Genomic DNA, 72,089 nt, shown 5'->3' with positions numbered 1-72,089 from the left:
GATATTTTTTTGGAATTTTTTGCATGGATAGAAAAATAAAATGCTTAGGGTTTGTAGAATGTATCACATTTTTGTACATGTTATCATTTTCATCATGAAATGCTCATACTCTTAAAGAAATGATTGAAAATTTTTGTGCTCATTCTGGACATGTTGATGGTGATTTCCATGTAAAGTTTGTGATTTTTGGATACTTGATGATTGAGATATGATTTTTTGAATCTAGGTGTGACAATTTGTGTCACACCTAGCTAGGTCAACTTCATGAATTTATTTGCATGACCTATGATTGTTGGATTGGATTGAAATTTTGCATGTATGATCATTGATATATTAAGATGTCATGTGAATTGTTCTGGATTTGTTGGTGGCATTTTCAATTTGATTGATAATTTTCTTCTCTGTTGATTCATTTTGCAACCTTGTGTGATACATGTTGGCATATCTTTTGTGAAATTCTCATATGGTTTTGGATGAATGTGAAATTTGGTGTGCTGATTGTAGACACATTGTAGGACATCATGATTTTGATCCCATTCATTTCTTAATTGTTGTCACTGTTTTATGAATTATTGAAGTGAATGCATGTGTTGATGCCTTGAATTGGCTTGAATAATTGTGTCTGGACTTTTTGATTTTCATTGACCTACTTTCTTTTGTCCAATTGAGCTGAAAATTGACATGCTACTTGTTGATTGTGTCCTGTTTACGTGTGAATTATTTGAGGATTTTTGGAATTGTTTTGGTATGCCTTTAATTGAAGTCATTCTGTTTGGACTTTTGGTGTTGTATTTGACCTAGTTTGTGGTATATTGTGCATGAATTGATATTGGTGAATGATATGAGCATGAGACCAATTGCATTTGCTTTCTATTTGTTTGAATGTGATTTTGGATTGGTTTTGCTTGCTGTTTAGATTTTTTTTATCCCTTTGGACCCTAGGCTTGGCCTAGTGGTCTAGTTTCTCACATTTGGTGTGGATTTTCAGGATGAAATGCACAATGCTTAAGGAGATTGCTTCAAGGCAATTTGAATTGAGTTTGGTTGATGTTTATAAACTAACTTGACTTTGTTTTGTAGGGATTGATGCTTGAGCTTGAGCTTATAGCTTGCACTTGTGTGCATTAACTTGCGTTGTCTGTATAGATTAACATTTGCTGTTTATCGTTGGTTTGTCTGAGTACTGATGATACTTGATTGATTTCAGGTACATTTAGTCGCTTACAGTTCTTTAAGAACTTGCTTGCTGTTGCTTGGTTTTTAAACCACTTGAGGTAGGACTTCTATTCTTCATGTAGTCTGGAAGACCTGGCCTGTTACTTGGCCAGGCAACTGTCTGAAGTCCTCCTTAAGAGGCGATGTCTGTGATTGTTTACTCTTGTGCCAAGCAGGTAAAGACCTCTATGAGGCAATTGGCGGAATCCAAGGGATATGCAATCTATCCCCCGCTATTCTGTGAGTCGTCCCTCTGCTCACACGGCTGTGTGTTAACGCATTGGGACACAAACCCAAGATCTTGTGCTGTTGCACAATCGAGTCAGAGTCTTGAGCGTAGAAGGGTCCCTCCATTCTGGACCCACGCTCCTTTGTCTGAAGCTCTCCCTGGTCAGGGATAAGAGCTGTGAAGTCTAATCTTCACTCACCTCTCATCTGCTTCACCTTAGCCCCGCAATGGCAAGGTTAAGAGCGAATACTACCCATGTACAGATGACTTGCTTCGGCGGTCAAACCCATTGTTTGAGCCCACTTGACTGGTTATAGTGTGTGCTTTGTGAATATTTGTTTGCTCTGTTTGCTTGTATGCTTGTATGCTTGCTTTCTTCCTGGATAGGATTAGCTTGCAGTTGTGCAAGTAGGTAGAAACCGCAACGTAGGGTAATGATGCATGACAACACTAGGCTCGAGTCCAGCTCCCTGGTAGTGTGTCTTCCCTTGGTTTCTGGCTAGATTTTCTTTCCCTCCGTAGGGGAACTACATCGCCCTGATCCTCATTCCAGACGAGGTATGTAGGCAGGAGACCGTGCGAGGTCTCTCCGGGCACTTTTTTCTTTTTGTGTGTGTTTGCATGTTATCTTCTTGTGTATGTTTGGTTCGGATGCTGACGTAAGTCCAGTGATTGGCGGTCGGGCTCCACGTTTGCCGTTTTGTGCGTGTTTTGGTTCGGATGCTGATGTAAGTCCAGTGATTGGCATTCAGGCTCCATGTTTGCCGGTGTGTTTGTGTTTGTTTGTTTGGCGTGCGTGAGCCGAACTACGGCAGCTCTGATTCTTGTTCCAGACGAGATACGTAGGCATAGGATGCGACGTCCTATCGAGCTCTCTTCTTCTTGACCCCACCTGTGTTGTCTTAGCGTGTGTGTATGATGTTTGTTTGTTTATTTTAGCAACCTATTCTTTCTTTTAGAACGTGGATCCCGTCGAGTACGACGGACGTGAGGGGTGCTAATACCTTCCCCTTGCGTAACCGACTCCCTTACCCTTTTTCTTTGGTCGCGAGACCACGTCTTTTCCAGGTTTCTCTGAGCGTTTCCTTTCCCTATTTTGGGATAAATAACGCGCAGTGGCGGCTCTGTGTTGTTTTTGTTTTAGCCCGCCGGTTGTTTTTTTCGCGGATGCGACAGGATTATTATTTTTCTTTTTTTTTTGCTTTTCTTGAACCTCGGAACTTTACGATTTCCTTTTTTCTTTTCTTGAACCCCGGACAAATTTTCTTTCGCGCGAATGATCCCGGATCACCGCATTTGAACCCCGGCATCTTGTTTGCCAATAATGAACCCCATTCTCCATTTGAACCCCAGTCGCCTGACGATGACTTGTGATCGCCATTGTGAACCCCGCTCTCCAGAAAACACCCTGTGTCTCCCTTTCTCCATTTGGACCCCGCTCTCCAGTTTCTTGTGATAATTCCGCTGGCAGCGCCGGAAGTAACACCAATCACCACTCCGATGGCGACATATCAGAGGGTATTCGACCAGACATTTACCAATGACTGGGAAGAAACTCGACGTTTACTGGACATCAAACAATGATGTTTACTGACACCAAAGAAAACTCGACCAGACATTAACCAATGACTGGGAGGGAACTCGACGTTTACTGGACATCGAACAATGATGTTTACTGACACCAAAGAAAACTCGACCAGACATTGACCAATGACTGGGAGGGAACTCGACGTTTACTGGACATCGAATAATGATGTTTACTGACACCAAAGAAAACTCGACCAGACATTGACCAATGACTGGGAGGGAACTCGACGTTTACTGAACATCGAACAATGATGTTTACTTGACACCAAAGAAAACTCGACCAGACATTGACCAATGACTGGGAGGGAACTCGACGTTTACTGGACATCGAACAATGATGTTTACTTGACACCAAAGAAAACTGACATTACGAGGATTGACACGACACTTACTGGTATCACAAGGATGACATCCACATATGTCAAAACCAGGCAGACGCTTGCCGGGGACTAACTGGGAAATACTGTTGCTCCAAAATCACGATGCTGAACTCCTCAGAGTGACTCCTTCACCATCCGGCAAAACCAAATCTCAAACGGTAACCACGGCTCGAGTCGCGTTGATTGTGTAACATTCTCCGATCTTCATTTCCATCTCTGTCCGACGGAAAAGTTTCCTCCAGTATCGTACTACTGGGGAACACTGCTGATCTGACGTCATGATGCTAAACTCCTCAGAGTAACATCTTCACCATCCGGCAAAACCCATTCTTGGATGGTAACCACGGCTTGGGGTTAACTTATGCTTGCAATGCTGATGTTGATCTTCCAACCAGCGAAACCACCTCTCAAACGGTAACCACGGCTTGAGTAGCACCTTCACCCACTGGCGAAACCAAATCTCAAATGGTAACCTCGGCTTGAGACTAGCTGATGCTTGCAATGATGATGCATGATGATTTTTAGCACAATGCTCCATAATTATGGAAATGCTACGCAATTTATTATGCAATATGCTATGATCTCCTAAATGATGCATGCATAAAAGGTATCCCCCTTAAGGGACTCTTCTGGGGAGCTCGAGGCACTCTGCTGAGGAACTCGACAACACTCTGATCTCCCCCCTGCTGGGGAATAGTAATGCTGCTGGGAAAAGGAAACCCTTGCTGGGGATAAATTCCACTGAACCCGATCCGCTTGGGGACCTTGCTGGGGAAAGAACCACCAACGCACTCTGTGGGGAAACAACGGTCTCTGACTTGTCGAGGATATCAATCCCGACTCTGCTTGGGGAAACCACCACCCATAGATACCTCTACTGGGCAATAATAACCTTCAGGCCTGGCTGCTGAGGAAATACCGATCTCCAACCTGCTGGGGGATATAACCATCCCAACCATGCTAGGGAAGACACAGACCTTGAATCTGCTGGGGAATTAGTCATCCCGACTCTGCTTGGGGAGATGAGGAAAGTTTGGTATAGAACACCCGTCGACTCGTCGAACCACGACATTCAACATCCAAATCCTAATGTCAACTTTCCGATTTTGAGAACTCCCAGACTCGTCTGGCCTCTTCTGATTCATCACCTTGTATTCCTGACGTCTCCGTACTCCACGGCGATCGAACTCCTGGGATCCATAGAGACTTTCCAATCTTCGGACTTTGAAGAGTCTTCTTGATTAATATCCAGGATCGCCGTCCTTCTTTCGTCGTCCTTTCACCGTTCTTCAATTCATTCGTCCTTGACTGGACTCCGTGGGGATCTTTTATCAAAAGCTTCCACACCACAACCTGCAAGTGAGTGAAAGTATCTAACAACACCTGCAAAAGAGATCGTTAGATAAAACCGTGCCCCCAGGCATGTCAAGATTTCAACACTTGGGTCACTCAACCTTCCGAATAAGATTTCAAGCTTTCAATCTTATACACATGCATTGGAAGGGACCTGTATGTCTTAAAATGCAACGATTCTTTATCAAAAATATTTGGATGTTTTTGCAATCAAAGCGGTAATGAAAAACAAAAACAGAATTTATTTGACTGAACATGCATTTTATTGATTAAAAAAGTGTGGCTCAAATGAGCAATACAAAAGAAGCAATTCCTGAAAAGAGGTAATTACGCACAAAAGTAAAAATCTATCCTGATGGCAATGTGAAACCAAGATCTCATCAAGTTCCAACTCGGTTACACCCCATATGTCCTCAGACTCTCCGTGCTTTCTGCCTTCTGAACAAGACGCTTCTGATTGATCCCTTCCGGGTATTATCCATGTCATATCCAAAGTACAAACGATCATGCCAGACGCAGTTGTTCGTTTCAATCCCTCTTTTGCCTGGACCGCCCTTTCGGGTTTTCAGTCCACCGGGATACCCTTTTTTGCCCAAGTCGCCTTTTCAGGTTTTCGACTTGCCGGGTGTATGGTTTTCTTTTTATCCCTAATTTTTGCCCGAACCTTTTCTTTTTGTTTTTTGGTTCGCCGGGATGCCCTTTTTGCCTGGACTATTTTATTCTTTTCGTCCAGCGGGTCTCTTTATACGAAGTATTTTTTAACTGCGTCCGCATTCACAGGGGATGGAAAATCCTCGCCATCCATGGTCGTTAACAACAAGGCTCCGCCAGAGAAAACCTTCTTAACCACGAATGAACCTTCATAATTGGGTGTCCACTTGCCCCTTCGATCGTTTTGAGGAGGAAGGATCCTTTTCAGCACCAGATCTCCCACGTGATATACCCGAGGTCGCACCTTTCGGTCAAAAGCACGCTTCAACCGCTGCTGGTACAACTGCCCATGACAAATGGCCGCCAGCCTCTTTTCCTCCATCAGGCTCAACTCCTCGTACCGGGTCCTTACTCATTCCGCCTCTTGCAATTTCATGTCCATCAGGACTCTCAAAGAGGGAATTTGAACCTCAACCGGTAACACGTCTTCCATTCCATATACCAACGAGAAAGGCTTTGCCCCAGTAGATGCACTGAGGTACAATACCCAGGATACAAGCTTCGTACCTGCCACATCGTCGGCGCATTCAAATGCTAGTCAGGCAGCACAAGGAATGTGGGGATCTCTTTGGCATAACCAAAGCAGCACCAACTCCGTTTCCATTCATGTTAATGGCCCCATCAGACATCAGAATCCGTTCGGATTCGGGGTCAGGCCCCTCCTCCGGGATCGTTTACTCTCAATCTTTCTATTTGAGCACCTTGAGATGTCCTCATCAGGGAACTCAAACTTCCTTGGTTGATAATCCTCAATGGGTTGCTGAGCGAGGTAATCAGACAATACACTCCCCTTGATTGCCTTCTGATAGCATCACAAATCAGTCAATATTCTTTTGCACTCTCACAACCCGTCCGGTCAATGCTGGCTTCTCAAACACATACTCGATCGGATCCATCTTGGAAATCCACAAAGTGGTATGAACCAGCATATACTGTCTCAGTCGGCGAGCAGCCTATGCCAAAGTACATCAAGTTTTCTCGAACAGTGAATGTATTGTTTCACAGTCGGTAAACTTTTTGCTAAAGTAAATTGCATGCTCTTTTCGACAAGACTCGTCATGCTGCCCCAGTACACACCTCATAGACCCCTCGAGGGCTGTCAAGTACCAGATTAACAGTTGTTCCTTCCATGAGAGGCATCAGAATCAGAGGTTCCTGCAACTTATTCTTTTATTTTTCAATGCCCTTTGGCAATTATTATTTCACCTGACCGTTTGATCTTTTTTTTTTCAACAGCTTGAGTATAGGTTCACACGTGGCTGTTAGAGGAGATGTGAACCATGACATGTAGTTCAATCTACCTAATAGATCACGAACCTCTTTTTCTGTTTTCGGTTCAGGCATTTCTTGTATTACTTTTTCTTTTTTTTTTCTTTTTTTTTTCTTTTTTTTTTCTTTTTTTTTTCTAAGCAAGATCAACCTCGATTCCTCTTTCCCTTACAATAAGCCTCAGCAGCTTACCGGACCGCACTCTGATAGTGCACTTATTCGGATTCAACCTCAGTTTGAATTGTCTCAACTGGTCTACTCAACTTGGCCAGATCTACCAGATGCCCCTCTTCTGTTTGGGACTTTGCTATCATGTCATCAACATAGCATTCAATTTCATGATGAATCATATCATGAAACAAAGTCACCATGATACATGGCACTGGTGTTCTGCTTCACCAGAGGACAGTCTTCTCCTAATGGTAGCTTGCATACAACGACATTGGTATCCGATCCTGGCATATACTGACACGACCAGGCGAGGGTATCCACATGCTCTTTCCACAGGGCTACCATTCTGCTCTCGACTCGCCTCTGATGTGGCCCCAATTTTCACTTCCTTTCTAACCTCGGCGGTGCCTGGAATAACAATCCCAATCGCTCCTCATGCGGTTGAATCACCTTCTCCTCTTGTTTCAACAATCTGGCTAATTCCCCTGGCAGTTCACAATCTTCTTCGCCTTCTTCTTTGGCATGATAGATCGAATTGTCGAAGTCATAGGAGGTGTAACCGAATTGTTATCAATGAGATCCGGAGAATTATTTTTCGAAGTCGGAACGAGACAAATCAAAAAGGGGAAAAATGAAAACAAACATTGCCATTTTTATTTGTTTTTAAACTGCAAAAATAAATGAAAAACAGGGAACACCGCTTTTAATGTGAAAAACATCCATTTATTAATGATGCAAAATGTTGCAAAATGAAACACATGAGGTGGCCCTTACAATGGACCATTACGTTTCGGGCAAAACGTATGGCTTTCATGCAAACAGAATTGAAAACAGAAAATATTACTCTTCCGGACGAGTGACAGTGATGATCTTTTCAGGCCTTCCAGTTCTGGATCTCCATCCCTGGTACGCACGGTTTTATCCAACCATCAAACTCGCAGTCACTGTTAGTCTCTTCACCTACCGCACAGGCGTGATCCGAATCTTCAGCAATTGCACCCACCATCGCCTGACCATGCGCCGGCATAGGATTAGCATTAACATTCGGTGATGGTGCAAAATTGATGGCCTTGGAGTCTACCAGATCCTGGACAACATGCTTAAAAGCTCTACAGCCCTCAATGTTATGCCCTGGTGTACCAGAATGGAATTCACACTGGGCGTTCTCATCATAGTTAGGAGGCCTCTGATCTGATCTTAACGGAACCATCGTCCTTGGCTGAACCAACCCAAGATCCATCAACTTCTTAAACAGAACAGCATATGTCACGGGCGACTTATCGAACTGACGATCAATCCCTTCTCCTTACTTGGTACCCGGCTCTCTATGCTCTCTGTTGAGGTGGCTGATGTTGCTGTCGTACTGACTGATTACCAGCAGGGGTGGTTACCGCAGCAGTGTGCTGGTAGTAACGATCCCTACCGTGTCCTCTCTGGGCATACACAACACTTGATTCACCCTCATTTTTGCGCTGACCGTTCCCAAATGGCTTCTTTACTCCAGACGACGGAGCACTTCCCTGTTTTTTCCCCATTCTTAGCCAACTTTCAATTCTCTCACCAGCCACTACTATGTCTGCAAAGCCAGTGACGGGACAACCCACCATCCTTTCAGCAAAAACCCCCTGCAGGGTACCCATGAACAGATCAGACATCTCCCGATCCACCAGCGGAGGTTGAACTTTGGCAGCTAACTCCCTCCATCTCTGTGCGTATTCTTTAAACCCTTCACTCGGCTTTTGAGACATACCCTGTAGCTGGGTACGGCTAGGAGCCATGTCAGCGTTAAACTGGTACTGTTTAAAGAATGCATCTCCGAGATCCTGCCAGCTCTTGATATCCGAAGACTTCAACTTGGTATACCATTCAAGAGATCCACCAGACAGACTATCTTGGAAGAAGTACATCCAGAGCTTCTGATCTGTTGTATAGGCAGAAATTTTCCGGACAAAGGCCTGGAGATGAGTTTCCGGGCAAGAACTCCCATTATATTTATCAAATGCGGGCGCTTTGAACTTTTGTGGGACCACAATCCCCTCGACCAGCCCCATATTTGACATGTTGACAACCCCCGTAGTAGCATGGTTTTCCAGAGCCATGATCTTTTCTGCCAGCACCTGAATTTCCTTGTTTGGCGGTTGGGCACCGTACTGGACGAATGGTTCATTATGCATGGAGAATTGATCTGCTTCTCTGTCTTCCTCCCTATCATCCTCAACCCCAAAGAACGGAGGAAACAGACTGTCCTTCATATTATTACCCATCTGACCGGGTCCACCACCTGTGGCAGCACCAAAACCACCAGCATTGTTGGTCACCACACCCACAGTTGTCCTCTTTCCACCGTCCCTAGGACCACCAAGACCCTGGTTAGAGACACCATCCAGATTAACACCACTGTTGGCAGCTGAAGCCCGCTCGAGCTTCTCAACTTTATCAGCCAGTGCTTTCTGGCCCACAGCAAACCCTTGCATGATGTTAATCAACTCATTCATCTTCTCCTTCAACTCGAGAACATCTGTATTTGGTAGATCCATCAGCCTAGGTGTGTTGCGCCTGGTGAAGTATCGGTGCGGACGTGTTGTGTGCAAGGGTATAACTCTGCGCGCTCGAGCAATGATTCCTGAAACAATCAAGCACGTTAAAACCCGACACCTGCAAAACAGCAAACAGGTTAATATGCATGAATGCAACGTCTATCCATACGAGGAAGCTTCTGCCTTTTGATCCTGGTTTCATCGAGACAGATAATATTTCGACAATAACATTCTGACATCAGGATGTCTCTCAACCAGAATCTTAATCGAGAATGTATCCTGAGGATGGATAGACATGAGTTAGATGCCGATGAATGCAAAATGTGGATGATGCTGATGCGTGAATGCAATGCATTGTGCCATCTTCCAAGTCATCTGAACATCTGTTGCACTGAAGCCTGATCTCTGAATCGATCACAACCATCTGATGTACTGAGCGATCATAAGTCCACCTCAAGGGTTCCGAAATAAACGGAACTGAAAGGTACATCACCATCATCACCAGAGATTCACTGATCTGATAACCACAAAATCATCTGAACCAGCCCAGGGAATCCTGAAATAAACGGATCCCCACTAATAAATACCACGGACGGAACTCAGGCGTCTCGGAAATAAATGTCCATAAATCCGACTTATAAATAGGACTCTGATCAACGGACCCATTAATCACCATCAAAGTCACCATCTGAACATGCATCTGTACGGATCACCCTCCCCTCACAGGTAAATTCTAATCAGGTCATCCTAAGGCGGATAATAGTCTCGACAATCGGGCAAAGATACTCAATGGGTTTGCCCTTTCGGGTGTGCCGTTGTAGCTCCCTTAAGATCGTCTAAACCAAAGATCCGGGAAAGAACGGTCACCGAAGTCAATAGTTCAGATGAAGTAACTCAACCAAAGTGGATACTCCACAAAGGAAAAGCTCCCTCAAAAGAACCTCGTCCGGCTTGTGGTATGTCAAGTCGCCAGGATCATGTTGACCTAACATGAGAGGCAACCTGAGACCACACTGATCCTAGGTGTATACTCGGGCCTGGGTTTTAGCCCCACTCAGAACACCCACCCCAAAACAGAGGAACCACCTGTACAGAGGACAACAACATGATAGTATGATGCATGCAAATATTTATGCAAATATATACACAACATAATAATAAATGCAATAAATAGAGCAGCACAAGCAACCTAAACTATCCTAGAACGCTAGGAGAGACTCGCTTAGGGAAGATGGACCAGCAATAGGTCAACTTCTGTAGTCCCCAGCAGAGTCGCCAGCTGTCGCATCCGTGAAAAACAACCGGCGGGCTAAAACAAAACAAACAGAGCCGCCACCGTGCGTTATTTATCCCAAAGAGGGAAAGGAAACGCTCGAAGTAAACCTGGAGAAGACATGGTCTCACGACCAAAGAGATGGGTACGGGAGTCGGTTATGCGAAGGGAAGGTATTAGCACCCCTACGCATCCGTCGTACTCGACGGGATCCACGCTCAGAAAGATAGTAAAAGGTTGCTAAACACTGCTTACAAACATCACACACACACACTGGAAACAACACAGGTGGGAGAAGAGGGGAAAGGGCTCGCTAGGATACCGCATCCTATGCCTACGTATCTCATCTGGAATGAGAATCAGAGCTACCGTAGTTCGGCTCACGCACGCCGAAACAAAACACACACAAACAGGCAAACATGGAAACCGAATGCCAATCGCTGAACTTACATCAGACTCCGAACCAAACAAACCCACACTGGAAACCAAATGCCAATTGCTGGACTTATATCGGACTCCAAGCACACAACAATAGGATACGGAATGCCAATCGCTAGGCTTACATCCGTCTCCTAACACACACAAGAAGATGACAAACAACAAGTTACTAAGGAGTCTGGCACTCGAGCCTAGCAACTGTCAAGCAAACACACACAAAAAAGAAAAAGGGTGCCCGGAGAGATCTCGTACGACCTCCTGCCTACGTACCTCATCTGGTATGAGGATCAGGGCAACGTAGTTCCCCTGAACAGGGGAGAAACTTTCTCCTAACCAGAGACTGGGAAATGACAAACTAGAAGGGAGACTGACTCGAGCCTAATAGTTATCATGTATTCCACAATGGTCCTAAGTTGAGTTTTCTACCTAACTTGCACAGGCAGCAAGCTATCTTAAACAGGCAAAGCAAAGCATACAAGCAACACAAAGCAAACATACACACAATTAGCACACACTATATACAAGCAAAGTGGGCTCACACAAGGGTTAGGCTGTGAAACACAAGCCAACTGTAATCGGGTGATGTTAGCTCTTAACCCTAACATTGAGAGTTAGGGTGAAGCAGATGAAATGGGAAGTGAGGGGTGTGCCTCACAGCTCTTATCCCTGGCCAGGGAGAGCTTCAGACGAATGAAAGTGTGGGTTCAGAAAGTGGGAACCCTTCTACACTTATGACTGACTCAACAAGGATCTTGGGTTAATATCCACAATGCATCAACACCAGTTGTGTGAGCAAAGGGATGACTCAACTGACTAGCAGGAGATGGATTGCACATCTCTTGTATCTGCCAATTGCCTTATCAAAGGTCTTTTCCTGCTTGGCACAAAGATAAACAAACACAAGCATTGCCTCTTAAGGAGGACTTCAGACAGGTGCCTGACCAAGTAACAGGCCAGGTCTTCCAGACTACATGGAGAAGAGATGTTATACCTCAATGCTCAAGCTATCAAGCAAAGCCAAAGCAAGTTCACAATGAACTATAACAACTAATGTACCTGAATTGAAGTGCAGAAGCGGATTCGTGGATTTCAGGCTTTGTAAGGTCCAAACAGGTGTTCTCCAATGCTTATGTGAATGGATGGAAGAAGGATCAATGCTCAATCGTGCTTAATGCAGCTCAAATCCTCACTTGCCATTGATGAAGCTTGCTTTGACAGTTCCAAAATATGCACGAAAATGATGAATTCTAGCTTCAATTCAACTCCAAAATGCTTGTGGATGGTGAATCAATGAAGAACAATGCAAGATTCGTGCAAAGTTTTGCAGAAAAATTGAGAGAAAAAGTTTGTGAAAAATGCAAAAGTGGATCTAGATCTGAACCAAATGAAGTGTTTTTAACCCTCTCCCACCTCCAAATCCATCAGTTGACTTGTGGTTGACTTTTGTTGACTGATAGATGAATTGGCTATGCATAGATGAACTTGAGCTTCAATCTCCTGATGAAATAGCTCCAAAATGAAACCCTAACTTCCACAAGCTCATTAAAATCATGGGATGATCCTTCTCTCATGCAAGACCCTCATCTCCTTGACAAAACCCTGATTGGCACAATGCAACTTATTAGGGTTGACCAGAGGTCAAAACCCTAATCCCAAGGAACATGATCAAGCACAATGAAACCCTTGGTGATGACAAGACCATGATGATGATGATGTACCATTTCAACCAAGATGATGATCAATCTCCTTGAGGAACCAAGAAACCCTAATTTGAAGCACAAACCCTCAGATGGCTAGTGATCAATTTATGAAACCCTCAGCTTGAATCTTAACCTCTTTATCTTCTGAACAAGACTTAGGAGGATGACTTGCTCAATGTTACCACATGATATGCAAATATGAAATGACTAATGACCTAAAAATGAGATGCAATATGCTAAGCTAGTCCCAAGAGAGGAGGGCAAATTTTGAGGTGTTACAAAGAGCAGCTGGTGGTAGGAGAGCAACCACTGTGTTTCACTCTAGATCTTTATCTGGAACTATTAAGTGTTTGATAATCTTATCAAGACCAGAATCGGAGCTCTGATGCCAATTGAATATGGAAAGAAACACAAGAAATGGGGTTTTTAATTGGGTTTCTAAAAATGAAATCTTTTTGAAACCAACATAATCAAATAGTAAACACGAACAAAACAAAAATAACACAGTTATTTTTGTATTGGTTCACTATTAACTAAGCTACCTCCAGTCCATCCGCCAAGGTGATTTTTCCTTCTCAACAAAGACTTAATCCACTATAACTGAAATAGATTACAAACACACAAAGACTACCCGCCTTTGTCTTCTCGAGTCTATCTGACTAAACCCTAGTCACTCAAGGAATTCAACTCAAACAAATGAGATTACAAGAATGTGTTTACAAGATTGCTTCTATGAAAGCAGAATAACACAAGTTTAGTAAAATGAATTTCTCACACAATAACAAACAAAATCTCTATATGTGTTTCTATTTTCTATACACAATAATATATAGTTCAGCAAAAGCATTGTGTAATAACATAGTGAATAGCAGTGTGAAATAAAAGCTTGTCCTATCTTCCAAGTCTCCTTTCTAAAGGCAATGAAAATATCCATTGGAGGGTAGAATTTGAATACCAAAATGCAGTTGTAGCTTAGCATAATGACATGCATAATGGGATGCAAAATGGTACAATAGTATAGTCTTTAGCTCACAAAATCAGCATAGTGGAAAGAATATTGATCTTGTATTGTGTACTATTTTCCTTACGCAAAACCTTTTGATCTTATCTTCTTATCTTTAGAGGATTCTAAATAAATGATGTTGAAGCATGTTTAGAAGGATCAAGAGATTGGTTGAGAGAATCTTCATAACCTTGGTCTTTAGAGTCTTGACATACTTCCTCAGAACCTGGTCTTCAGACTCTTAAGATATTTCTTCAGAGTCTTTAGAACTTGAGAGCGTAAAATCTTGAAGGCTTGACACACCTTCGGAGGCTCTTCTATCAGAGTTACAGTCAGAAGATTTAACACAAACATTCATCAGAACCGTTGTCTAAGAGTGTTTCAGAACTTGACATTTTCTTTTAAAGCACTTTTGTATCTCTTCTGAGTCAGAGTGTGTTGAGTCCAGAATTTGATGACGTCACACAACAACTCTTCAGAATAAAAACTTGTTAGTAAAAGCTACACACTAGACAAAACCATTAGGGTACAAAATTCTTCTCTAAGAAACAATGCATTGTTATCATCAAAACTAAAGGCCTGATGCAGCACCAAATCTTGTTCTTACATGTGTGTGTGTGAGAGAGAGAGAGAGAGAGGTAGTGTGTGTGCGTGTGTGTCTATGTTCATGCGTGTGTGTGTGTGCGCGCGTGTGTGTGTTGGTCATATTATTGATAAATGTTGGAACTTGAAAGGCAAGAATGTTAGGAAGCCTCTTATTTAAGAATCTACAAGATACACGCCTAAAAAGTTCAATCTTTCTATAATAGTTAATGACATTGTAAAGAACATAAAAAATGATGAATATGTATCTCAATCCCTTTTTAAATATTCAATACTTTAATCCATCATTCATTCTCCTTACTTCTACTTTTAATTTGGTAAATTGATCAGTATGCTCTTGCAGGGTCTCCTTCTATTGATGAAACCTAATGAGTACGACTATTGTTGTAGGTTATCTCTTTCGAGCAGTGATTAAATTAAATAACATTATGACCCTGATAGTATATAATGGCTTAACCTATTCCTGTAAATGATTATTTTCATATAAAGTTTATATAGATTTGTTTTGTGGAAAATCTATTCCTACCATTTTCTAAATCGAATAATCAATTTTAGAGTTTAACATTTAAAAAAACATTAAGAACGAGAATAATAACACCAATATAATAAAAATAATTTTTTTAGATAATTTTCAGAACAACATTTTTATAGTAAAATCATACGAACCTATAAATAACTGAAATTTTATTCTACACAAGACAAATGTTGGACACAATGTCTTAGATAATGTGCATCAAAGAAAATAGTTAAACACAAATTATCACAGACTAAGGAATTTAAAGCAGAAAGCAATAAAGAACACAAGATAATTGTTAATCCAATTCAGTGCAACATCACCTACGTCTGAGGGGATTGCAACCCAAGAAAGAAAATTCACTCTCAATAGTATTAGTACAATTAGTCTTAGATGAACAAAACTTGTTTGATGTATATTTTATAATACTACCCTTGTCTTTCTATTTAGCCCCCCCCCCCCCCCACCCCCCCCCCCCCCCCCCCCCCCCCCCCCCCCCACACACCACACAAATATGAGACCTCTCTCACTTTCTCTTAATCACTACCCTAGTGATCTATGCTTTAAACAAATTAAATATGTTGAATTACAACTCAACTAGCATTTAACTTCTATGCCTTGAATATCCGGTTTATTTAGAGGTTTACAATAAATAACAAGAATACAAACTTAACGAACAAAACCCTAACACACTGATGAGTTGGATCAACGATAGCTTCTGGTTTAGTCATTTCTTCAGATTCTTTGGCTTTGCCTTCTGAGTTTTTTTCTCTAGAATCAGTATCCTTGGATTCTGAAAGATTAATCTTCAGATCTGCAAATTTCTCAACTAGCTTTGACTTTTCAGGGTCAAGCTTATCGTTGAATCTAATATGAATTGATTTATCAACCATTCATGTTTCTGTGTTAAAGATTATGTAGTCTTTAGAGCGTCCAGAATATCCTAACACTAAACACTTATGTGCTTTAGAATCAAACTTGCCAAGATTCTCTTTAGTGTTCAACATAAAACATTCACATCCAAAAGGGTTAAAATAAGAAATGTTGGGCTTTCTATTCTTCCAAAATTCATAAGGAATCTTACCAAGAATAGGTCAAATAGAAATTCTGTTATGAATATAACAAACTGTGTTAATTGCTTTTGCCCAGAAATGCTTAGCCATATCAGTTTCCTGGATCATGGTGCGAGCCATTTCTTGCAAAGTCCTATTCTTCCTTTTTACAACTCCATTTTACTGTGGAGTTCTAGGACATGAGAAATCATGGGAAATACCATTTGAATCAAAGAGATTTTCAAATTCTCCACCATGATCACTTATGACTTTGACTACTTTGCAATTCATTTCTGTTTGCACTAGTGAGCAGAAGGTAAAAACACAGAATGTGACTCATCCTTATGTTTCAAGAACTTTACCCATGTCCAACAACTGTAGTCATCAAATATTTCTAATCCATAATTCTTTCCATTGATAGAAGAAGTTTTCATTGGTCCAAACAAATAAATGTGCAGAAGTTCTAATGTTCTAGAGGTAAAAACAATAGTTTTTGCTTTGAAAGAAGTTTTAGAAAACTTGCCTTTCTGACATGCTTCACAAAGAGCATCTGAACCAAACTATAGGTTGGGTAGACCTCTAACTAATCCAAGCTTATTTAGATGATAAATCCTTCTCATGCTAACATGGCCCAAACATCTATGCCATACCCATTTATCCTCATTAACAGACATTAGACATTTTACATTTTGATCTTTAAGATCAGAAAGTCTAATTTTATAAATGTTGTTCTTTCTCTTTCCATTAAAAAGGATTGTACCATCTTTCTGACTGACAATCTTACACGACTTTTGATTAAAGATGATATCATAACCATTGTCACTAAGTTGACTAATAGACAATATATTATGCATCAGACCGTCAATTAAAAGAACATTAGTAATATAAGTAAGTTTACCATTACCAATGGTTTTAAAGCCAATGATCTTTCCTTTCTGGTTTCCTCCGAAACCAACAAAGCCTTAAGGCTTAAGTTCCAAATCTTGGAACATACCCTTTTGCCTGTCATGTGTCGCGAGCATCCACTGTCCAGGTACCATGACTGGTGTTTTAGCTAAGTTGTTAAGGATGTCTGCAACATAAATTATTTTATCCTTAGGTACCCACTTTCTGGGTCCTCTCTTGTTAGTTTTCCCAGAGTTTCTTACAATTGGGTCTTTTAGCATAAGGATAATCATGAGGAATTTGTGTATGATACTTAGGTTTCATAACAAAGTTCTTATTCTTTGTATGTTTCCGTGTCTGTCCAGAAGTATCAAGCTCAGTGCCAACAGGCACGAAATGCACATAAAGAGGTTTTGGTTTTACCTTCTGACTTTTGTCAGGTTTTATAGTTTATGTAAAACCTAAATATTTCTTGTCATTTCTGCTAACTCCATAGATCAATGAATCCATTTTTCTTCTATCTATGCTTTTAGCCAGAAAGTACTAGAATGCTCTGTCATATCTAATGACGAAATCAATACCAGAAGCTTCTGAGATTATTTCCTCCTCTAGTTTTGAAATTTTGCTTTTCAAAGTAGAGTTGTTACTTTCTAAAGAAAATACTTTTTCATTTAGAGAGGAAATATCTTTCTCAAGATCTCTCTGAGTTTCATAAGCAATTACTTGGACTTGTTTAAGGTCATTCTATTTACTCTGAAGACTTTGGTACTTTTCCATCATTTTAGAGACACATGATTCAATATCAAAACGAGATAGGTTAAAAAAATACCTCTTCAGAATCGGAGTCGGATTCTGATTATGATAATACCTTATCTTCTGGTTATTCAGAACTTGTGGGATCATCTGTAGTTGCCATCAATGCAACATTGACTTTTTCTTCGTCATAATCTTCTCCTTCTCGGGCCTTTTGTCCTTTTTCAGGTTAGGACAATCATTTTTGTAGTGGCCTCCTTGCACTCGAAGCAAATAACTTTTTTCCATACGAAGATTCAAAATGACCAGCAGTCCTTCTAACTCCTCTGAACTTTCTTTGACCATTTTGCCTGTGTTTCTAAAGTCCGTTGACTCTCTTTGAGATTAGAGACAGCTCTTTATCATCTTCTGAGTCTTCATCAGATCCTTCTAATTCTTCCTCAGCTTGATAGGCTCTTCTCTTCTCAGGCTTGGATTTTAGAGCAACAGATTTACCTCGTTTCCAAGGTTCATCTTCTTCAAGCTCAATCTCGTGGCTTCTTAAAGAACCAACAAGTTCTTCAAGACTGATGTTGTTGAGATCCTTTGCCAACTTCAAGGCAGTTACCATAGGTCTCCATTTTTGGGAAGACTTCTTATAATTTTATTGACATGATCGATTGTAGAGTATCCTTTGTCCAGAACTTTAAGTCCCGCAACAAGCATCTTAAACCTTGAGAACATAGTCTCAACTATTTCATCATCTTCCATTTTGAATGCCTCATATTTCTGGATTAAGGCCAAGGTCGTTGTCTCCTTTACTTGAGCATTTACCTCACGAGTCATCCTCAGAGAGTCAAAAATGGATTTGGCAGAATATTTATTTGTTATCTTCTCATACTCCGTATAAGAGATAACATTAAGTAATATGGTTCTGGCCTTATGATGATTGTTGAAGTCTTTCTTCCGTTGATCAGTCATAACACTTCTTTATATAGTATTTCCTTAAGCATTTACTGGGTAAATGTAGCCATCGACTATAAGATCCCAGAGATCAACATCGTAGCCAAGAAAGAAATTTTTTATTCTATATTTCCAATAGTCGAATTTCTCACCATCAAAGATTGGTGGTTTTACACTGTAATGATCTCTTTCATTATTAACAACGATATCAACATTAGCAGTGACCATTGTTTCTCACACACACTAGATTGGTACAGAGCATTATGAGGTGTTGATAAATCTTTTATCACAATCAGAACCGAAGCTCTGATACCAATTAAAGGTGTGAAAAATACAAGAAAGGGGGTTTGAATTGGGTTTTACAAGCAAAAGCTTTTTCCAAAACAAGAACATCACTAACAAGTTAATAACAAAGAGATAAAAACACAAGTATTTTTATCCAGGTTCGCTTGAAACTCAAAGTTAATCCAGTCCATCCACCAAGGTGATTTTGCCTTATACACGAGGACTTAGTCCACTATAACCAACAGATTATAATAATCACAAAGAATAACCTTCTTTGTCTTCTCAATGATCCAACTATACCCTAGTCTCCTTAAGGACTCACAAAGAATAACCTTCTTTGTCTTCTCAAGGATAACCTCCTTAAGGAATCAAACAAATAATTTTAATAATATTTTGTGTGTTGCAAGATGCTTCTATACAAGCAGATTTTACACAAATGAATAACAAACACTTAAAGAAAAATTATATACAAAAGAATGATAGATTTTCACAAAGAAATAGACTTGTCAAAATATTGTATGTGCGGCATTTTTCTTCAAGTCTCCAAGTCTTAATTATATAGCATAAGAAGAAGACCTTTGGAGGGAAAAATGGAGAAAGGTCATTGAGGGGTTGTTCACTGTTGGATAAGAAAGGAGTGATACTGCGTATTGTCCTTCGCCCACAAAATCAGTGACATGGGTGATGTATAGTATTGTCCTTGCCCACGAAATCAGGTAGTGGAAAAGATGTTTGATTTGTACTATGTACTATTTGATAACGTTCCCATTTTGATATTATCTTCAAGTTCATTGGCTTCTGATGAAAGTTTATGAAGCATGAAATGAAGAAACATAAAGCTGGATTCAGAAACTTCAGAATCTTTGGTCAGAACCTTGACAGCGTCGATAGTCTGGCTTAAGAATCTTAAGAATCTTAAGAATCTTAAGAATCTTAAGAATCTTAAGAATCTTAAGAATCTTCAGAGTCTTCAGAATCTTCAATCAGAACCTTGATAATTTCAATTGTCTGGCTTAAGATCTTCATAATCTTCAGTTATATAACACAACTTCAGAAGCTTGCCATTCTTCAGAAGTTTGGTGATTAGAGTAATGTCCAGAGGCATGAACTGAGAGAACATTGTAGCAACAACATAATGTCTCCTCAAAAGCTTCTCATGAGTGAATCAACACAGAAGTAGAAAGATCATTGCAGCAGTAATATTGAACATCTTTTAAAACTTGTAATAGTTGGCACAAAAGAGGAATTGGAACACATAATTCAGAAACTGATGACGTTGCACATCATATATTCAGAATCATAATTGGTTGTTAAATCTACACAATAACAAACCATTAGGGTGCCAAAATTGTTCTCACAAATATACAATATTGTTATCATAAAAACTCAAGGTATAGATGCAGAACCAAAACTTGTTCTAACACAAAGATTTAAGATCGTTAGATTCTTTTATAGCGGTAACTTTTGATTGAAACTCCCTTCATATAGACCTTAATATTTTCTTAGCATAATCTTTATTAGAAAAGGTTTTTTTCAAGTCGATTAGTTTGTTGATTAAGTGAATGAATCTAGTCTGCATGGAATCCACGAATTCTCCGGGTTCCATACGGAATAGTTCGAATTCCTCTCTAAACATGTTGATCTTAGAATCCTTGACATCATATGTTCCCTCATAAAGGGTTTGGAGAGTGTCCCATATACCTTTAACACTCATATGATATGAAATTGAGTAGAATACATTCACGATTAAAGTTGAGATAAGTATATTCCTTGCTTCCAAATCATATGAATCTTAATTGGTTTAATTATTTATCCAATCCTTTGGATGCTTTACAACATCACCTTTGACCTTAAGAATAAAAGGACCATCGATAATGGATACCCATAAATTATTGTCAACTAATAGTAAATGTACACACATGTTCTCTTTCCAATAAGCATAATTCTCGGCTTTAAAAATAGGTGCTCTATTATACACTCTCTTTAGATCGTCATCTTCCACCATAGTCTCAAACTTTTTGGTCAATTAGACTTAATCAAAAGATCATCTCTTGATGACAATTTTTGAGTGAGAATATGGAGTAGCGAAACAGTCTAGAGGGGGGGGGGGGTGAATAAGCCCTAATTAAAAATTCAACCGATTTTGCAAAAATAGAATATCATAGATTTTTCAAAATTTCGCGTAAAAGTCTTAAATATAAAATAGAGACTTATGCTTTTGTTTGGAATTCAACCACGTTGACAAATACACAATTCATAAAACTCATAAGTTGTTCAAAGACAGTTATTATTTGAGTAATTATAGATTACACGAGATATGTCATATACAATTTATTCAATTAATATCAGATTCTAACAACACTAGTTCAGAATTTAATCACTACTAAAGCTCAATTAGATACCAATTCTAACAAAAACTAACCTTACATAATAAATCTCTACCAATTAAATAAATGATAATCTACGCTAAGAATTGATAACTTAAGCATGCAATTATCGTACAAAAATTAAATGCAAGAGTGTGTGTGTGTGTTTGTGTATGTGTGTGTGTGTGTGTGTGTGTGTGTGTGTGTGTGTGTGTGTGTGTGTGGTGTGTGTGTGTGAGTGAGTGAGTGAGAGAGAGAGAGAGATAGAGAGAGAGAGAGAGAGAGAGAGAGAGAGAGAGAGAGAGAGAGAGAGTACACCGAAATGTATAATGGTTCAAAATTCTTCCTCCCTTTGCCTATTCCACTCTTCAATGCTTTCCTGTTGGAACCTGTTTTGTTCCTTTTTATTTTGACAAATATTGCAAGTGTTCATACAATTACCAATCCTTAACAATGTTGAGAAAAATAAATCTCCTATCTAGATCTTAACTTTTATGTAGCTTAATGCTAAACTCTTTTGCATAATCTTGACTCGATTCACGGTTCTTGAATCTTCCAGCTTCACCAATCTTCTCATAGTCTTCGTGTGTGGCAATCACCCCTTGAGCCCACCGACTTCTTGAGCTATAAATTGTCTGAAGATTTGAGAAGAGCTCCACCTTGCTTGTAGCCTTCCACACAATCACTACCAAGGTCACCTGGAGAGAAGAACCTTCTTCTTTTCACTAGAATTTATCAACACCAATGACAAGAACCTCAATCTAGCAAGCTTATGAAAAACCTTACCAAACCTTCAAGAATGATTAGTTTCAAGATAACGTCTCCCTTAATCAATTACAGATCTCTCGTTATCAAGATCTGAAATCAAAACTAGAGGTTGAAGATGAAAGAATTTTTGTTGCAAGATTTTTTGAGTTTTCAAAAAGAGAGGGTGTTGATTTCACAAAATCACAATGTAGATTATGAAATTGTTGTAAAGTTATGTTTTTAAATGAGATGACAAAATGAATTTATATGTGCTTGATATTAAGTACAAAAATGAATGGAAAAAATTAGTTAGATTCGAGTTAAGAACATTTCATGGTTTGAGTCAAATGAGCAAGTGAAGTGGAATAAGAAAACATAAATATTTTGACCCATTTCTCATATGATTTGAATCACTTTATAACCCTGATTTGAGTCACAAATTTTTCTGATTCAAATCAGGTGTAAAGCTTGATTCAAGTCAATTTAAACAAAGCCAAACCGAGAAATTTGAAAACCAAACTGATTCTAGTCAGGTGTAAAGTCTGATTCAAAACAAATGAAGCAGAGGTGACCCGAATCTAGCTAATTCGAATCAGGTAAAACTTGTGATTCAAGTGACAAAGCTACCTGATTTCAAATTAATTTAAAACACTAATTCAAGTTAGAGAAGTTGAAAAAGTTTATTTTTCCTCTTTTCAATTTGCTCTGAGTCAGGATATGTACATGATTCGAATGCACACAAAATCTCAAATTTTCATGATTTTTAAAAAAACTTTGAGATTTTCTTTTCAACCTAACTTGAATCAATAACACATATGGTTCTTATTCCACTAACTTAACCAATTGACTAAAAGCATCATGATGAAACTCAAATATAATAATTAAATTATGCATGCTAAAAGCGAATCGTTTCAAAACTTATTCAGAGATGTGGAATCATGAAGGAGACTCAATAATTAATAATAAACGAAACAAAAGTGATAAGACAAGCAAGAAAACCATATTGAGATTCTCCCCCTGAATTTATTAGGGACATGCAACTTCATAGTCTATTGGTTTTCAATTAAAAACCTCTATACGAGTCTTAGAGTATATTAATCTGAATAAACATCAGTTGACGAGTTAAGCTAATGCAGAAATAATTTCACCCCATAAAATATTTGGCAACCCACCATCCAAGAACATGCACCTTACCTTCTCCAAAATGATCATATTCTTTTTCAGTTAGGCCATTTTGTTAAGGTGTTCCAACAATGGTTTTTTGCTTCTTAATACCTTGTTTTCAGCAAAACTCACTAACCCTATCTGAAATAAACACTAGGCTATTCTAAGTTATTAAGATTTTTTTTGTTCCTAACTAATTTCATATAAGAGGATATCATTCTTTGAACTTTTCAAAGGTGACCCTTTTATTATTTGTTTTGAACGTAGCCTCATGCTTTTCTAGAAAAAACATCGATAATAGCAAGGAAATATAAAACATCCACATGAGTTTCCACCCTTGTTGGACCTCATAAATCTAAGTGAAAATACTCAAACGTTCTACTTGAATTATGCACACCACTCTCAAATTTCACCATGTGTTATTTTCCTAGTATGCAATGATCACAAAATCCTAGTTTTTTTCTCTTCATTTTTCCACTTCATAGAAAGTCTTGTTTAGCTAGCTCAACCAACCTCTTTCACTAACATGCCTAATCTCAAATGTTATAAATAGGTTTTGTCATAAAAGTATTGACTAGATAATGGTGCATGAAAAATAAGAATCTAACCATCTAAATATACAACCGACTAAATCTAGAAACTTTAGCGATAATCGACGCATCATGCAAAAAAATTCCGTACTCCATGTTCCTTTTTAATGCAATATCCTCAATTATCGAACATGCTTATAGAAAAAAACCACTTAAGCACGGGAACATATCTCACATTGAATAGAAGAAACTCACGACCATTGAACATTATAAGTCTAATCATACAAATACCATGAACTTATAAGTCTCAATCTTATTTCATTGAGCATGTGTGATTACAACTCCAAAGTCTAATCAAATTGTCTCCAAATTTATCCCCACTAGTGAATCAATGCTCTCATAACTACCCTCATATGAGGCAACCATAATCTAAATAGAATAACCTTTATTCCCTTCTTAAGACAGTCATTCTTTAACTGATCATTTTTATGACAATTGAAGAATTCTAACTTTGACTTATCAAAACCCATGGTCTTGGACTTTGACCTAGATTTAATCCCCTTTAGGTTTCCTCTACTCTCACTCCTACCTCTTAGAACCTCAAGCTTTCACCATTATTGTCACACTTCAACTCTTTCATTTAGGATAACTCCTTGGTTCTTATAGTCGATTAAACCTCCTCCAAGGGGATAATGCCTTCCTTATCATAAAGAAGGGCATCCTTGAAAAGATGAAAAGATATGGCTAATAAACTTAACAAGAGTAAAGCCTTGTTCCCATAGTCAAGATTTACCTCAATATTTTACAAGTCACCAACGGTCTTGTTAAATTTTTTCAATTTCTCCATAATGGTTTTTTCTCTACCATTCAAAATGAGTAGAGTTGTTGTTTCAAACACAACCTATGACTTAGGAACTTGGTCATATACAGTGATTTAAACTTGTCCTACATCTCAATCGATGTATTCTCCCTTACGATTTACCTTAGTACTTTATCTCTAAGCCACAGGATATTGACACTCTTGGCTTTACCCACCATCTCATTCTTCTCTGCTAGTCTTAGACCTACATACATAAATGTCTCACCTTTCAATGCTTCTACATAATTTTTTAATAAATATTTCTTCCATCTTCACTTTTCACAACTCAAAATTGTTGTCTCCAAAAAGTTATCAACATCCCATTTAGAATCTATGGTGATCACTTGTCAACTTAACCCCTTTTCTCCACACTAGGTGCCACTTGCTCTATTAATATTGATATAATTCAAATGTCAAACACACTAAAAATAATGATATATGTGATAAGGAACAACGTAATCCAAAATAAATGGCCTCAAGCTCAAGTTAATCTTCCAAACAGTGTAAGCAAATCCACACGAATAAGAATAAGATAAAAGAAGAGTAGCCACATAATTTATTTATCTAATTGACTCAAATTGATCTATTATAGGGGAGAGAGAATCTCTCTGATTCATTATACTTTGAAAGTTGTTACAAGAGATTATAAGATGAGTTAAAAGAAAATAACCTTCCAAGTCCATTTGAAAATCTCCTCTTTTTCATACAAGTGTTTCTCAATAGTTCCTCCTTTCTATATATCAATCACATAATTTAAGGTGTTTACAAGTGTTCCATAATCCTTTTAGATACCCCCAAAATCTTCCAAAATCTTAAAATAATTACTACTATAAACTTTTACAAATCGGTCACTACACAATTTATCAACCAATAAAGCGATGATTCTATTTTAGTTGAAAAAATATTAGTCGCTAACCTTTAATGATGAAATCAATGACCGAAACTTAACAACTAAACTTGAGTCTATTTTAGCAACTGAATCTGTGATCAATTTTAACTATGGATGTTGTGACTGAATCTATTTTAGTGGCCAATTAAAATAGATTTCCATCATCTTTTTTCCTATTAATAGCAATTGAAACTGTCACAGAAATGATTAATTTAATATTAAAGTATTTACTAAATCAATCTTTAAATTTGTTTTAATATTTTGTTTGTTTTTTTTACTTTTTAAAATTATCATTTTAACAATGAATGTTTTTTAATATCTCTTAAATATTTTGTAAAAATACCAAAGTATAAATACATTATACAATTGAGTGTATTTTATAATATAATACAATAGATTAAATATTTTTAGTGTGCGTGTGCGCGAGTTTACTCACTAAAGATTAGTCAAATATAATGAAGAAAATTTTTATCTTCAAGACCGCGTCTGGAACATGAAATAGAACTTATCGTGTTTTCGTGATTAAGTAGAGAAATATTAAGTGTCTTTGTATTGATCACTATATTATTTAACGATCTATATACAATCATGCACCTTAATTAAGTGTATTCTTTGGGCAGAATTTATGATGTTTATGATGTTTACGAGGTCTTACACTCTCTCTCCTAATCGGTCCTTTCTTGTGATTTCTCGATCCAACCGTTCATAAGATTTAATGTTGAGATTGAATTGTCTTTAGTATTTAGTCAATACCTTATTGAACCGATGTTGTTCTGAAATCGGCCTAAACAAGAACAATATTAATATGAAAAATATAAGTTGATTGTAGAAATATACTCATTAAAATAATTTTTTTTATTAATATAAAACTTCGAATAGATAAAAATCTACTATGTTTTTAAAAGTTTCATTCTGGATCAATATGAGAGTTAGATTTTAACATAAAACTTCAAATTTTTATGTGAATATATTTTTCTAGTACATTAGTATACTCATGTTTAAACCATCGTCCATCAATTTCACATTATTCTAATACACATTCTTCTAGGATCCATTGTCTCCTCGTACTTTTGACATTTTGATTTTTAAAAAACCCTTACATCTATTCAACCACTAAACAACTGTGCACTTTAAAATTAATAATTAAAAAATAAAATCATATTACAGATGTATATTTTACAAATAAAAATCTATACAATTATATATTTCTTTAACAAAACTTGCAAATCAAAGCTAATCATACATTTAAATAAAAAATATATCATAAATTTAAATCTATGATAACAAACACTATTTGTTTATAATTTCCATCTATCCATCTATTAAATATTACAAATGAAATTTTTTATCTCTATTGAATCCTTGTAGGATTTGACCCCACCATAATTATCATGTCACTTAGACATGATTTCATCATCGAACTCATCATTTCATAACCTCTTTTCTATAAAATTTAAAACTATTTCTTTACAAATATGATTATATTGAAGACAAAAAATTGTTGTTTTTATAAGATAGAATAATTTGTCCCTTAAAATATGGTAAACATACACCTGGACATGTCTGTAGCTATTTCATCCTTCATTGTTCTATATTTATTTATTTTCTACTTTGAAAATCCTATATATGAAGTATGAGCGTCTAGAAAATTGATTTTCATACAAGTATAAGTGAGTAAATTGAACAATAATTAAATAATCACATCACAGAAATTAAGATTTTCAAAGAAATCTTTAAAAGTTACAAATGATGTATTTTCCATAAACAAGTTATAAAAGACTTGTCTTCAACCAATATTTCCAGAAGAAAAATAAAAGAAGAAACTAAATGAAAGTACATGCAACAATGAAAACCCATACATAACAATAAAAAATTACAATCAACATTGAAATGTACTTCCCTAATTAATTAGGTCTTAAAAATTTTGCGATCAAATCACAATAAAAGTGTGACCAAATTGAACCGCAACAAACACCACACCGAAACCATAACTTAAAACCACACATCAAATTTTCATGTTTCCCTTTTAGTTCTTCCGATGGATCCAAAGGTGGAACCCATCATCATTCTTTTAAACTCTTCAAAATCGATCATTCCATTGCCATCGCTATCAACACAACCTATCATCTTTTGGCACTCAACGAGGGAGCATTGATCACCGAGGCTAACCATAACATTGTGCAACTCCTCAGCCGATATAGAACCATTTTTATCAATATCAAAAATGGAAAAAGCATCTTTGAGATTCTCCAAAATCTCATTAGAATCAATGTCTTTGGTGTTTAATTCGATAAACTCCTCGAGGTTGATGTAACCGTCTCCGTCAGCATCAACCTCACGGATCATATCGTCGAGTTCTTCTTCTGTGGTGGGTTGTCCTAAGCTTCCCATGATAGATCCTAATTCAGAAGAAGAGATTTTTCCATCGTTGTTAACATCAAATTTACGAAACACATGTTCCAAATCCTCGTTGAAAAGGGCACGTGATTGGAGAGACGGTGTACGGGAGATAAATGTTGTGTGTTCGGTTAAGGTTGTTGGAGAAGATGATGTTGTTTTCTTTAAAAGTTTCTTCTTTCGGTTGAAGAGGGATCGGAAACCCATGCTTTTTTAATTGATCCCACAGGAAATGAGAGAAACTTCTTCTCTTTGTTGATATTGAAAATTAGAAATTGGGGACAACAAGAGAAAAATTAATGGTGTAAAACACTCGTAATTAAATATTTATTATTGGTGAAATTTGTCAAGCTTTTTGAGCTATGTTGTGATATGCTTTTTCAGTTATGATTTTGTTCTAATTTTAGAAAATAACTTATGTATGATTCTTGCATGTGAATCGGGTTGTTATGAGTTTGTTAAACCTATCACATTTTTTTTTTCTTTCAAGTTTAACTTCATTTCTATTTAAAGTTTAAAATTCATTATTTTCCGTATATTAGATCCATTCTTGTTTTTTTTGTATGGTTTGTTTGTTTTGATATTTGAAAGCAAAATTTGTTCCTCTTTTTTCATTAGTATAAGTAGTTTTTCTTTATGATAACAAATATCTAAAGAACTTTATCAATATATAATTCAATTCAACATTTGAGTGACTCATGAGGCAGCTTTGCATATATAAATTTCAAAAAGAGAAAAAGAATATAATTACGTTTTATTAATATTACACCGCTCAATAATATTTTCATGAAATTAAAAACAAAAATTACTGTTAGATTGAAAGTGTGGAAGGATAATTCAATATTTTAGTATTTTGCATATGTGCCATTATTGTTTGTGTATATGAACTAGTGTAGTTGTCAATAGCTGCAAGTGCAGTCTGTGTACAACAGTGTGTGTGCAATCATTTTGCTATAACCGTTTTAGTAGAGTAGTGAAAGTTTGTTATTCTTTCTTCTTTCATCTTTATCTTCTTTCTCTTGTGCATCAACAGTTGGTATCTAGAGTTCATGTTCAGATCCACATGGAAACACAGGGAAACACGAGTCAACGGTGAGGCGTCGTGTGGTTGATTTCGTTTCTTGAATTCGTGTTGAATTTTTGAATTGAAATAGTAATAGAATCACATTTCTTAATTCCACGAGATTGAAAAACACAAGTGTTTAGTGAAATCGGAGTGATTTTCACAAAGTTGAAGATGAACAAAAATGGTAATCTGAGTAGTAAGCTTTCAGTGTGCGATGGCAAAAACTGGAATCGGTGGATGATTCAAATATGTGTGTTGTTTGGCGCTCAAGATGTTCTTGATCTCGTCAAAGACGATTACATTCCGGTTGCACTTCAAAAAAATGCAACTAATGCGTAAAGGAATGCTTAGTGTGATATGAGGAAGAAGGATCAGAATAATGCTCTACATCCATCAGTGTGTGGATGTGAACATGTTTGAGAAAATCGATGATTCGACGACGACGAAGGGTGCGTTGGACAAACTTGTACAGTGCTACGATGGTGATGCATCAGTAAAGAAGGTAAAACTCGAGTCTAACGTAAGAAGTATGAGAATCTCAGCATGAAGAACAATGAGAAGGTATCTGACTACATCTCTAGAGTGATTCTGATCACCAATGAGATAAATTCGTGTGGAGATACTCTCTCTGAAGAAAGTATCATTGAGAAGGTACTTTGGTCTTTTACTCCTCAGTTTGATTACATTGTGGTAGCAATTGAATATTCTAAGGATCTTAGCACCATGAGAATTGAAGAGATGTAAAGTATTCTAGAGGCACAAGAGTTGCATCTGACTGAGAGAAACAATGAAATGGAGATAGAGCAGTAGACTCTGAAAGCATCTTCTGGTAAGAAATATTAGAAGCAATCTTAGTCAGAAACCAGGAAGAGATCTAATGGTGTTCAGAAGTCAGAAACCTCAACTTCTTAAAGGTAGAAGAGTGCTCAGAAGGGGGGGGGGAGTATGACAAAAGGAAAGTTCAGTGTTACTGTTGTAAGAAGTTTGGCCACACCGTTCATGATTGTTGGCAAACAAGGAAAGGAAGTCAGAAGAAGTAAACATAGTCAGAGGAGATTCTGATGATGAATTTGTGTTATTGATGGCTTATGAATCTGATGATGTGTATTTCGTAGTCTGGTGGTATATGGACATAGGCTACTCAAATCATCTTACTGGAAATAAGAAATGATTGGTTGACTTTGACTCTGGTAAGAGGACAAAGATCAGATGTGTTAATGATAAATACCTTAATGCTGAAGGTATGGAAAATGTCAGAGTAGTTCTGAATAATGGCAAAACAACATTGATTCAGAATATGTGGTATGTTCCTTGCATGAAAAGAAATTTGATGAGTGTAGGTTAATTAATTGAGAAAGAATTTTCAGTTACCATGAAGGATAATCTTTTGAAGTTATATGATTGTAATCAAAAGTTGATTATGAAGTCAATACAAGGAATGAATAGGACATTCAAAGTGAATGTTAAAACTGCAGACTCTGAATGCCTTAGTGCAACAAGTGTTATGAAGGAAAGTGAGTTGTTGCACAAAAGATTTGATCTGAATTCAAAGAAGTTGGTACATGAAATTCCTGCAATTAAGAAGCCAAAGAAGCCATGCAATGTGTGCATGAGAGGGAAGCAACCAAGATTTCCATTTTCATCTGAAATGCCTCCAAGATCAAAGCATGCTCTAGGTGTGGTGCATTCTGATGTGTGTGGACCATTTCCAATACCTTCACTTGGAGGGGATAAATACTCAGTGTCATTTGTTGATGATTTCACATGGATAACGTGGCATCCCTTATAAAGTTCAAACACAAGGTGTTTGCTGAATTTAAGAAATTCATAATCAAGGCTGAGAATCAGAGTGGTCAGAAGCTTAAAATTCTCAGAACTGATGGTGGAGGTGAGTATAATTCTATAGAGTTTAAAAAGTTATGTAAGAATAATGGAATTGAGCATGAGGTAACTGCTTCATACACTCCTCAACATAATGGTCTTACTAAATTAAGAAACCGAACTTTGCTTGATATGACAAAGAGCATGCTGAAGGAGAATAAGCTACCTCACACCTTGTGGGGAGAAGTTGTTGCCACCTCAGCATATGTGCTCAACGTGTGTCCAGCCAAGAATCTGAAGGAAATTGTTCCTTTAGAGAAGTGGACCAGAGATAAGCAAAGTTTGAGCCATTAGAAGGTGTTTGGTTCAGTTTGTTATAAACATGTTCCAGATGCTAAGAGAAGGAAGTTGAATGACAGAAGAAAAGTTATGTTGCTTGTAGGGTACCACAATATAGGTGCTTATAAGCTTTATTATCCTGTCACTAACAAGGTTGAATTCAATAGAAATGTCATTATGAAGGAATCAAAAGCGTGGGATTTGAGTAAATCTCAATCCAACTCTGGTGTAGAGTTAACCTCTAAAGGTACTTCAAAATCTGAAGGTTTTGAAGATGAGTCAGAATCATAAAATGATTCTGAAGGTGACTTTGAAGGTGATTCTAACTCTGAAGGCGAGTCTGACTCTGATGGTGAATCTAATTCTGATCCAGATTCTAATGGTGATTTAGAATCTGGTGGAAATCCAGACTCTAGGTATATTCCAGACTCTAAAGGTGGTCATGCCTCTGAAGGTGGTACTTATGGGGTTCCAGCATATGATATTGTTCTAGTGTTCGAAGAAGATTTTTAACAAGTTCAGAGGCCACAAAGAATCAGAAACATTCCAAGAAGATTTGCAGAGTTTGACATGCTGCAAGATACTGAAGTAAACTCTAAAGGGGAAGTCATTTAGTGTGCCATGTTAGTAGACTCTGAACCAGTGTGTTCTAAATAATCGCTTAAGAAGAAAGTATGGTTGGAGGCCATGAAAGAAGAACTTGAGGCTATACAAAGAAACAAGACTTGAGAGTTGATTGTGCTTCCAAAGGATAAGAAAGCCATTAACGTCAGATGTATTTTCAAGGTGAAACTGAAGTCAGATAAATCAATTAGCAAACACAAAGCAAGGTTAGTGGCAAGAGGTTTTCTACATAAACCTGGGTTAGACTACCTTGAGGTGTTTTCTCCTGCAGCGAGACATGAGACAATGACACTGGTGATTGCGATAGATGCTAACATGAATTGGCCTCTGATGCATTTAGATGTGGCATTTGCATTTCTGAACGGTCCATTAAAAGAAGAGGTATACGTGTCACAACCTCCGGGATTTGTGAAAAAAAATCAAGAAGGGATGGTGTACAGGTTACATAAAGCGTTGTATGGACTAAAACAAGCTCCTGGAGCTTGAAATCTGAAAATTGATTTATTTTTTTTAGCTCCAAGGATTCAGAAAGTGTGAGATAGGGTGTGACGTTTATGTTCAACATACTTTTGAAGGTAATATGATTTTGGTATGCCTGTATGTTAATAACATATTGCTAACAGGAAGTTGTGAACATGAGATGGCTAAGTTCAAGAAGGTGTTGATGAATGAGTTTGAGATAACTGATATAGGAAATATGACATATTTCCTACGGATGGAGTTTATGTACTATGAGAAGGGTATCATTTTGCATCAACTGAAATATGAACTTGAGCTTCTGAAGAGATTCGAGCTGCTAAATTGTAAGACTGCTGCCACACCGTCAGAAACAAATCACAAATTGGATTCGGATTCTGAAGATGGTGACGTAGATGCCACAACTTTTAAGAAATTGGTTGGATCTCTTAGGTATTTGTATAATACCAGACCTGACATTTGTTATGCAGTTGGAATGGTTAGTAGGTTCATAAGTAAACCGAAATGGTCTCATTACCAATCCGCTGTCAGGATTCTGAGGTATATTAAGGGGACTCTGGAGTATGGAGTTTTGTTCTCTTCTGGTGAAAAGGCTAATTCAGAGTTGATGTGCTACTCAGACTCTAATTGGTATGTTGATAGAGTTGATAGAATAAGTACTTATGGATATTTTGTTTAAGTATCTGGGAGGTCCTATTTCTTGGTGTTCCAAGAAGCAACCAATTGTTGCTTTGCCAACCTATGAAGTTGAATGTATTGCAGGTGCTATGGTTGCATGTCAAGCTGTTTGACTTCTGAATTTACTGCAGGATCTAAAGATCAAGGTAGACAAGCCTCTAAAGCTGATGATTGATAACATGTTTGTAATCAATCTTGCCAAGAACCTAGTGATGCATGAGAGAAGCAAGCATGTCTAGACTAAGTATCATTTTTTAGTATTTTAGTATTTTAGAAGCCAAGAACCTAGTGATGATTGATAAAAAAATCCTGAATAAAAGGATGAAGTTGAACAGTAATTCAGTATTTTAGTATTTCACCTTCTTGACATTATTGTTTGTGTATATAAACTAATGTAGTTGTCAATAGCTTCAAGCGCAGTCTGTGTACAATAGTGTCTGTGCAACCATTTATTTGTAACCATTTTAGCATAGTAGTGAAAGTTTGTTATTCTCTCTTCTCTCTCTTCTTCTATCTTCATCTTCTTCATATTGTGCACGAACATAAAGTTCATAGTGTATAAATCATTTTCATCAAACTCATTAAGATTAATGACATTTCATAAAAATTAAAAATGTATAAGAGTTAATCTTGATAAGTCTCAATCATGTTAAGTAATTTGAAATTTTAGAAATTTTTTAAAAAGATGATATATTTGATATGATATTTATGTTGGGGGAGTTTTTCACTTGGGAGCATTGAACATTGTGAGACTTCTTCTTTTTGGAGCAACACCTTTGTGAGAGACACACCACATATTCACTAAAATCTTAAGGTAATACGTGGGTGGATTCTATCACTTATAAATGCCCAAGTCTCCACATTTCCAACCAATGTGGGACTATTACCCACACTACTCACACTTAATACATTCTCAACACTCCCCCTCAAGTGTGAGTCCATAATTCTACCCCTCAAGTGAAATCTCTTCTTACTTCCACAAACTCTTGTACCTCACGAAACGTTTCTTATTCACCACACTGGCGCCATTGACACTCTTCAATGGAACATTTCTTACTCGCTACACTAGCACCGTTGACTTTCAATACAAGCAAGTCGGTCCCTTTCTCGAACCAAAAGCTCATGATACCATTTGTTGGGAAAGTTTATCACTAGGGAGCATTGAATGTTATGGGACTTATTTTTTTAGAGCAACACCTTTGTGAGGGACACACCAGATATTCACCTAAAATCATAAGGTAATAGGTGGGTGGGTTCTCTCACTTATAAATGCTCGAGTCTCCATATTTCCAACCAATATAGGATTATTACCCATACTATTTACACTTGATACATTCTCAACACTCCCCATCAAGTGTGAGTCCATAATGCTCCCCCTAAAGTGAAAGCTCTTCTTACTTCCATAAACTCTTATACCGCACAAAATGTTTCTTATTCACCACATTGGCGCCGTTGACACTCTTCAACGGAACGTTTCTTATTCACCACACTGGTGTTGTTGACTTTCAATACAAGTAAGCCAATCCCTTTCTCGAACCAAAGGCTCATGATAAAATTTGTTGGGGGAGTTTATCACTAGGGAGCATTGAATATTACGGGACTTCTTTTTTTTAGAGCAACACCTATGTGAGAGACACACCAGATATTCACCTAAAATATGAAGGTAATAGGTGGGTGGATTCTCTCACTTGTAAATGCTCAAGTCTCGATATTTACAACCAATGTGGAACTATTAACCATACTACTCACACTTGATACATTCTCAACAATTATTTTGTATTCTTTAGAACATTATTGTGCCACTATAACTTGATTTTTTTTAAGCCAATATTTTAAAAACATGTCTTATATTTAAAGTTAGAGTCACGAGTGTCAATCTAATCTAGTTTTTTTAGAGGAGAAAAACAAAATATAATAGGTAAATAAATTAAAAATTAACCGAATAACTCTTAAGTTTAATTCAGTCGTAATAGTAGTAAAATGTGTCAATTAGGATTTTTAATATATAAAGCATGCTTTTTTTATAAGCAAGAAAGACTAGATTAAAAAGAGCACAAGGATATTCAACTCAGAAATACAGACACACACAGACAAACTAAAGTGAAAAAACTCGCCAAGCCACCCTAGACAAAGTACCTCCCCAAATGAATAAACCAAACCGCCCAAGCAACGTGTTTACTAATTTTTTTAAAAGAAAAAAATCACTCTCAAGATAAACATTTAATCATCTCAATGATATCAACATTACACAACAATCTCCCACCCCTTTGAAATAGAATACAATTTCTACAAGACCAAAGTGCCTAGCAAATAGGTAAGCCAAAAGCCAATGAACATTGACTATAAATCTCTTAGCAGTCTTCAAGTTCAAAAGCTTTAAAATAAGGACTAATGAACCCGATTTATTTTTGAACACCACTCCACGCAAATCACACACCTCTTCCAAACCATCTTACTGACAAAATAAGACTTGTGTTCCACATCCTCGTCATCAATGAAGCAAAATGGAATTAACACGATTTACATCTCTATCATTTTTGAAATTAACAAAATGGAATGAAATGCACGATTGAATTTAACTGAATTTGAATTTTTATTACACTTGAATTTTCATTACAACTTTGAGTTATTTACACAAATGAGAATTTTCATTACACATGCTTACACAAAACCTTCACACGGTTTCCCCTCAATCCCAAAAAATCAGGGCTATAAAAAAAATCACTCACATGGATACAACAAATCACACTACACTACCTCACATATTTCACTAACTAATTCATAAATTATCTTCATCAAACTCACACGAATTCCTCTCATTCACACACTTGAGAAATTCTTCACACACTTCTACTCACCTCAACCCTAATTCACTCCTTAATCAATCCAAATCAAATTCACTCAACAACCATATACTACCTAACATAGCAGCTACACATACATTGAGAAAATCAACATTCACCCTGAGAAAGCTTCAAATCCGTAGCCACACAAAAAATCAATATTGTGAGCAAAATTTCGTGTTTGGTTTTTTACCCGTAAAAGTGAACAAATGCAAGTGTTTGATTTTTTGTCTAAAGAGATAAGAAAGAGCATTTAGAAAGTGAAGAGAGAGAAATAGATTAGGGAAATGAGAGAGTGGGTGGAACTCCTCTCTTTTGTTTAGCCCAAATTGGGTCCCCTAGGGGACACATGGCCAATTCCCTCGCCTTTGGATCAGTTTACCTGCATCCTCCCCCTGAGCCACTGGATCACTCATTGACTCTCAATTGTAAGTGCATCATGTTCTCCCGGCGAAGTCAACACTCTTTCTTGTTGACCAAACGCCATTGGGCTATACAGCGTTGGGCCTTGCCCATTACTTGTGTTGCACCCCCTCCTTTGTCTTTATGCACCTTTTCTTTTGTTTTATTTTGATTTTGATTTTTTTTTGTTATGTTTTTATTTTTAATGAGCCTCAATCTCACTTAGGCTTTTACTTTATCATCACCCTTTGTATATTCCACACACCATTTTTTATTTTTATTTTTTATTTTAATTAATTTTATTTAATTAGTTTAGATCAAGTAGACTAGTCAGTTAATTAATTAAATAAAATGGGTATTAAAACCAATCTTTCTAAAAATCAAAAAAATATTTTTAAAACTAATCAAACACTTGATCAATATCAAGTCAATTTCCGCACTTAATCAAAAGCAATTTGAAAATCTTTTTCCCAATAAAATCGATTGAAAAGGGAATCGGGAATTCTCATCCTTCTACTCCTTAAATAATGGGTGGTTGGTGTATGCTTCATTTCTTGAATATTCGTCTTCCGAATAAAACACTTTAATCAAACTTGGATGAAAAGGGAATGGGGGTTTCACATCTTTCTGCTCCTCGAATAAACGAGTGTTTAGTGATGACTTCTCAGAAAGTGTACCGATAATATCGAAGTAATAAAAAGATCGAATTTATAGGGATTGCCTCCAAGCAAGACGAAGCTTGTGCAATTTGGAAAAACTAGTAAAAAAGGGGGATTTTCAAGTTTCAGTGAGAAAAATAAATAAATGCGTAAACAATGTCACGAAACAGACAAATTGTGTTATAGAATCCCTTATTCCTATCGTATTGATGTTTGATACCCTGTATGAATTATCTAATCACTATAATCTCATGACAAATTAATAAAATTGTTATATCCAACCCTCACAAAATAACTCACTAAGCACTACCAGGAGCTTTCTATTCCTAGTCCACCAACGTAAGCAGGGTAAGGCGATGTATAGAATGTTAAATCTCTATGACACTACTCGGGGTCTCCTATCCCTATTCAACCAGCATAAGTACAACAATTGCCCTAGGTCCAACACATGGACTAATGGTCAGTATTCCCTATGTGCCCCAAATCAGATTAAAAGAGTATCTCACATAAAAAAACATTACAAACAAGAAGCAATTGAATAAGATTATAGATCAATAGGTTCATATAATGGTCAAATCAACATAGAATCCAACAATTGAGAAACGAGTTCATCATAACACAACATAACCTAGAAGAATTTATTTACTCATAGTGTAATTAAAAATATCACAATTGATAAAAAAAAATGATAACATAAGAATCCCCTTGAAGAGATGGCCTCCAATGACTTCAAATGCTCCAAAAATCACCACTTGTGCTCTCTAATTCATGCTCGAATCTTCCAAAATTGCAACCCTTATGAAAGTGCTGAAAAACCTCTTTTAAAGGCGTTAAAATGGACCAGAACGCGTCATAAAAAGGCCCAAAAAAGTGACCATCATGTGCACGATACCCTATATCATGTGTACGATGCAACTTTTAATGTCATATCGCGTGCGCGATGGTGGATGTGATTATTTCCAAAGCTTCACTATTTTTTTCTCCTTTTTCACTCAAATTTTCACTAAGTCCATAATTTGCATACTTAGTTATTTTTCCTTCATTCTCTGGTTATTCTTCCTCCAATTTTCTCGACTTTCACTTGTTTTGCTCCGATTCTTCGACTAAATATATGCAGTGATAGACTGCCTCAATTAGCATACACTTTATTATTACAATATTCGCCTTATGCCAATAATTTTTAAAATTCCAAACTTGGACGAAAAGGGAATGGGGGGTGCACATTCTTCTGCTCCTCGAATAAATGAGTGGTTGACATACGCTTCATTGCTCGAGTATTCGTCGTCCACCTAAAAACAATCTCAATCAATCAAATTTTTTTCCAACCGTAAACTTTTTCACAAATGAATGATGTTGTATCCATTATATCACGATACAAACAAATACTTAAGCCTCCCACGCACAAGCATACAAGCAACGTTTAACCGCTAGAATATGATCAAACATAGTCCATTCTACCACGATACAAACAAATGCTTAAGCCTCCCACACGCAAGCATACAAACAACATTTAACCGCTAGAATTCGACATGAGTATCATTCACTAAAATGAACCAATAAACAATCATTTTCTACTAAGAAATACGTAGCTTTAAATTCCTCATTGCAGATGAGAATATGTAGGAGCGAGATTCAACGTCTCATCAAGCTCTATAATAAAAAACCTAAAAATATATTTTTCTTGCCCATAACTATCTAGTTTTAAATTCCTCATCGTACCCGAGAATATGTAGGAGAAAGACTCGCTATCTTGTCAAGTCCCCTAATAAAAAAATAATTTTTAGTTATTTTCATTTTCCTTTCAAACTCTTAACAACTAGAAGAAAACAAATAAATGTAAGCTAACACTCATATTCTCAAAGATGACTAAACAGTTCCCGTTGAGTACAACAGATGTATGAGGTGTTAATACCTTCCCCACGCATAATCGATCCATCAACCTGAATTTGGTTGTGATGTCCATATCTTTTGTTCCTTTACGGTTTTATCAATGTTTTCCCTTTCAAAAGTAAACTTCGGTGGTAACTCTGTTGTATTTTGAGCGTTCGTACGCTCAGGTATTTTTCGCATCGCAAAACCTTGCTAGGAGCCTTTGTTTTCCATAGACTAGCCAACAAACAATGTGAATAAGATATTCATTATCTATCTTTGTTTAGTTTTTGTCGTACCCCAAATTTTGACCACCTTTTAATTTTCATTTCTAGTTGACACTAACACATCCAGAGCATACCAGTCATCTGGTCAAATGACCTAAAAAGTCAAAGGGAGACCATTTTGATTTTTTAGTCCCTCTTAAGGAGTTGATTTTAGTTTAGGGGTTATTTAGATATTTTTTAGAAATCATAATTTGTAGGAGCATGCTAAAAAGGGTATAACTATTAATTTTTGAGAAAGTTAGTAGAGTTAGTAATCAGTATAATATGTCTTATTTATTAAAAAAAATCAATTAATTAGGGGTAATATTTATATAATGAAAGTATAAATTGATGAAATTATAGAGGTTTTAATATTATAGATATAATTAACTCTCACCGAAATATTAGTATTATGGTTCCATTTTATTTCAGCTAAATACATTGGCCTAATTGGTAAAAGAGAAAGTCTAAGAGGTCTTGTGTTCAAATCTCACATTTCCTCTAAGTAGTAGAATGAGTCGTCCGTTAGGCTGTATCTGGCGATAAAAAGTAGTCGTACGCTAGACTACATTTCAGAATATACCGTACGCTAGGTAGTATCTGATAAGAAGAGTCAGACTGGGTCGTACACTAGACCGTATCTGAGTTGCAGAATGAGCCGTCCATTAGGCTGTATCTGAGGATAAAAGATCAGAATGGATCATAAGCTAGATCGTATCTGAGTAGCAGAATGAGCCGTTCATTAGGTCGTATCTGATGATAAAAGGGGTAGTCATACGCTAGACTACATTTCAGAATGTACCGTATGCTAGATAGTATGTGAGGGGATGAATATCCAAATGGGTCGTACGCTAGACCGTATTGGAACAGTTGAAGGAACCATACGTTAGGCTGAATCAGAATGAGTCGTACGTTAGTCTATATCTGATAATATTTGTATATGTTGTATTTGCAATAAATGTCTGGGATGGGCTTAAAGATGCCATCATTAGGAGGATATCAGAATGCTTGTCAAAATGAATATTCATATGGATTATATCTGAAAGATGTATCTGAATCTTGAATGTAATCGATAAAGATATCCGTCTGAATGAATCTTTATTTTGACTGTATCAGGAGGATAATTAACTTGGAAAAAAAAAGAGTTAGCCTCATGCCATGTCATGATGCATGAGATGTTTTATGCGCTTGAAAATAAATGCGAACATTGCATGCATGTATATGCTGTGAAATGATGCATGAATGAATTATGCGTCTGAAATTTTTTGCCATGGGAAAATAAATCCCGATATTCTGGTTGGAGATATTTGTATTGATGACCCTTTCTTAGCTAGGGATATTTGATTTCTGTCTGATGGTAGAAATATTCAATAGAACCTGACTGGGGATAAAAGAGATGACCAGTCTGTCTAATAGTGCCAATTTCTTCTGGGAATAACTGGTTTTGCTGGGGAATAGGATTTGCAACCGATTTGTTAGAACGCATGGTTAAACCTTATCCTTGATCCTAAAGTCTTTTAGTAATTGCTATTTCTATTTTATGCATGTATTTTCGGTAAACATCAATCATATTCAAATGCATATATTGATTCGAATTAAATCAATAGACGTTTATGCAAACAAAACGGAGAAAGTAAAACAAAAGTATCTTTTTGGAAATAAAATTGTATTGATTTTGAAAGAGGGCCTATAAACAAGCAATTTTAATACAAGGAGACAGAAATCCTAGTAAGAGGAAATTGTCAAGAAAGCAAAGAAAAAAACAGCTATGAAAAAAAGTCCTATTGATTTTAATTCTACTACTGCTATTATGTCTTCAAGCATCTCATCTCTTGCTGTCGGATAGAAGTGATTGGCTTGTTCAGTCTCTTTGACTTTGGTGAAGTTGACCGAGAATGGGACATAGTCATATGCTTTAATCCCTAATTTTTGCCTGGACCACCTTTTCAGGTTTTCAGTCCACCAGGATACCCTTTTTTGCCCAAGCCGCCTTTTCAGGTTTTCGACTTGCCGGGTGTACATTTTTATATGTTTATCCCTAATTTTTGCCCGAACCCTTTTGGTTCGCCGGGATGCCCTTAATTTTGCCTAGATATGTCGACCTAGCGGGTCTCTTTTATACGTAGTATTTTTTAACTATGTCCGCGTTCACGGGATGCGGGAAATCTTCACCATCCATTGTAGCAAGCATCATGGCTCCACCAGAGAATACCTTCTTAACTACAAATGACCCTTCATATGTGGGAGCCCATTTGCCTCTAGGATCACCTTGTGGTAGAATGATACGTTTTATCACCAAGTCGCCAATTTAATACACCTGTCTCTTGACTTTTTTATTAAATGCCTGGGTCGTGCGCTTCTGATATGTCTGTCCATGACAAACAGCCGCAAGTCTCTTTTCATCAATCAAATTTATCTGATCGAGTCGAGTCTGAATCCATTCATCTTCATCTAAGCCTGCATCTTTCATAATTCTTAGAGAAGGAATCTGAACTTCCACTGGTAAAACGACTTCCATTCCGTAGACTAAAGAGAAAGGAGTTGCCCCTGTCGAAGTGCGTACTGAAGTGCGATAACCATGAAGAGCAAATGGAAACATCTCATGCCAGTCTTTGTATGTTACTGTCATCTTTTGTATAATCTTCTTAATATTCTTATTAGCAGCTTCTACGGCGCCATTCATCTTTGGCCGGTACGGAGAAGAGTTATGGTGTTTTATTTTGAACTGCGTGCAGAGTTCAATAATCATCTTGTTGTTCAAATTAGTACCATTATCAGTGATAACTCTTTCAGGGATGCCATACCGACAAATAAGACTATTCTTGATGAACCGTGCCACCACATTCTTGGTGACAGAAGCAAATGAGGCTGCCTCTACCCACTTCGTAAAGTAATCAATAACAACAAGAATGAAACGATGTCCATTAGAAGCAGTAGGTTTAATCTCTCCAATCATATCAATGCCCCACATTGCAAAGGGCCAAGGGGCTGTCAACACGTTCAATGGAGCAGGAGGTATATGTACTTTGTCCGCATAGATCTGGCACTTGTGACAAGTTCTGGAGTGATGGTGGCAATCAGCTTCCATGGTAGACCAATAATACCCTGATCTCAGAATCTTCTTGGTCATCGTATGTCCACTAGAATGAGTCCCAAAAATACCGTCATGCATGTCTTCCATAATCTTTTCTGCTTCCTTTTTATCCACACAGCGAAGCAAAGTCGAATCATGATTACGTTTGTATAATACTCCATTACTCATTATTTGGGGAGACACCGATTAGAAGGGAATTACACCGAGTTTTGCACATAGTTTCATACGAGTCTCACAAAGTCTCAAACTTTTTGTTCAAGGGTATCAAACTTTATTTTTAAAACTATTCTTTTGGTCATATGATGATTTCTGATGGCTTCCTATTTTTCTCTTAATTATTTGATCAATTATTTTAACACCAAATGAACACTATTAGTGACAATTACATGAGTCTCAATCCATATTTTCCCACAAGAATCCCAATTTCCTTTTTATGTTTTTTAATTTAATTTTTTATACCGTATGATGATAACAATCTGATGGTCTTCTATTTAAGTCTTTTCATGATTCTTATTATAATTTCTATTTGGTTTTCTCATAACTCACATCCAAACTTTTATGTTTTATACTATTTTTTAACTTTTATTTTTTTAATTAACACTATTAATCTTTACCGATTAATCTTAACCCATCCCACACCATTCTTTAAACTCTATTTTTTTTTTATCTTTGAAATAGTTTTTTTTTAAATAATATTATGAAACTTATTTTATTTTATTTTTCAAAACGATTTTAAAATAGTAAATAAATTTACAACATGATTTTTAAGAATTAAAATTCAAAACTTAGTCAAACAAGCCTTAAATCTAATTGTAAAATAATTTTGTGGAGATTAAATAAAATAATTTTTTATGGGAATTATCATTTAGAGATTAAAAATGCAGTTTTTGTATATAGACTAAAAAAAATATGTTCTTAATATTTATTTATAACGCAAATGAAAGAGTAAGAACACAATTGCTACCTATTCATCGTCCTCGACATACAACCATCAATTCTCATCATCAACAATAATTTGTGCCTAATACAAATCTGTAAACAAGTTCAAAAGTAGAAGAGAAGAAGCAACAAGTAAGAACCGAAGTTTGAATCACGTGGGAAAACAATTGATCCTCCGTGAAACACACTACAAATCCGAAGAACTCGGACTCTATAGTTAAGGTGTCTTTGTATATTTTCGGTCAATTTTCACTCCTTTTTTTCCCTTGATTCTCTCTCTGTTTGCATTTTCTTTTGAAACTTTATTAGAAAACTCGTTTTTGGGGATGCAGTTTATTGTTTTTTTTCCATTGTATATGTGGTGGCTGAATTGAAAAGTAAAAACACTACCTTTGAATTGAGAGATAGTGAAGTCACGTGATTTAGTCTAGGTTTCACAATTTATGTTTTGTTTTATTTTCATTATTTAATTATTTACTAATGAGTTAAATATATTACAATCACAATTTAAATTGTTTTTAAAAATAAATTTGATTATTTCCATTATAATCAAGATATTTCCTTATCAATTATTTATATATCTCGTGGATGAGATAATGTGTATAGAAATTAAAATTATGATTTTATTTTAGTTAAATATATAAATATTTTTAAATAAAATATATTGAGTTAACTCAATTATTTCAATTTAGACAATATCTAGATTTTAAAGAGGTTGAGAAATCAATTTTTGTGATTGTTTGTGATTTTAAACATAATTAATATGGGCCTTAAAAAAAGCAATTGATGCCATGTTGTAGGAAGTTTTAGTGCAATGTGTATATTTGGTAGCGTTTGCATTTTCAGAAAATATAAAAATAGCAAAAATAATTAAAAAAGGAATAAAATAATAATAATAATAATTAATTATGAAATATTAATCAAGAATTTAGTGTTAAATGAGGATAATTATGGTTAATTAATATTTTTATAGTAATTATTAATTAACTTATAACTTAAAACTAATTAAATTAATTTAGAGTTTAATATAATAATAAGGTTTAATACAAAAATAATTAAATAATTATTTAGATAATTATGATTAACATGGAATTAAAATACCAAAATTAAGGATTTAAATTAAGTGTTAGGGATTAATCTTAAAACAATTAGGCAAATTGAAATTAGGGGTTAGTTCTGGAAAAATGGGTTAATATAAATAATATTAAAAAAATAGGGTTAATTATGGAATATTGACTAAATTTGGAAAATTAGGTTTAATCTATGAGATAAAATTTAGGGATAATTTCTAGGATTTTAAGGGATGTAAATTAGGGATAAAATTGGGATAAGGGATATATCTTATTATATTTTATTTAATTTTCTTAATTAAATTAAATTATATTTTCAAATCAAATGGGACAAACATGTGGATAAAATTGTGAGATGAATTTCTAGGATTTTAGGGATAAAAAAATCAGGGATAAGGAGTATGTTATTAACTTTTTAATATTTTTATTAATTGAATATATAATATCATTATTAATTAAAAAAAATAATTAGAACACGAGGGGATATAATTTAGGGATAACTTTGGGATAATATTGGATAAGGTTATTGGACAAAACCCTAGAATTTTAAAGGATAAAAATTTATGGGATAACTATGGGATAATTTAGGGATAACTTTGAGATAAATTTTGGGACAATAAATAGTGATAAATTTTTAGGGTTTTATGGATAAAAAATTAGGGATAAGGGATATAATACTTGGGTTTATATAATTATCTTTTAATTATTTTCTTAAATAAATTAATAATTATATTTTTACAAATAATCAATTGGGATAAAATCAATCTAAACTCACTTTAAACTATAAGTCTTATGCCCTAGTGCATTGAAACATTTTTCAAAATCAATTACTTCTCCACCCCCGATGCGTGAGAACTTTCAAGGGATAAAAACCACCAATCAACCAACATTTTTTAAGATGAACTACGGGGCTCTGATCCTTCAATAAATTTGATGCGACGTAGGCATAGAGTTGTAAGACTCTAGCGAGTATAATAATCAAAAACATTTTTTAGGGATTCCCTTATTAAAATAATAAAATATTTTTGTAAATAAATAAATAATTAAACAATTAATAAATATTAAAGCAAACGTTCCTTAGAAACACACTAATCCTAGAACTAAAGGAGGATCTCATTGAGTACAATGGAGGTAAGGGGTGTCTAACAACTTCCCTTTACTTAACTGACTCCCGAACCTAGTCTCTCACCCTTAGTCATTAGGTTTTATCATTATTTCCCTATTCCTTATGAATGAATAAAGGATGATGCGACTATGTTATTTTTCCAGCCGCGACAGTTTTGATGAAGGTAAAATCTTATCAAAGAAGAAAATTTTTGGAATCTAGGATCAAGTTTGCAAAGTCTTTGGATGTTATAGAAATCAAAAGGATTTGATCATGAGATAAGGTACATAGTCGATTCATTTTTGTATAAACTTTAGATGCTAAAAAATGTCTCATCCAATCCCCTCTAAAGTTTTTTCAACATTCATTCATAATTGACATTCAAGCCACATCTTTTTAAAAGCCCAAAATTCAAGTTTTTTAATAGTACAATTAATTGTACATATCAAGCAATCAATTGCATGTTGCCTTTACCTGCCAAAAATTAAAATTTTCAAAGATGTCAATCGATTGTTTCATTTGTGAAATCGACTGCATCATGATTTTTGCTGAAAAATTTTAATGTTACAAATGTGACAATCAATTGCACTCTAGGAAAATTTGAAAAATCTAAAACATTACTGTTTCAAACCATTGCAATCCATCATGAACTTTCTCCAAACATTGCTACTAACCTAAGAGGTATCTATGATGTATTTAAAGCAAAACATATCATATTTTCAATTATCCTATTTCATTCAAATTTTCAAACAATTCATTCAAATTTCAAGTGTTCAATCACAAACTTCATGGAAGTTTTTTCTGCATAATTCTCATGTATTATAGAAAAAATTCATCAAACCTTTGAGCACTTAAGTTATATATAATTATGAATTGTTTATTGGAACAAAAATATCAAATTTTTGAATTTTAGAAAGCATCCAGAAGCATTATTACTCAAATTATTCTTTATCATATTGTTGTAATTGATCACCAAGTGTATGGTGACTTAATTTATAAAGAAAGTGTGTGTATTTTCTAAAAGTGTTTGCAAATAGAAAGTGGTATACTTTATGTTTGTGTTGTAAAAGGTTATTTGATTCAGGGAGATTCAAAGTCCACCAGAGTTTTGGTGTTTGTCAAAATGTCCTTTGAATTGGGTTGATTAAAAGTTCACCATAAGTTTGGTGTTTATGTTAGAATATTGTAAGAGAGGTATTGGAGTGAGACTTGTACAAAGATCTAACATAGTTGAAAATTGTCCAAGGTGTGAAGAGACTAGATATGCCCTTAAGTCGGAAAGGGGAACTAGCATAAATCTCTTGTGTCTTTTACTTTCTTGCACTTTTTTTTTTCAATTTCATTCAAAGTTTATATAGCTAATTCCAGAAAAAGTAAAAAGGGAAGAATATTTGCTTAAAACTAGAAAAATCCAGAAAACCTAATTCACACCCCCTCATCCCCTCTCTTAGGTTTCACTTTATAGTTATAATTGCTATCAATGCAAGTTAAGGTGATTTGCTCCTTGATTTGGGTATATATGCCTTCCATAAAACCATTTTTGGCATACAGTGGCTATAGCAACAAACCACCATGTTTCAATGGTGAGTATTATGACTTCTGGAAAATTCGCATGCAAATGTGCTTAGAAGGACAAGGAGAAGAAATATGAGATGTTGTTGAAAATAGATCATTCATTCCTACAATTGTCATAAACAATGTAGAAAAGCAAAAGGTGAAAGGGTCTTGGAACAATGAGGAAAAGAAGAATGTATTGTTTGATAAGAAGTCAAAGAACATACTTGCATCTGCCTTAGGAATGGATGAATTTTTCCGAATATTAAATTGTAAAGCAACAAGGGAAATTAAGGATATTTTGGAAATAACACATGAAGGCACGGAGGAAGTGAAAATATCCAAATTGAACACTTTATCTCAAGAAAATGAGTTGATCGTAATTCTACCCAATGAAAGTATTCTTGATTTTCAAAAGAGATTTACACACTTGACGAACCATTTGACGGCTCTTGGAAAAATATTCAGTAATGATGATTTAAATCTCAAAGTTCCAGATCATTGTCTAGAGCATGATAACCAAAAGTGACGACAATATTAAAAAATAATATTCTTTCTAAAATGCCATTGGCTGCATTATTTGGCATGTATTTGCATGTCCCTAATACATTCAGGGGGAGTACCCTAATACAGTGGTTTTGTTTCTTGTCTTATCGCTTTTATTTTCATGTCCTTTTGTTTATTGAGTCTCCTTCATAATTGCACATCCTCTATGAATCAAGTTATTTAAATGATTTATTTTTAGCATGCATAAAGCAATATTTATGTTTGAACCTAATCATGACGATTTTAGTCAAATGTATGAGTCATTGGAATAAGAACCATGTGTGATTGATTCAAGTTAGGTGGAAAGAAAGATCTCAAAGTATTTTAAAAACCATGAAAAAAAATGAGATTTTGTGTACTTGATTTGAATCAAGTACATATCCTGACTTGAATCAAATTGAACAGAGGCAAATCCAAAGCTTTTCAAACTCTCTGACTCAAATCATATTTTTAACTTGATTCGAATCAGGAAGCTTTATGATTCGAATCACATGTTACACTTGATTACAATCAGATTAATTTTGTGTGCTTAATCTCAAGAACATATAAAATCATTTTCTCATCATTTTTCAAGTAGTAAATCTTATAATCAACATTGTGATTTTCTGTGAAACCAACACCTTCTATTTTTGAAAGTTCAAAACTCTTTCATTGAGATTCTTGCATATTCAACCTCAAGTTTGATTTCAGATCTTAATCATGAGGGGTTTGTAATTGATTGAGAGAGACATCTTCTTAAAACTAATTGTTCTTGAATACTTTGTTGAGATTTTCAGGTAGCTTGAAAGATTGAGGTTGTTGTCATTGGTGATGACAAATTCTAGTGAAAAGAACGAGTTTCTTCTCGCCAGATTTCCTTGGTAGTGATTGTGTGGAAATCTACTGACAAGTCAGAGTTCTTCTTAAATCTTCGGACAATTAACCTCTCAAGAAATCAGTAGGATCAAGGAGTGATTTCTACACACAAAGGCTTGGAGAAAATTGGTGATATTGGAAGATTCAAGAATCGACAATCATGTAAAAATTGCATAAAAGAATTTGGCATTAAGATGTATACAAGTTAAGATCCATATAGGAGACTTCCAATGCTCAAACACAAAGTAAGAGACTTTTATGTTCACACACACAAGAAAAATACTTTCAATTCTCAAACACAAAGTAATACACTTCTATGCTCAAGCACAAAAGCAAGAGACTTCCAATTCTAAAGTACACAAGCAAGAGACTTTTATGCTCAAGCACATAAGAAAGATACTTAAAATTCTCAAACACTAAGTAAGAGACTTATAAATATATACCTAACAGATAAATGATTGTTGGGGTAATACACTTGATACACAATCAGAGGTGTAGACAAAATACAACTCAAGAAGGACTCTTTAAGACTTAGGGATTTCTAAAATATACAAAGGTAAGAAATCCCAAGTTATAACGTGTGCTTTTGTTTTGACAGAGTAATTTATCTTTTATATTAATGGTTCGTTGGTTATTTTCTTAAAGTCTTCAACTCCTTAAATAGAGAGGGAAATAGTTGTTGAAGATCTAACACATGAGAGTTCATGAGAAGCTTGAATAGAGACATTAAGATGTTTCTTCAAATGGTTAATGTCGTTGAAATCTTGTTTGAAAGTACTTTTCTATAAGAGGAATTAATTTCGTTGAAAGCTCTTAGGTCTTCACGTGATAAAGTAGGCACAGAGGTTAATAGGGATCTATCAGAGTCACCTTTGTCCTTGAGATTTGACTAGTATTCAGGTTCTGATCAGTAGTGGTAGACTTCATTAAAGTCTGTGCTAGACAAAGGCGAATTATCTAGAAGGGGGTGAATAGATCCCAAGTTAAAAAAAATTTACAAAAACTATTTTGAAAATTTTAATGGCTAGGTCAAGTGACCTGGATCAAATCGTCTAAACCAAATTGCTATCGAAAAGCCCGGATATGCGTATATATAATCAAGTTATGTTAATGAGAACAAATTGATTAATATAATTTTAACAACAATCACTTGAATGCTACAATAAAGTGAAGTCTATTTCCATGACAAAATACACAAAACCTAATTTAGGAAAATTATCGAACACCTTGTGTGCAATCAATTTCGTTTATAATTTTGTATGGTTTTGTTAATTTGCAAATCCAACCATAATCTAATATATTGTGATCAACTCAACAAAACCTTTTTCAAAAGGTTACCAAAAAGTTTAACCAAGCGTAGTGATTGCACAATCTAATAATTCAACACTTGCAAATGAAAAGTAAAAAAGATATATATAGAGAGATAGAGAGAGTGAGTACATAAGGATTTGTTTAGGTAATTCCCCAATCGGCCTTGCTATGGATACACCTTCTCTCAATTCGAACTCTAATTGAGATAATCAATCTTACTTTGCAAAAGGAGTTTTACAAGAGAAATGTAGCAATACAACACCATAAACCCTATGTTTGATGTTGATTCTAACACTTTCTTTTCCCTTGATCTGAGCTTGATCAAGTCACCCAAAAATCCAAATTTGATCCACCGTCTAACGCTACTCCTTTTCAAGAAACCCCGTTATTTAAAGCTTTCACTCGATCAAATCCAAATTGCGTATTATTGTCACCCAAGATTTACCAATTTGATCAACTGTCTCACGCTACTCCTTTGCAAGAAACCCCGTTCTTCAAATCTTTCACTCTATCGAATCCAAATTGCATAGTATTTTCCAAAACCTTCAAATCACCAATTGATCTTGAAGGAAAACCCTAACTTGGCTTTCTTATTTGAAACCCCCAAAGATTCTCAACCCAATTTACAATTAAACAACCTAGATTGGTCATTATCAACTCTAATTCTAGATGGCACCCAAACAAAAAATGATTATGTGTAATTTGTTTGTGTGCATGCATAGAACATAGGTTGAAGATGAAGAGAAATCTTTGTATATTCCTGGTTTTGTCTATGGTTTTCCACCACCCACACTTGAAATGATGCATGTATAAAGTATTTATATGTACGCAAGTTGGAGGCAAAAGGAATGCAAAAGATTGGGAAAAATCACGAATTTTTGGAAAATTGCATCGTATGTGTCGACCTATATAGGTCATGTGTTGACACATTCGAAGCATGTGCATAGGTCATGTGTCGACTCATAGAAGAAAGTTTTCTTCTATGTGTTGACCTGAAACCTCTCCACAGTCGGCACATCAAATAGAGGTTATAGGCTTTAAAATTTAACTATATCTGTCGATTCATAACTCGTACGTGTCGACTCATAGAAGAATTTTTCTTCTATGTGTCGACCTGAAATGTTTTATGTGTCGACTCATGCATTACAGAAGCTACAACCTTAAAAAATAAACCACGTGTGTCGACTCATAGCATGGATATGTCGACACATAGACCTGTTTGTCACATAAAAAATATGTTTTAAATGCATGAAACCTTTTCTAAACCATTCCTAAGTTTCCTAATACTAAGATGTGCATTTAGACTCAGAGAATATTGTCTATCATACCCTAATTTTCAACCCTAAGATTCCACCATCATTTTTATCATTTACATGACATCTAGCATCTTTGCATTACTAACCTATTGAAAATACAAAAAGATTTTTTACTTTGTTTGTCTTAAGTTAAGGTTTTGCACCAAGAGCTTTCAAAGATTGATCAATCAAGACTTGGCATGAGACTCAACATTTAAAACTCCTCATCCTTCCCAAGTGATCAAGTGACTTCCATCAACAAGAATTAAGTTCAAGATCATTCCATCTCAAATTCATCAAGGCCAGAGTTCATCTGATACCCTCAACTATGGTTTTGACCCAAAGTCAATTGATTGACTTTTTAGCCAAGGCATGATCCCAAAGCTTGAATTATGGTTCAAAGACTTCAAATACATCATAAGTCATCCATTCACATCTTCCAATGTTCCCAAGAGATCCCATTCATTAAAGATTGCAAGAATTGGATTCATTTGATACAAAGTCAACTGAGTCAAAGTCAAAGTTTGACTTTTGACATTTTTGGTAAACCATGGACTTATCAACTCAAGGATCATGACAATATGATTGATAGATGCATTTGATCAAGAGAAAACAAGAAATTGGAGGTTACTTGCAAAAAGGGCAAGATTGGTTTTGTAAATTTTTCTAAGTTATGAAAAAATACATGTTCAAGTACCCAACTTTCCAAGGCCATAACTTGTGATAAAAGCCACCATTTTATTTGCTCCAATGATCAGATTAAATTTATTACTTCATAATTCAACTTTGTATTTGATGATTGATTCCCAAAAAATGCAAGGATTTCAAGTTATGAAGCCATGAAGTTGGTACCATAAAATTGAAACACTTAGAAATAATTTCAACCAAATCTGCCTTCAAAAAGTGACTTACTTGATCATCATTTTTCACCATAATCCACTCTAATCAAGGAAAACTCCCAACATGAAAGTTGTAGAGAATGGTCTTAGCTTTCCAAAAAGTCCAAGGGCAGAAATTATCATATTTGAGCTAGCAGTTTCGAAGAGATGAAGTTGGCTCTCCAAATCTGAATTTTGGGTCATTTTCATGGCAAGTTCATCATGCAACCTTGAGCCAAAGATACATAATCTTACTTTGTAGGCTATCTTGTTTCTAAATCTCACTCTAATCAGAAGATCACACACACTTTTGAGCCATTATCCAAGCAACCAAGCCATTACACAATGAATCATTCAATTTTTGGCATAAAGGTTACAATTCCATTTGTGTAAAGTGGCTTTAACCCAACATTAAGTACCATTGATCTCCCCAATGGATTTGGTTATGAGACATACCAACTCTAAACCTCAAGTTAACTCCTACACTTCAGACAAAGATCAACACAACACTCGATGCACCCCATGCTTTTGTCATGCTTCTTACTTGGTGTTTTGTGCAAGAACCAACCAAGCAAACAAACCAGTACAAGACACAATTATTTTATGATATCTGAAGCTTCTTGAACCTTAAAGGATCACTATAAATATAGGACAAAGCCTTAGCTATCCACACACAAAGCTCACCAAGTAAAACTTCAATTTTGCAAGCTTTTGACCTTAACCTCCATTTCTCTCATCTTGCTCGTGAATTCTGCCAACCAAGGGTTCCAATCACCTTCTGGGAGTTTATAAGAATTAGGAGAAACATCAAACAGTAGCTGGAAGTGGTATTGAAGAGGCATTGGACATTGCTCCAATATGTATATTCTTGCACTTCGAAACTCACTATACATGCATCATTTCTATGTGATTTCGGAAGCAAATATGTAGCATTTATTCTGTTAATATTGATCATTAACTCACATGCCATTTATCTTGTTGTTCATATGAATTTAAGTTGCATGAAACCTACAGTTTTAGTTCTGGTTTTGGCCTTCGTGCATCTTCATCTTTGAGTATTAGCTAAAACCTATCGTACCATTGTGTTCCTTATATTTTTCTAAGCAATTTTGATCTTTATTTCATGAAAAATGGTTGAGAAATGAGAGAGATATGATTGATGAAATATTTGAAAAATAATGAAAGAAAAAAACGAAAATAAGAGAGAGAGGTTGAAGAAGATGCTGACATGGCATGGAAAAGTCAAATCTGACGCGTTTTTATAATATATATTATTCTGTGTGTTATAATGAATGAATGTATAGCCACTTTAGTGGTAGAAGGGTACACTCTAAGTCACTTGTAACCAAAAGATCTGGGGTTCAAATCCCCCTCGCCCCATACTTTGGTTTTTCTTTTTCCAAACAGTGCATGGAACCACAAGGACGTGGGTTCGAACCTGGCCAGTGTAATATTTATTTTTTTCTCACTTGTTAAATGTTTATTTTTCTTCATAACTTCAAATATCCATAACTTCATGATCCCTTAACATTTTTGACCCATTCTTTTTTCCATATGTCCATGAGAATGTCTATTTTATGAATCCACAAAAGAAATCCCAAAAATTAATATTTATTTTGACCATTTTTATTAGGTAGAAAACTAGTGCATTTTATGTTATTTTTAGGCCTTTAATGGATTTTCTTTTATTGTTTCCTTGTTCTAAGTGATCATAGATGTTTGTGTGACTAATGTATATTTGTTTAGGTCTTATTTGATGTTGGTAGCATTTTGTTTGCTTAAACATGATCATATTTTGGGCATTATACCATGATTAAATGACCTTGTTTTAAAATATTAGTGATTGATTATTTAGATGAAACTTAGGGTTTTGTTTAGATGAATCTTTTGAAGCATATTGATGCATGATTAGGGTTTCCACTTAAGATTTCTCTTATCATGCACTTTGATTCAAGTTTAATGTTTATTTTCTAAAGACTTATAATATGATGCATGTTTGACCTAAATTGATTCATGATGTGTTTACCATGTACCAATGAATGCCTTTACCATGTCAAATGTGATTTTGTCTTCACCATCAATGTGTTGTGTATTGTAATGTTATGTGAAACTTCGTCATATCTTGTTTATGGTTATCTCAATTCCTAGAAACCATGATCAATATTGTCATCCATACCTCACTCACCTTGTGGTTGTCATTGTATTTAGCCATATTTTGTGCCTTAATGTTAATGCATATTCAACCTTGTTATTGTTTATATCCAAGGGAGAGGAATCGTGGCATTCTTGTCATTTTGCATGTGTGTGTTCACCTGCATCCTATACAACTTTGTTTCCCTTAATCCAAAACTTCTAGATACAATCTTAGGTTCCCCTCTATGTAAACCTTAGGATTCTATCTCTCTCTCCCCTTCTTATAACCACTTTCATAATAAACTTTGACTTAGATCATTATTTTCCCTTTTACTTCTTAATCAAATTCTTCAAAACACTTAAGCATATTCAAATATCTTTTCATAAGACCTAAAAAACACAAACTTAATTCAAACCCTTTTGCCACTTTGGCTTTTCCATGTTTAAAAACTTTTCATAAAAGGATTAGACATGAGTTATCCCTAGTTGAGATTTGAATCTCCTACCCCATAACATTGCTGGGATTGATATCGATTCTTTTCCATTTGGAAGAGGTATGTGGCATACTTGTTGATTATATATCCAAGTGAGAGCCCTTCTTTCAATTTGATGCAAATATCTACCTTCCATATGTTTGTGGTGATTTAAAAGTGAGTTTTCTCCTTAAGATGAAATTTTTTCTCTTTCTCATAAAATCAACCCCAACAAATCCCTTCTTACTTTTGAACCCGAACTACGAGGTTTTGATCCTTCACATGTACATAGGCATAAGACTCAATGTCTTTCCAAATCATCAAACAATAAAAATATGTTCTTTTTTCTCATCTCCCCAATCAAATAGCAAATAGTTTTAAACCAAACCCATATATTTAACAGGTTCCTATAGAGTACTACATATGATTAGGGTGCTAATACCTTCCCTTTTCATAACACACCCACGTACCTTAGAATCCCCCCCTTTTGCTTAGCTTAAGTTTAATCTTCTAAATTTGCATATACATTTTGGGTTATTTTTGAATATTTTCCCCTTCCCTTGGATAAATTAAAGTTTGGTGGTGATATTTTGATTCATGAGTCAAGTCTAATCAATAGCTTGGTCTCTGATTCTTCACCGTGACAGAAATGGTGATATTATTATTATTTGTTGCTATGTTTGCTATGGAGATCTATAAGCGGTGAGAAAATCCTAACCCTGATTAGAGAATACAAATAAGATAGGATGGTGGTATAGTTAAAGTTACATGCCTGGAGTAATCCTAAGCATGATTAACATATGATATAACTTCGCTCAGTGGAGACCCCTTTGATGGTAATATTTGTTATTGCGAGTAAATCATAGTGGCATTATCATCTTTGACCTGAGAGTCTAAGAAACTGAGGACCTTTAGAACCCTTTCAACCCCTCTAAGACTTTTTAAGATGTAATACGGATATTATCCAGATGTAAGATCTGAGGTAATTGTTACGCAATGCTACACTCAGACGAGTTTCTCTTGAGAATATTATTGGTCTACGATCAAGTCGTTAAACCGATAATATCCGAAAGATGGATCTATGACTCTGGGGACCACTTTAGAACCTTATTCTACAGGTACAAAATAAACCCATTAGTTCATACATTGTGTAATGGTTAGACCCTTGGATCCATGCTTAATGTCAAAACCCTAAACCCGTATTTGTGAAACATGCATTCATGCACCCATAAAAACCTCTTTGCATAAAAACCAAGAAACTCAATAGTTTTCTTTTGCAAATATTGATAGGTAAAATGGAACTAGGAAGGAGGAATACCAATAAATACACTTTCAAAAGTCCTGACTTAACAAAGTTGAAGAAGCTTTATTCTATGATAGTTAGTCCAGAGGATTTCAGAGCTCAATATGGAAGACTTGTGGGTATCTTGAAGACCAAGGTTGAAGATGAAGTTCTCAACACCCTAGTACAGTTTTATGATCCACTCTACCATTGCTTCACATTTCCAGACTACCGGCTTATGCCTACTCTAAAAGAATACTCTTATTGGTTTGGTTTGCCAGTCTCTGACAAATTACCATTCAGTGGTTAAGAGAAGATCCCTACACCAGCAGCTATTGCAGAAGCACTTCACCTAGAAATGTTTGTTGTGAATGCCAACTTCATTAAAAAAAGGAGGGATTCTAGGTCTAACCTCTATATTCCTGATGGAAATAGCCTTTATCTTTGCAGAAGCAGATAGTAGAGATGCCTTTGAAGCCATTTTTTCTCTAATCATTTATGGAATTGTGCTCTTCCCAAACATTTATAGCTTTGTGGATGTTAATGTTGTACGGATCTTCTTAATTGGTAACCCAATACCCATATTACTTGGATATACCTACCATTCTATCCATCACATGACTAAGAAATATGGTGGAACCATTTCTTGTTGTGCACCTCTCCTATATAAGTGGTTTATTTCTCACTTACCTGGATCCATGCTCTTCAGGGAGAATCCACAGAAGCTTAGTTGGTCTCAGAGGTTCATGTCCACTGATCAAGGGAATATACATTGGTATGACCCCTCCTATGCTGTTGGAGTAATTATTGATAATTATGGTGAATTTCCTAATGTACCTCTCCTTGGTGTACATGGGGAATTAACTACAACCCCATCCTTGCCAGACGCCAGTTAGGATATTCTATGGCAGATAAACCCGATAACCTTCTGTTGTCTGGTTTCTTTTACCTCAACGAATAAGAGAGTTTCAGTTTGAAGGATAAAATCATACATGTTTGGCGTAACATTCACAGGAAAGGAAAAGGCCGATTAGGAAGAAAGAATTATGTTGCTTTTGATCCCCACACCCAATAGGTTTATGCTAGAGCCAATTCACTTAAGATGCCCTATGCTCCTGAGAAGCCCTCATTCCTTATTCTATAACATCATCATCCACCATTCGTATTGAGAATAGGGAAGCGTTTCAAGAAGTTTTTGCTAGGTTGAAATTGGAAAGAGACACTTGGGAAGGCAAGTACCATGTCTTGAATGATAAAAAGATGAAGATGGAGCAGCAACTAAAGGAGAATGATGATTTGATTGAGATTCTGGAACATCAAGTTGTGAAGAAACAGGAGGAACGAAAAGGTTTACTTCTCTCTAAAGTCCATCCATTTCATGAGTACTCCAGCATACCTCTCACCTCAGGTGCTTGGAAGGGAATCATCGACAAGCTTATGATCGAGAATGCCCAGCTAAAGAGGCAGAAGAGGAAGCATCAACCATCAGCAGGACCTTCTACAGATAGGATTCCTTAGGACTCATAGACTTAGTTGTTTTCCTCTTGTATTATTTAGGATCGTTGAATTGTATTTCATCATTTGTAATCCCTCAATTATTTAATAAAAAGAGATTTTTGTTCAGCTTATACCAAATTTTGTCTCTATAATATTTGCAATAAATTATTGAGTTTCTTAAAAATTAAAACTCATCTTTTGCATTTGCATATCATGCATCGTTCAAGCACAAGTTCCTGCATTTCAAGAAACTTACACGTGTCTTCTCCCTTCAATAGTCAAACTGAATCACCGGTATGATACTCGAGCCAGTCGCCGGAGAAGGATGAGTTAGCTTGAACAAGAAAATCAAGAGCTTAGGGAGGAAGTAATCACCTTGAAAGACAGTTTGGAAAGGCTTATTGCTATGATGAAAACTTTGGTGGCTGCTGAACAATTCTCAAGATCCAGTGCAACGAACAACAATCTCTAAGAACGTATCGACGCCCATTCTAGTGGCGCTCGTCCATGATCAACAATATCACATGCCACCCGATTTCCCTTGGGGCATGCCTCACGGTTATATGCCAACTGGATACCACCCTCAAAATGTTGAAGCTCTAGTAGTGAATGTTGTGATGTCTCTACCTTCTCATGTGGTGCATATGACTCCTTATAATAAAGAAAACATTTATCATGCTGCTCCAAGCGAAGTTGTGGGAGTAGATGAAAGGTTAGAAGGATTTCAAGGTCAGTTCTTATAAATGCAAAGGGAAATCAACGCTCTTTGAGGTAAGTATATTTTTGGCAAGACCGCTTCCGAACTCTGCTTGGTTCCTTATGTTTAAATTTCGACCAAATTCAAAGTACCAGACTTCGAGAAATACAAAGGAAATTCATGTCCTTAAATTCATTTGGTGGTGTATGCTAGGAAAAGGTCCACTCAGACTGACAACCATCAGCTTCTGATCCACTACTTTCAAGATAGTTTAACTGGTTCCGCTCTTAAGTGGTACATAGGCTTGGACAACGCGAAGATTCCTACTTTCAATGACCTTGGTGAAGCTTTTGTTCGTAAATACAAATATAATATAGATATGGCTCCGGACAGAGATCAACTACGGGCCATGTCTTAGAAAGACAAAGAGAGTTTCAAGGAATATGCTCAAAGGTGGCGTGAAACTGTTGTACAGATTTGCCCTCCACTCGAAGAGAAAGGGATGACTAAAATATTTTTGAAAACTCTGAGTTCATTCTACTAGGACCACATGATCACCAGTGCACCCAGTGATTTCACCGAGATGGTAAACATGGGCATGCGACTCGAGGAAGCAGTTCAAGAGGGACATTTGACTAAGGAAGCCGACGCTTCTAGTCATGTTAAGAAATTCACCAATAATTTCTCCAAGAAGAAAGAATTGGATGTTAGTGTCATTTCATATGGCAGACAAATAAGAAAGTATCAACATGTTGCATCCGTTTTACCAATCATTAGTCCACCAATGGTAGCGCCAATTTATCAGCCACAGTTCTCGCATCAACATCAACAATTGTATCCTCAACAACATCAGCAACAACAACATGTTCATCAACAACCATCAAATCAACACATCAACAACCTCCATAACATGCTCACTCTCAATTCAACAATCAAAATCGTATTCAAAAAAGACCATAGTTTGATCATATCCCAATATCCTATGCAGAATTGTTTCCTACACTACTAGCTAAAAATCATGTCCAGACAAGGTCACCACTACCCGTGCCAAATGACCTTCCCTATTGGTACAAGGCGGGTCAATTTTGTGCTTACCATCAAGGGGCACCAGGACATAGCATTGAAAACTTTTTTGGTCTAAAGTCAAATGTTTAGAGGCTCATCAAGAGTGGTATCCTTTCATTTAAGGTCATAAACCCCAATGTTCAAGTTAATCCTCTACCGCAACATGTTTCAGCTTCAGTTAACATGGTATATGGTTGCCCGGGCAGTTTCCGAATCTATGATGTACGGTTGTTGAGTGAGAACTTAATAAAGAAACACACAAGATATAGCAATAATGGTTTTATGCCTCCACATAACTACGCCTCTTGCAGGGTTTATTCCAGGAACTCTCAAGGATGCCTAACTGTTGTAACGAATCTCCAGGATCAAATGGACCAAGGTTACATTGTAGCCTACCAAGACAGAGATTATAATCATGTCAATATGGTCAATAGTGATAATAAAGTGAATGTCATAATTCCTCAGTTCAACAACTCCGAGCCTATATAAATTACTTATGACAGTCAGAAGACTTCTGTGACTCCTCTAGTCATTAACTTACCGGGCCCAGTTCTCTACCAATTTGATAAAGGCGTTCCTTACAAGTACAATGCTACAATGACTAAGAATGGAAAGGATGTTCCTCTACCCTCTATTGTTAACGTCGTTGATGTAAGCAGGGTCACAAGGAGTGGGCGTATATTTGCAAAAAGTACTGAGGGTGTCGCAACAGGAAAGCAGGCTCATGTTAAGATCCCTTTTGAACCGGTTGGCCAATCTGAAAGCATGAATCCGAAAAGTGATGATGATGAGGTGTTGAAGATCATTAGGAAAAGTGAATACAATATGGTGGAACAATTACTACATACACCTTCCAAGATATTTGTGTTATCTTTGTTGATGAACTCTGAGGCTCACCGTGAAGACTTGCATAAAGTCTTAGACTAAGCCTATATAGACCATGATGTGACGGTTGGACTGTTTGATGGTATCGTCGCTAACATCACGGCCTACAACAACTTGAGTTTAAGTAATGAAGAGCTCTCTAAAGAAGGAAGAAATCATAACATGGCACTAAATATCTCAATCAACTGTATGAATGACTCTTTGTCAAGTGTGCTAGTGGATACAGGCTCGTCTCTCAATGTCATGCCGAATTCAACACTTTCCAGACTTTCTTTTCAAGGTGCTCCTATGAAGAGTAGTAGGATTATTGTCAAAGCTTTTGATGGTTTCAAAAAAACAGTCATTGGAGAAGTAGACCTTCCTATGACCATCAGACCTCATACTTTCCAGATAACATTCCAGGTGATGGACATAGAAGCTGCGTATAGTTGTTTATTGGGTCGTCCTTGGATCCATGAAGCCTGGGCAGTCACTTCCACCTTGCATCAGAAGCTTAAGTTTGTGAAGAATGGGAAGCTAATGACAGTTTGTGGGGAGCGAGCACTAGTTGTGAGTCACTTATCATCTTTCTCTTCTCTTAAACCTGAAGAAGCTGTTGTAACTTAATTCCAAGCCCTTTCTTTGATTGACAAAGATGTCAAGAGAGGAGTATCCATTTTTTCATTCAAGGATGCACAACGGCTAGTAAATGATGGTATAACCGATGGATGGAGAACCGTTTTGGATCTCACAGAAAACATACACCGATAAGGTTTAGGCTTTTCTCCCACTTCCAAGAAGATTGCAGAAGGAAGTAGATATGTCCGTTCAATCAAAGAAACTTTCCATAATGGAAGGTTCATCAATCCCACTTTGCCAGAAGTTAGTGTCATCACTGAGGATGATGATTCATAATGGGAACCCTACTACGACAATCCTGAATAAGATCTTGAGGCAGAAGATCCATATGTCCCTTTATACTTTCCTCATCATAGAGAACTTAAATATATCCATGGGTCAGAAGACGAAGCAGCTGAAGCCAATTCCATTGTAGAAGATAATCCTAAAGATGTTCTGGCCAACTTCATAGCCCGCAGAGTGATTCGCAAAAACTGGATCTTTGTTGATGTTCCTGTTGTTGTTCACATTTCAAAGTAATATTTTGTTGTTTGTTTTCTTTTCAAAAAAATCCTTTCGTTATGCCTAAGGCGAAAGTGACAATGTTTGGGCTTGTGTTTGAAGAATTAAATCAATGAAAATGTTATTTTGTTTTCATATTGTTGTTTTTATTGTTTTGCTATTTTTTCTGGAAAATGGTAATCTAAAATAAACAAATAAACACTTCCAGATAGTTGCACACAACTTCACACTTTTATCTATTTCTAAAATAAGCATAAAATCACATGTGCAGATTAATTCATGACATATCCATTAAAATCAATGACCTTATGCCTCTTGCAACTTTGAATTCCTTGTGTACGAAGCGAAAGAAGAAGAAGAGGAAGACATTCCAGATGAAATCTCTAGACTGCTCGAAGATGAAGAAAAGACCATTCAGCCGTTCAAAGAGCATGTGGAATTAATCAACTTGGGGTCTGAAGAGGATAGAAAAGAAGTAAAAGTTGGAGCACTACTCGCGCTAGAGGTCAAAGAGAGGATGATAGAGCTTCTCCAAGAATATATCGATGTGTTTTCTTGGTCATACCAAGACATGCCAGGGTTGGACACCGATATTGTGGAGCATCATTTACCGTTGAGGCCAGAGTGCCCACTGATCAAGCAAAAGTTAAGAAGAACTCATCTGGACATGGAGATCAAAATCAAAGAGAAAGTGCAAAAACAGATTGATGCACGTTTCGTTGTCACATCAGAGTATCCGTAGTGGTTGGACAATATTATGCCAGATCCCAAGAAGGACTGGAAGGTTCACATGTGCGTTGACTATAGAGATCTAAACAAAGCCAATCCTAAGGATGAATTTCCTCTGCCACACATTGATATGTTGGTCGACATCACCGCCAAGTTCAAGGTCTTATCTTTCATGGATGGATTTTCTGGTTACAATAAAATCAAAATAGCGCTCGAAGACATGGAGAAAACAACTTTTATTACACCTTAGGGCATATTTTGTAACAAAGTAATGCCTTTTGGCTTGAAGAATACTGGTGCCACCTATCAACGAGCTATGACTACTCTTTTTCATGACATGATGCATAAAAAGATTGAAGTTTATGTAGATGATATGATAGCAAAATCAAACACTGAGGAAGATCATGTTGAGTATCTTTCAAAACTGTTTCAGCATTTGAGAAAATACAAACTCCGCTTGAACCCAAACAAATGCACCTTTCGGGTCCTATCAGGAAAGCTCTTAGGCTTCATTGTCAATTAAAAGGGTATTGAAGTTGATCCCGACAAGGTTAAAGCCATTCAGGAAATGTTAACACCTCAAATAGAAAAACAGGTGAGGGGATTCCTTGGACGTTTGAACTACATTTCAAGGTTCATATCTCATATGACTGCTACTTGTGCTCCCATTTTTAAGCTCATACAAAAGGATCTGGGTTGTATTTGGATGGATGATTGTCAAAAAGCCTTCGATAGTATCAAAGAGTATTTGCTAGAACCTTCTATCTTATCCCCGCCAGTTGAGGGAAGACCATTGATTATGTATCTGAATATGCTAGAAGAATCTATGGTTCGTGTCTTGGGTCAACATGATGAAACAGGAAGAAAATAGTATGCCATCTATTATTTAAGTAAGAAAGTCACTGACTGTGAGTCCCGATATTCCATGCTAGAGAAAACTTGTTGTGCTCTAACTTGGGCTGCCAAGCGTCTCCGTCAATATATGATGAATCATACAACTTGGTTGATATCCAAGATGTATCCGGTTAAGTATATATTTGAAAATCCTGGATGGACCGGAAGAATTGCCCGTTGGCATATTTTCTTGTCCGAATATGACATTGAGTATCACACTCTGAAAGCTATCAAAGGAAGTCTCTTGGTCGATCATTTAGCTCATCATCCAATTGACGATTATGAGTCTATAAATTTTGAATTCCGAGATGAAGATGTGATGTACTTAAAAGCCAAAGATTACAATGAACCACTGCCAAATGAAGGGCCAGAGCCAGGTTCTCAATGGGGTTTAATATTGGAAGGAGTAGTTAATGCTTATGGTAATGGTATTAGGGCAATAATCATCACTCCTCATGGCTCACATATCCCTTTTACTGCAAGATTAACATTCAAGTGCACGAACAACATGGCGGAATACAAAGCCTGCATCATGCATCTAGAAGAAGCCATTGATATTAGAATAAAACAATCTCGATGTTTATGGAGACTCGGCTCTAGTTGTAAATCAAATTAAATGAGAATGGGAAACTTGTCAACCCAGCCTAATCCCATACAAAGATTATGCAAGAAAGTTATCTACTTTCTTCAACAAGATTGAATTTCATCACATCCCTCGTAAGGAAAATCAAATGGCATATGCCTTGGCAACTTTGGCTTCCATGATCATTGTGAGTCGTTAGAATGATGTGCCCAAGTTCGATTTTATGCGTCTTGATGTACCCGCTCATGTATTTGCAATGGAAGAAGTCTCTGATGACAGACCATGGTACCACGACATCAAGTGTTATCTCTAGAGTAAAGAATACCCACTTGGGGAATGAAACAAAGATAAGAAGACCTTGAGAAGATTGGCTAGTAACTTCTTTCTGAATGAAGACATGTTATACAAGAGAAACTTTGACATGGTTCTGCTCAGATGCGTGGATAGACACTAAGTAGACTTGTTGATGCAAGAAGTTCACGAAGTTTCTTTGGTACTCATTCCATCAGACATGCAATGGCTAAAAAAGTGTTAAGAGCGAGTTACTATTGAATGACAATGGAAGTTGGTTGTTGCAAGTATGTGAAGAAGTGTCATAAATGCCAGATTTATGCTGAAAAGATACATGTACCTCTGACTCTTCTCAACATTCTCTCCTCTCCATGGCCTTTCTCTATGTGGGGCATCGACATGATTGGTATGATTGAGCCAAAAGCTTCCAACGGACATCGTTTCATTCAGGTGGCTATTGATTATTTCACAAAGTGGGTTGAAGAGGCCTCATACGCCAATGTAACCAAGCAGGTGGTAGTTAGATATATCAAGAATCAACTTATTTGTCGTTATGGTGTGCCAAGCAGAATCATCACTGATAATGGTTCAAACCTGAACAATGAAATGATGAAGGAAATGTGTGAAGAGTTCAAGATTAAACACCCTAATTCCTCTCCATACAAACCCAAGATGAACGGTGTTGTTGAAGCTGCCAACAAGAACATCAAGAAGATCATTTAGAAAATGGTAGTGACTTATAAGGACTGGCATGAGATGCTCCCTTTTTCTATGCATGGATATCGTACGTACATCCTCACTTCAACAGGGGCAACCCCCTTTTCTCTTGTCTTTGGCATGGAAGCAATGCTCCCAATAGAAGTAGAGATCCCGTCAATGCGTGTCTTGGTAGAAGCTAAGTTATCCGAAGTTGAATGGTATCGAAGCAGGTATGACCAACTGAATGTGATTGAAGAAAAAAGGATGACGACTTTATGCCATGGTCAGTTATATCAGTAGAGAATGAAGAAAGCATTCGACAAGAAGGTTCGACCTCGCGTATCCAGAGAAGGTGACCTTGTGCTTAAAAATATTCAATCTTTCATATATGATTCTAGGGGCAAGTGGATTCCTAATTATGACGGCCCATATGTTGTCAAGAAAGCCTTCTTCGGTGGGGCCTTGATTCTTACAAATATGGATGGTGAGGAGCTCCCACATCCTGTGAATGCTGACACAATCAAGAAATAGTTCGCCTAGAAAAATAAAAGAATAACTCACTAAGTCGAAAACCCGAAAAGGCGTCTTAGGTAAAAATGAGCGTCTCGGTGGACTGAAAATCCAAAAGGGAAGACCAGGAAAAAATTAGAGACATATACAGAAAATAATTATCCTAGTAGATTGAAAACCTGAAAAGGCAATTTAGGAAAAAACAAAGGATTATGGAAAGTAACTGCATCAGATCATATTAGATCACTTGAAGCAACACCTGCCTGTCAAAGCTCTCAATTGGCTCTTATTAGAAGCCCAAATACATTTGGAATTCAAATTTGTTAGGGAGAATAGTTTCATTGTATATTAATGTAGCCTTTTCCCATATTACCATTTTTCTAACTTTGTAAATATCCATGGGATCACGCCATTTGCGGATCATCATTCTATTAATAAAATTCGAGATTTATCCATTTATTGGCAATCCTTATTTTATTTCTACTCCGCAAAAATATCATTTTTACTTTGATAACGATTCTTCAAACGAATATTTGAATTTTTTTGTTTTTCAAAATAAAATTTTGTTTTCTTTTGATTTGTGAATGCAAAAAAGAATGTCCATAATTAAATCCCCAAGCGGCGAGTAAGTTGTGAAGTGTTGGATGTTGGAACTCAATGTTCCCCAGCAGAGTGCTAAGCCTGGATTTTCTATCAAGCTTTCAAATAAACAATAAATCTTTTTCAGCGATCTTCATTATCCCCGGTGGAAGCTTCAAATTTTGATGATGTCCCCGGAAGAATCATTTTGAAGGTTTTCCTGACCAATCTACACCCATCCTTGAGAAATTGGAACCCTGCAGCAAGATCTTTGCTCCATCAAAGGTTCACATTTCATCCCCAGATGAAGCATATTCCTCTCCCTAGAGAGAATTGGACCTCGTGAAGAGACTTTTCTTCTTTGATGACCTTTAACTCATATCTAGTGATGTTTTCCACCTTAATGAGACTAGCCAAGCTCATGTTGAGCTATGAAACATATTATGTCCCCAACATGTATGTTTTTGTCAGCATAAACATAACGTGCATACATGCATATACACATACATGCATATATATCATGAAAAACCAAATTCACATCCATTTTGCATTCCTTGATGACATTTACCTCAATTTCTTTGACTATGTTCATCCTTGGGTGTTATGTTTCCTTCCCCATAGGAGTCGTCAACCTTAAGTAGAGAGTTTATATCCTTTCTAATTCCCCACTGAGTTCATTCCTCGTGGAAGATGGTTGCTTTAGTTGTCCTTTTCCATCTTTGGATAGGATAAAATCCCAATTGAGATTCATTACCCATTGGTAAAGTCTTGCTTGATTATTTTCTCTCCAGTTGTTCCTGGAGTGAGCCAAATATTTGGAAATTAAGGGTGAATCTCTCTAGGCTATTAAACCTAGACCGGGAGTGCATTTATTTTGCATTGTCTCTCCAGGAGAAACATCTTCATTATCGCCAGTGAAGACATATCCTTTTCCCCAGTATGGACACAAGTGGTTATCTCTTTTGAGAAGCTTGTCTATCTCAAAGGAATTACCAACATAGAAGTTTTCTTCCATCAGATGGTTTTCTCTCCAGAGAAGTTTGATGAAGACTTCCAACAAGTAGTTATCTCTTTATTTGAGAAACCTGTTTCATGATCTTTGATCCCCAGTAAGTAACTGTCTTTTCCCGAGAAGCTTATTCTATTTCTGGACGCCCATTTTGGATAACAGGTCACAATCTCTTTTTGAGAAGTTTGTTTATCCCCAATGAAGTTATCAACATATCAAACTCTTTTTCCAACAAATGGCCATCTCCTATGAAAATTTCGTCAGAGAAGTTTGTTGAAGACTACTACAAGCACCTTTCTTTTATCACATGACTTTATATCCCCGGTGAGATGTTCCGTTACAAGAACTTATATCACTAATAAGGTGTTAATCACAACCAATTGTACTTCCCTAGTAAATCACGGTGGAAGTCTGTTGAAGATCCTTACTGTGATTTTCTCTTTATTTGAGAATTCCAATTTTTTATAAGATTAACTGACACGCATCCTTCGAAGATCCCCGGTGAAGTTACTTCTCTTTCCCCAACAAGTGGTCACCTTTTTAGGAGCTTGTTCATTGATCCTTTCCGAGAGAAAGACTTGGTTAAAGAAGAAACCAATGCCCGTTCGCTGGCTTATGACCCGAATCGTGGATAGGTTTATTTTTCCTTTTCTAAGTGGAATACGTAAGTAAAAAAGAATATGAATCATGTTTTGATCATGCAAGCTTATTTGGACTCATTATTTGAATAGACGGTAATCTTTACCTTTGAGAAACCTGTTGCGAAAGCCAGAACTCGTTATTTGAATAGACGGTCATCTCTACCTTTGAGAAACCTGTTGCGAAGATATTTCCTCAGTGAAGCGTACTTTCATTTGGACTCTTTATTTAAACAGACGATCATCTCTACCTTTGAGAAACCTATTGCGATCCAATACATTTCTAACAAGACGATTACCTTTACTTAGGCTACCACATGTTTGGTAGTAGGTAATATACCTCCCTTCTTGAGCTACCCTATTGTTTAAGTTGTCCCGTGATTGGTAGTCGATAGTCTCATTCCCCAGTAGGGTTGATAATCTCATCCCGTTGGAGCCATCATCCCTTCCTCAGTTGAAGTCACGATCCTTTGGAATGATTTATTCCCCAGGAAGCCCTGATCCATTAGAATTTGAAAATCTTCTTCCTCGGCTGAAGTTGTAATCTTTTCCTCAGTGGAATTTCCTTTTTTCTGTCCCCACAGTGGTGTTCCTTTATCCCTGTGTGTTTTCTCAACTAATATTACTCCCCTATGACATTGTTCCTCACAGAATTCCTGAGTACTGCATGCATATCATATCATAAGCATTTGGTGGTCTCTTAGGGCCAAAAATTATGCATGTTTGTATTTAAGTCTCTCCAATCATGTCGAGATGAAAATTCCAATATTCATATCTCCGGATTGAAGAAACTTAAATAGGGGCATCTGTCATACCCTAATTTTCAACCCTAAGATGCCACTATCATTTGTATCATTTGCATGACATCTAGCATCTTTGCATTACTAACCTATTGAAAATACAAAAAGATTTTCTACTTTGTTTGTCTTAAGCTAAGATTTTGCACCAAGAGCTTTCAAAGATTGATCAATCAAGACTTGGCGTGAGTTTCAACATTTCAAACTCCTCATCCTTCCCAAGTGACCAAGTGACTTCCATCAACAAGAATCAAGTTCAATATCATTCCATCTCAAATTCATCAAGGCCAGAGTTCATCTGATACCCTCAACTAGGGTTTTGACCCAAAGTCAATTGGTTGACTTTTTAGCCAAGGAATGATCCCAAAGCTTGAAGTATGGTTCAAATACTTCAAATACATCATAAGTAATCCATTCAAATTATCCAATGTGCCCAAGAGATTCCATTCATTAAAGATTGCAACAATTGAATTCATCTGATACAAGTCAATTGAGGCAAAGTCAAAGTTTGACTTTTGACATTTTTGGTCAACCATGGACTTCTCAACTAGAGGATCATGAAACTATGGTTTATGGATGAATTTGATCAAGAGAAAATAAGAAATTGGAGGTTACTTGTAAAAAGGGCAAGATTTGGTTTTGTAAATTTTTCTAAGTTATGAAAAAAATACATGTTCAAGTACACAACTTTCCAAGGCCATAACTTGTGATACAAGCCACCATTTTCTTTGCTCCAATGATCAGATTAAAGATCTTACTTCATACTTAAACTTTTTCCTTGATGATTGATTCCCAAAAAATTCAAGGATTTCAAGTTATGAAACCATGAAGTTGGTACCATAAAATTGAAACACTTAGAAATAATTTCAACCAAATATGCCTTCAAAAATTGACTTACTTGACCATCATTTTTCACCATAATCCACATTGATTTAAGGAAAACTCCCAACATTAAAGTTGTAAAGTATGGTCTTATCTTTCCAAAAAGTTCAATAGCATGAAATCATCATATTTGAGCTAGGAGTTTCGAAGAGATGAAGTTGGCTCTCCAAATCTGAATTTTGGGTCATTTTTATGGCAAGTTCATCATGCAACCTTGAGCCAAAGCTACATAATCTCACTTGGCAGGCTGTTTTGCTTCTAAATCTCACTCTAACCAGAAGATCACACACACTTTTGAGCCATTATCCGAGCAACCAAGCCATTACACAATGAATTATTCAATTTTTGGCATAAAGGTTACACTTCCATTTGCGTAAAGTGGCTTTAACCCAACATTAGGTACCATTGAGCTCCCAAATGACTTTTGTTCTGAGACTTACCAACTCTAAACCTCAATTCAACTCCCACACTTCAGACAAAGCTCAACAAAACACTTCATGCACCCCATGCTTTTGCCATGCTTCCTACTTGGTATTTTGTGCAAGAACCAACCAAGCAACCAAACCAGTACAAGCCACAATTATTTTATGATATATGAAGTTTCTTGAACCCTCAAGGATCACTATAAATAGAGGATAAAGCCTCAACTATCCACATGCGAAGCTCACCAAGCAAAACTTCATTTTTGCAAGCTTTTGACCTTAACCTCCATTTCTCTCATCTTGCACGTGCATTCTGCCAACCAAGGCTTTCAATCACCTTCTGGGAGTTCATAAGCATTAGAAGAAGCATCAAACAGTATCTGGAAGTGATATTAAAGAGGCATTGGACCTTGCTCCAATAGGTATATTCTTGCACTTCGAAACTCACTATACATGCATCATTTCCATGTGATTTCTGAAGCAAATATGTAGCATTTATTGTGTTAAGGTTGATCATTAACTCACATGTCATTTATCTTTCTATTTATATGAATTTAAGTTGCATGTAACCTAAAGTTTCAGTTCTAGTTTTGGCCTTCGTGCATCTTCATCTTTGAGTATTAGCTAAAACCTATCGTACCATTGTGTTCCTTACAATTTTCTAAGCAATTTTGATCTTTATTTCATTAAAAATGGTTAAGAAATGAGAGAGATATGATTGATGGAAGATTTGAAAAATAATGAAAGAAAAAAAACGAAAATAAGAGAGAGAGGTTGAAGAAGATGCTGACATGGCATGGTGTAGCGGTGCATTCGTGACCATCGAGCTATGGATAAACCTAACATTGTTTGAATAATCAGATTCGCCACCGCACCTTATTTGTTTCCAAAGGAAAAGGAAAAAACGAATAAAAACCCAAAGATAAGAAGTTTTCAAATCAAAACTAATAAAATGCCAGAGATTACAGGTAAGGGGGTTGGTTACCCTGAGGGAAGGTATTAGCACCTAAAGTGTCATATGTACTCCTAGGGAGCCTTTTTTTATGTGCAAGTGTTTTGGTCAAAAATATGTTTGATAAAAATATAGAGTAAGGGGATGAGAAAATAATTCATTAATTACAATTTTGTTTGACAAGCCTTCGGTCTTATGCCTATGTACCAACATAAAAATGAGGGATCAAAACCCCTTAGTTAGTGGTAAAAATTTCAAAGAAGTTGGTGAATTGATTTTAACTAAAGTTTAAAAGAATTTATTCAATATGGTTAACCCCATAGTTCGTGATCAAAACCCCTTCGGTCTTTTTGTCTTTTTGAAATTAAAGTCAATATGGTTAAATTTATTCACAAGTTTGATTTAAGAAAAAGTTTAAAATTCAATGGCATAAGGTCAAAGTTTTTAATCATTAAAACATGTATGAATTTGAAATCACAAGCGAACAAGGTTTTTTGAAAGAGGGAGAGAAATTTTGAAATTAAAGAAGAAAGGGAGAGATGAAGAGACTACCCTAAGCAAATTTAAAAGTTAAGAGTTGAAAAGATCTGACCAATGGGAAGCAATCCACAAGACAAGAATGACAAATAGAAACTCATTTCCTTTGGACTATTGAGCAAGCAACAAGCATAAGCAACATCCAAGCAATTATTATAAAGACCAAGTCATAAAATAAAGATAGTCATGACAACCAAGCAAGCATTCCAATAGCAAGCAGTCTTCAAATGTATCAGATGAAATATTCCTTGTGGCAAACTCACAGAAACAATCATCAGACATCAACAATAATAACAGTATAACAATTCAAGCACAAAGACAAAGTAACAGAATAACCCAATAGAAATCTCAAGGCTTGCATCAGATAAAAGGAACTGTCAAGGATAACTCAGTCTTAAATAATGGCATTGGTCAAGTCCTTCAAAGCATAGGGAATGTTGCCTACTTCTAAGTCCAAGAGTTCAGAATAAGTCAAGGGCAGAGGTTCAACAGTCCACCAACATACTTTTTAGGGTTTTTATTGTTTATGAAGTATTTTAAGGTCCTAAGACCACAAACAGAACACAATCAAAAGCACACAATATACACAAGCACAAATAATATGGCTCAAGTGAGTAAAGTGAAAATGACTGAAATATAAATATCTTGCATGAAATGTAAATGGCAATGAATGATAAAGGTACTTGAATTTAAAGTAAAATGTTAGTGAAGATTTTCAATTGTTTAAGTTATTCTTTAGATAACACTCAACCATTCATTCATAAGTATGAAAACATGAACCAAGACAGCATCTATGGGAAGGGTTCCAACTTGGATAAATCAACAAGTATGCCACTAGCTCTCATAAATGGAAAAAAGGTCAAGTCTTCACACAATGCCATGAAGAATGAGAGACTTACAATCTCACTTACAAGAATGTTGTGCCTTGAGGGACAAATTTAGCTCTATGTTAAGCAATCGTAATTGGACTTATGTAGAAGTCACAACTATCTGAGGTCGGGCAATGAAAATATTGGTGTTAATGAATGTTAGAGATATGGTAAAAAGATCCATACTCCTAAAACATACCACACGCAAAAATAAAAACAGGATGGACCTATCTCAATCCAGCTCATGTTGATTCATCTGACACAAGGTCATTGATGAATCAACTAGCATTTGAACATTAGAGAAATCATTGGTCAATGATGGATTGGGGAAGAATAGGGATGAAGATGAAGAGGGAGGGGGAAATAGAAACCCAAATTGATCACAGGAGGAAATTCATCTGATCTGTGAGAAAATTCTTTACTTTGAATAAGTTTTGAATGATAGCAAATTGTGTGATCATTGTCTAATTGTTGGTTGTGCATTATTTCGTATGTTTCAATTGTGTTTTTAGCCTATAATATTGTTTCATGTCTATACATAAAGGTCCACATTGATACAATTCTATAAAGAACTCATAAAAACTGTTTTGTGTTAGCATGTATCAATACATGTTCTTTTGCATCGATACATACACCTGTTTTAAATCACAAAATGTTTTTGGTTTAGTATGTATCGATCCATACGAGCCTTGCATTGATACATAAACTTATTTTAAATCACAAAACGTTTTTGCTTCAGTATGTATCGATCCATACGATCCTTGTATCGATACATGTTAGTTAAAATGCTCCATGGATCGATACATACGAGCTTTGTATCGATACATGCTTGTATTAATTCTCAAAAATTAATCAAAGCTACAGCATGTATCGATGCATAACCTTTTGTATCAATACATAATTCTGTTTTGTCAACTAACAGCTTCTGTATTTCATATATAAGAAGTATTGTGACAGCAGTGAAGTCAGAAGAATTCTGAGAGGGAAAAACAGTTGAAACACCA

General features: G+C 36.2%; 2 protein-coding genes across 2 annotated transcripts; one reads left to right on the top strand and one right to left on the bottom strand.

Annotated features, from left to right (window-relative positions):
- Nucleotides 1–27,134: 27,134 nt before the first annotated feature.
- Nucleotides 27,135–28,151, bottom strand: LOC127091819 (probable calcium-binding protein CML25). The gene has a single exon (XM_051030527.1). The coding sequence runs from the start codon at nt 28,057–28,059 to the stop codon at nt 27,469–27,471; it is 591 nt and encodes a 196-aa protein (XP_050886484.1). The 5' UTR covers nt 28,060–28,151; the 3' UTR covers nt 27,135–27,468.
- Nucleotides 28,152–32,342: 4,191 nt separating this feature from the next.
- On the top strand, nt 32,343–33,032 carry LOC127093943 (uncharacterized mitochondrial protein AtMg00810-like). The gene is made up of 2 exons (XM_051032830.1): nt 32,343–32,809; nt 32,942–33,032. The coding sequence occupies exons 1-2, from the start codon at nt 32,343–32,345 to the stop codon at nt 33,030–33,032; spliced, it is 558 nt and encodes a 185-aa protein (XP_050888787.1).
- Nucleotides 33,033–72,089: the final 39,057 nt, after the last annotated feature.

This window comes from Lathyrus oleraceus, chromosome 6 (genome assembly GCF_024323335.1).
Source record: "Lathyrus oleraceus cultivar Zhongwan6 chromosome 6, CAAS_Psat_ZW6_1.0, whole genome shotgun sequence".
Lineage (NCBI taxonomy): Eukaryota > Viridiplantae > Streptophyta > Magnoliopsida > Fabales > Fabaceae > Lathyrus > Lathyrus oleraceus.
The sequence above is the reverse complement of the archived record's forward strand: the minus strand, read 5'-3'. Positions and strand labels throughout refer to the sequence as shown.

Excerpts from the sequence above, each read along its gene's own strand:
- LOC127091819 (XM_051030527.1), bottom strand. The coding sequence starts at position 28,059 with ATGGGTTTCCGATCCCTCTTCAACCGAAAGAAGAAACTTTTAAAGAAA.
- LOC127093943 (XM_051032830.1), top strand. The coding sequence starts at position 32,343 with ATGGCTAAGTTCAAGAAGGTGTTGATGAATGAGTTTGAGATAACTGAT. Across the intron at positions 32,810-32,941 it reads TGCTACTCAGACTCTAATTG|GTGCTATGGTTGCATGTCAA; the intron begins GTATGTTGATAG and ends AATGTATTGCAG.